The sequence below is a fragment of the Thamnophis elegans genome, chromosome 4 (genome assembly GCF_009769535.1).
Source record: "Thamnophis elegans isolate rThaEle1 chromosome 4, rThaEle1.pri, whole genome shotgun sequence".
NCBI classification, from domain to species: domain Eukaryota; kingdom Metazoa; phylum Chordata; class Lepidosauria; order Squamata; family Colubridae; genus Thamnophis; species Thamnophis elegans.
In genome coordinates this window covers 57,078,003-57,150,091 of record NC_045544.1, presented here as the reverse complement: position 1 = coordinate 57,150,091, position 72,089 = coordinate 57,078,003, and the positions used below count along the sequence as shown (strand labels likewise).

General features: G+C 42.6%; 1 long non-coding RNA gene across 2 annotated transcripts; it reads left to right on the top strand.

The window, feature by feature from the left end:
* Window positions 1-51,525: 51,525 nt before the first annotated feature.
* On the top strand, window positions 51,526-67,821 carry LOC116508289. 2 transcript variants are annotated; one of them, XR_004255307.1, is made up of 6 exons: window positions 51,526-52,045; window positions 52,714-52,832; window positions 54,444-54,546; window positions 59,464-59,534; window positions 60,349-60,490; window positions 67,274-67,821. It is a non-coding gene; the product is annotated as an uncharacterized LOC116508289 (long non-coding RNA). The 2 variants fall into 2 exon arrangements; XR_004255306.1 differs by having other exon boundaries at window positions 51,527-52,832.
* Window positions 67,822-72,089: the final 4,268 nt, after the last annotated feature.

The following is a 72,089-nucleotide window of genomic DNA, read 5'->3' as shown; positions in this document are numbered from 1 at the left end:
GGGTTTTTAATTTCCAGCCACATCTGATTGTGGTGTTTGGTTACCCAGACTTGCTAGCCAAGTTCCATCTGTCTTTGGTCCTGCTATCTCAGTTTCATCTGGTTCCAGACCCGCTAGCTCAGCTTTATTTGGTTTCGAGTACCATCAGCATCATTACCTACCACTATTATCCTGGGAACTCTATTTGGAGCAGCACTGGTGGACGACGACCTCCTAACCCCTTTATTTATCCCGGACTCTTTGGACTTATCCAGACCAACAGATGAGGGGAATACGAACTACCCCCCCGTATACCTTCTCCGGACTATAACTGGACGCTAATTACAACATCTATTTTAACTACTTTAATTATGGAGAGCCATTCGGCTCTATCTGGACTCGCTTTTTAACAACGTAATAAGTGCGCAATTCTATTTTTCTCTTCCTTTTTCTATCTTTTTCTATCTTTTTTTTCTTACTGTGTTTGGGATATGTTAGGAGTATGTATGAGATTGAATGAATGATCCCACTTTTTATCATTATTATTGTTGTATTTTTGTGTTTTAATTACCATGTGGGGATTGTTTGAGTGAGTGAATGAGTATGTATGATTCGGAGGACCTGGTGGGATTTGCGGGGGCCACCGGGGTGGTTGGGGGAACTACATCCATGGGAGAGGGTCGGAGCATTGCGGTCATAACAGGGAGAGGCAGATACGGCGGGGACTTTAGGGCTGGCCATTACCGGGGAAGGAGGGTTCGCTATATCACAGAGATCCCTCCTTCCGGCCCTATGAGTCCCACTCCAAGGTCAGATGGCGCGAGTAGTCAGGACCCTGGTCTCAGGCTGCTGTCGCTAAATGCCAGGTCTGTTATTCACAAGGCTCCCCTCGTCCGGGACTTGATAACAGACGAGGGCGCAGACCTGGCATGTATTACTGAGACATGGCTGGGCACGGAGGGAGGAGTCCCCCTCGTAGAGATGTGCCCAGACGGATTTCAGGTGCTTCATCAGCCAAGAGCCCAGGGAATGGGTGGCGGTGTGGCTATTGTAATCCGGGAGTCTTTAGTACCTCGTAGGATCCCTGCTCCGGAGCTTGTCGGGTGTGAGTCCCTACTGGTGACGCTGGACCTCAAGGGTCAAGTGGGTTTGCTGCTTACGTACCTGCCTCCCAACTGCGTTGCAGCAGCCCTCCCCTCGCTCCTCGAGTCAGTAGCCGAGCTGGCAGTTGAGTTCCCTAGGCTTATGGTTCTGGGGGACTTCAATTTGCCTTCGCTCGGTGAACACTCTGATGGAGCGCAGGAGTTCATGGCTTCCATGACAGCCATGGGCTTGACCCAGGTAATTCGAGGCCCAACCCACTCAGCGGGTCACACGCTCGACCTCGTATTCCTCTCGGAGCAGTGGAGTTATGATCTTGGTCTGAGGGGAAATGAGATCATTCCCCTGTCGTGGTCAGACCACTGCCTACTGAGGCTAGACTTCCGGAGGCCAAACCCCCACCGTAGGGAGGAGGAACCGACCAGGTGGTTCCGCCCCAGGCGACTTATGGACCCAGTAAGGTTCCAGACGGAGCTTGGGGTTATTCCAGATGCTCTCGCCCACAGTTCGGCGGAGACTCTTGCTGCTGCCTGGCACTCGGCAGCATCAGAGTCTCTGGACCAGATTGCGCCACTACGGCCCCTCCGGGTCAGCGGCCCACGGAGGCCTCCTTGGTTCACCGAGGAGCTCCGTGAGATAAAGCGCCGGAGGAGACGCCTAGAGCACCTGTGGAGGTCCGATAGGTCCGAGTCGAGCCGGGCACTGTTGACAGCTTGCACCAAGGAGTATATTCGGGCTCTAAGAACAGCCAAAAGATCACACATTGCCTCCTTGGTAGCGTCCGCCGAGTCCCGCCCAGCCGCCCTGTTTAGGATAACCCGCTCCCTCCTAAATAGGAGGGAGACGGAGAACCCCTTACAGGGTAAGGCTGAGGAGTATGTACAGTTCTTGGCGGACAAAGTTGCTCGGTTTCGATCGGACCTGGACTCCACTCCTGCAGATCCAGCCGAGACACAAGGGAATGATCTGGCAGACCATCTCTGGGTTGAGTTTCAGGATGTTGCCTCCGGGGATGTGGACAAGGCTATGCGAGCTGTGAGCGCCTCCACCTGTATACTGGACCCGTGTCCCTCCTGGCTGGTTGCCAACAGCAGTGAGGTGACACGAGGCTGGATCCAGGCAGTTGTTACCACCTCTCTTCGGGAGGGGCATCTCCACACCGCGCTGAAGGCGGCGGTGGTGAGACCCCTCCTGAAGAAACCGTCCTTGGATCCAGCAATTCTTAACAACTATCGTCCAGTCTCCAACCTCCCCTTTGTGGGGAAGGTTGTTGAGAAGGTGGTGGCCTTCCAGCTTCAGCGTACCTTGGAGGAAGCTAACTATCTTGACCCCTTCCAGTCTGGCTTCAGGCCCGGTTACAGCACAGAAACCGCTTTGGTCGCATTGACCGATGATCTCTGGAGAGCCAGAGATGGAGGCCATGCGTCCATCCTGGTTCTCCTTGACCTCTCAGTGGCTTTCGATACCATCGACCATGGTATCCTTCTGCGACGACTGCGGGAGGTGGGGGTGGGCGGCACTGTTTTGCAGTGGTTCTCCTCCTACCTCTCGGACAGGTCGCAGTCGGTGTTGGTGGGGGGGCAGAGATCGTCCCCGAGGCCCCTTACTTGTGGGGTGCCGCAGGGTTCGGTCTTATCCCCCCTACTATTTAACATATACATGAAACTGCTGGGCGAGATCATTCGGAGGCACGGGATAAAATACCATCAGTATGCGGACGATACACAGTTGTATCTGTCTGCCCCGTGCCAACTCAATGAAGCGGTGGAAGTGATGAACCGGGGCCTTGAGGCTGTTAAAGACTGGATGAGAGCTAACAAACTGGTGCTCAACCCGGAAAAGACCGAGTGGCTGTTGTGTTTTCCTCCCAATAATTTGGCTAATGTTCCATCAATCAGGCTGGGGGGACAAAATTTATACCCCTCAGACAGGGTCCGCAACTTGGGAGTCCTCCTGGACCCACAGCTGAGTTTTGACCATCATTTGTCAGCTGTGACCAGGGGGGCATTTGCTCAGGTTCGCCTGATGCGCCAGTTGCGGCCCTACCTGAACCGGGAGGCCCTCACAACAGTCACTCGAGCCCTTGTGATCTCCAGGCTGGAATACTGCAACGTGCTCTACATGGGGCTGCCCTTGAAGAGCATCCGGCGACTTCAGCTAGTCCAGAATGCGGCCGCACGAGTGATCGTGGGCGCACCACGGTTCGCCCACATAACACCGATCCTCCGTGAGCTGCGCTGGCTACCTGTTGATCTCCAGGGTGCACTTCAAGGTCCTACTTACCACTCACAAAGCGCTCCATGGTAGTGGATCTGGCTATTTGAGAGACCGCCTTCTGCCAATTACCTCCCTGCGTCCCATCAGATCGCACAGGGTAGGCCTCCTCCGAATTCCATCCGCCAGTCAGTGCCGACTGGCGACTACGCGGAGGAGAGCCTTCTCAGTTGCAGCTCCGATGCTATGGAACAATCTCCCCGTGGAGATCCGCACCCTCTATTTTTAATATTATGTATTGTCTTATGTTTTTTGTCTTTGTACCCCCTTCCCCGTGTTTTGTAAGCCGCCCTGAGTCCCCTCAGGGAAAAGGGTGGCCTATAAATTATAATAAACATTCCAAACATTCCAAACATTGAGTTGGATAGATTTTTTTTTTTTTTGAGATTCCCCTTCTGACAATCAAGAAATTAACTTATGATCGTAAAATATGACATTGTGGGTGGCATATACCTTTGGGGTAATAAAAATAATAAATACCCTCTCTTTTTGAGGATATTTCAAGTTTATTATAATCCAGCATCTTCTGAAAACATTCCTAAGAAGTGAACCTAACTAGGAATTTGGCAGACTTTCAGAAAGATAGCTGCTGTCAGCTGTACTAGGTAGATCAGACAGAAAACATGACCAGATTCTACTTTATTGAAATGTTACATTAAAAAAACCTTGCAAATCTGAAAGTACTTCTCTCCCCGTGTGTCCTTAACAACCCAAGAAACCAGGGAGGGTCTTTTCTAAGCTTCTTGCCCTGCCCACATTCCTGCTGTGGGCTAAGCTGCCTTTTATCTGACGGTTCCCTTGGTTGTATCTTGTTGCTCAGACTTCAAGGTCATTCACACATACCATTTACTGCTGGTGTTTTTTTTTTGAAAACGAGTCGCCCAAACAAAGGAAGTTGTTTGCTTTTTCTAGACTGCTTTCATTTTTTAAGTTTTGGGGAACAGTTTGTGTGTAAATATTGAACAAAACAGAAGTATCTTTGGCAAGAAACCTTACCAAAATTCAAAGCCCAAGTACACAACCTACACTACTTAGTTATGTTTAATGACAAACGGTTGAAAACACAGTAGAATGGAGAGATGCCTAATGAGACACACTAGAACAAACATATGAACAACCAAGATTTTCTGAAAAATCACCCAGTGCCCCAGTTCCTAATTTTTCATTGGCAACCAAAATACCTGATATTTCTGCTTCTAAAGAGAGAATTAAAGTGTTAAGAGAGTTAAAAACAAACTCCAGCACTCAATAGTGGAAAACGTGCAATATATTACTTTAGCACCTCTCCTCAAAGTTTCGTGGTGGGGAGTCCTACTAAAACTATTTGCAATGAGCTGTCAGTTACAATCCTCTATTTTTTCCTTTCTCCACTCTAATACCTTCCTTGCATCAGTTCCTGGAGGAGTAATACATCACAATTAGGAGACACATTGTCTTTGTCTCTGAATAATTTCAAATGCTAATGAAGCTTTGGGGGAGTTCAGATTCCAATTTGGATTGCTTGGGAGAAGCTCTGCTTTGATTGACCATATCCCAAATCTTTAAAAGCAGCTTAATTCTCCTCTGGATTTGGAATCCTACAAACATGTCTACATTGCATCCAAAAGTCAGTTAAGCATCCATGTTTATAATTTGTAAAATATTATATTTAAATACATGGATTTTATGAATGTGAAATTATATTTAAAATTATATATATTTACAAGCCTACCAAGACCAAGTGGTTCTGGGTATTTGGGCTACCCAGATCAAGGGATATTCCATCTTTGACCTTGGATGCTGCAGGAATTTCCCCTTGTTGGTATACAATCTGAGGGGCTTTCTGGACTCATAGCTCCTGCTTTGAAGAGCAGCTGTGGTTCAGAAGGCCTTTGCATAATTCCATCTGGTTAACCAGTTGCACCATTTCCTAGATGAGTCTGTGTGTGTGTGTGGGGGGGGGGGGTTGCACAGTCACTTATGCCCTAGTTCAGTGATCCCCAACCCCCGGTCCGCGGACCGGTGCCGGGCCGTGGAGTACCTGGCACCGGGCCGCGCAGCGGCCGGGGGCCATGATCGCTGCAGCGGCCGGGGGCCATGATCCCTGCTGCCTCTTCACCCACACGCGCAGCCTGAGATCAACCCCGGGACTCGAACCTGAGAGCCGCCTCTCCGGTCCAAACCCCACACCCACCCCGGCCGCCCGCCCGGCCGCCTTGGTAGCCCGTGGAGACGGAGCGCGTTCGGTTCGCCGCTACCTGGGGGCGCCGTCCCCATGACATCACCGCGGAGTCCTTGCCTCCTTCCCTGGCGAGGCTTTCTCCCCGCCAGCCAATCAGAGGCCAGTCCCCGGGCAAGCGGGGACAAGTTGCTGGCCGGCCGAAGCAGAAGCGGGAGATTGGAGGGAGGGGAGAGAGAGAGAGAGAGAGAGAGAGCGAGCGCTGGGCGGGTGGCAGCGCGTTCCACAGCGGACTAGGCGCGCTGCGGGCTGCCAACCCCCCCCCCCCACACACACACGTACACACACTGCCTCTCTGGCAATTGGCTGCCCAGGAAGGGAGCGGGGAGCTTTCAGATAGGAACGTGATGGGGTTTGTTTTCTTCCCCCACTCCTGAGCCCCCCCTTTTTTTGCTTGCCTTCTGGGGTCTCCGCCGTGGAGCAGCCGAGGTCAGATGGGGAGGTGGAGAGAGAGAGAGAGAGAGAGAGAGATGGGCGGGTGGCAGCTGTCTGTGAAACATCTTCCCCTCCCCACCTCCTGGGCAGCCAATTGCCAGAGAGGCACGGTGGGGGTGGTGGGGGTGGAAGGAAATAAAAAGAGAAGTTGCCCTTTCATTTTGCAATCTCTCTCTACGACCTTGTTTCATTCTCTTCCCTTTTGTTTCGTCCTCATTTCTCAATCTCAGCAACTTTAACACTTTTGGACTTCAACTCCCCAAATTGCCCAGCCAGCTAGAATAGATAGATAGATGGTGGATAGGTGATTGATAGATAGAGAGGGATGGATGGATGGATGGATAAATAGATAAATAGATAGATAGATGATAGATAGATAGAGGATATATACACATACATGCATACACACATACATACACAGAGAGAGACAGAGACAGAGACAGACATGGATGGATAGATATCACAGAAGTGAGTACACCCCCTCACATTTTATCAATATTTAAGTATATCTTGCAGCAGTTTAGACATTAATGGCTGGGGGCCATGATCGCTGCAGAACAACGCCCCCCCACCCCTGCGCGCACTCAGCGGGCCACGGTAAAATTATCAAAGGCTGACTGGTCCGCGGCGATAAAAAGGTTGGGGACCACTGCCCTAGTTGCCTTGTGGTTTGATTATTATAATGGATTCCACCTGTGACTTTCCTTGAGCTTCAACTGGTCCAGAATATGGCAGCACAAGCTGCATTGATTGTTAGTTTGATTTTATTGCTATTCAAAATAGTGACCGTTAACTCCCCCCACCAATTAATGTGAAATAGTACATTAAAAAGACTGAAAATCATATGTAATTTCATTCATTAGCTGTGAAGTTTCCCCAAATTGTATCCTGAGAACAAGGGCCAGTGTGGGAGCAGATAATTCTAAAAGTCTACCTTATTCTTCTGTGCCATCATCTCCCTTCTCATGGTCTTCTTCTCTCTGAAGATATCCTGCTGCCCTTCTGGTCCAACATCAATTTCCAGTCCAACACATTACTTATCAACAAGCTGAGGACAGGAAAGATCCAAGTATTCTCAAACCACTGAATAGCAATAATGTCATATTCCTTATTAGGAAAGAGAGCTGATTATTTCTCTGAAATTTTTATATTCCACTTTAGGAAACTACTAAGAGAAGAAACTCCATTTAAAGAAGGAGTAAAGGAGTACAATAATTTTGATACAATAGACTGGTAGTTCTTAGAAACTATGTAATTGCTTTGGGTAATTAACCTATTCATGTTCACCACTTGACTATAAATAAGACCTTGTGAATGCTTGCCATATGTGAAACAGCCGTCAAAGATCAAGCATCACAGAAAAGCACTGCTTAATAAGTTAACTTTATTTCAAAAGCATTTGAAATAGTTTCTGTCATGATTGTCTGTTCAGTTCGGGGTGCTGTTTTATACACAGCGCTATTATCTTTAAAGGATGGATGTAGTAGTAGTAGTAAGAATAAGCTCGACTAATCTCATCAGAGGTTTTTGGGAAAATTTGTAATCAGAGGATAAAATATTCTGGTGGGCCTCATGCACTCCCCAGTATCTCAGCTACAGTCTTCAAATCCCCAGAAAGAGCAATGTTTTCGAGCCTTTTTTATTTAGCCTTGGCATAAGAGGGTTTAATGGGCAAAATGGACTATTTTTTTCAGCAGCAAAATATGCACAGAAAATTTACTTGCACATTGTGGCATATTTGTCCTGGGTAGAACTTGACATAACAATTTTCATAGTGTTAAACTTTACAAAAGAATTAAAAATTACATAACCCAATTCGTGTTGTACACTTTAAAAAAGGTAAAGTTTCCCCTTGCACATATGTGCTAGTCATTCCCGACTCTAGGGGGTTGTGCTCATCTCTGTTTCAAATCCGAAGAGCCAGCGCTGTCCAAAGACATCTCTGTGGTCATGTGGCTGGCATGACTAAACGCTGAAGGTGCACAGAACGCTATTACCTTCCCACCAAAGGTGGTTGCTATTTTTCTACTTGCATTTTTACATGCTTTCGAATTGCTACGTTGGCAGAAGCTGGGACAAGAAATGGGAGCTCACTCCATTACCCGCCACTAGGAATTCGAACCGCCAAACTGCCGACCTTTCTGATCGACAAGCTCTGTATCTTAGCCACTGAGCCCCTCTATTGCACACTTTAGGCCTCAATAAATTGTGCAGCATAAAATAAAGACAGGGGCTCAGGTGGCTCTCCAAAAATATGACAACATTGCAAACGTTGGTTGTGGAAATGCAGAAATAGCACCCATCATCTTAACAAAAGCAGCTCCACCTTAAAAGTACCACCTTGCCAAAATATCCAAGCAGGTACGTATTTTGATAACAAGAGAGCAAATGCAGTGCTTTCTTCAATACATGAGGATCAGACAGAGAAGAAACAAGAGATACTTTATGTGCTTTGTTGATGTCTCTAATGAGAACAGTAGGGTTGCTGCAACACAAGAATAGCCCTAAGGCTTGGTGATGTAACAAATAGCACCTACTCTTTGGACTGTGGTTGCATGACCAAATATTCCTCCCTGACTGCCTACTATGGATGACCAATCTTTCTGCAAGTTTTTGTGAAGGCATTTTTCTACTTTCAGTGTTATCAAAGGAGAAGGGACTAAATCTTTTGAGGGGTGGGGTTAGGCTTTTTGCATTTATTAGGATTCAATAAAACCCTGCCCAATAAAATAGGGATTCTACTGTTTTATTGCTTACTTGTAAAACCAAAAAGTATAAAAAAATTGCACTGCTTTAATTTGGCAATGTGCTGCTGAATATCAGTGGTGCAATCTTGAGTGACTCTGTAAGGTGTAAAAAAGAATCTGTGGGAGGCATGAACAACTTACAGATCACCGGCTGTCCCACTTTGATATAAATGCTCAAGATGACATGGACTTTCCTGATCTATATTGTGCAGGTGTTGTTTTGTATGTTAAAATATTGAATCATATGACTCCTTGTTATATGCATGCAAATCCCTGCAATTTGAATGTCAATATCCCAAACCATCTCTGAGAGAATTGCAAAAGACTTTCCCTATTCCACACTGGTTTTACTCCAAAGAAGAAATCCATTTTATTTCCCATAAATAAACCATGATAGCATTTTCCTTATTTCTTTTCTTACAGGTTCAGAGTACTTTCTTACTAAATCTAATGCTAAGCTTACTTGTACCAAAAGAACCCAACAACTCCCTCTTATCCGAAAAAACATCTTATTTCTTAATGAATGTCAGAACATTGGAGGGATGAGTAAAGCCACTGCTTTTTCTTTATTGCCCACTAAAGAAACATTTGTGATTAACCTGAAAAGAGAACTAGATTGATTTCTTCAGCTGGAGGCAGTGGCCTCAATAATGTTCTCTCTTCATATCTGGCCTGTTTCAACTAAACTGTTCGAATTGCCATGTAAAGATTCGTTAATACGGCCCTAACTACTTATGAAAATGAGTAAAATTACTAGTCTTTGCTTAGGTGGATTTTAGAGAAACTCTTATCAGCAAATGTGTTTTTCACAGGTACTGCAGGGCAGGTTATAAAATTATCCTTCAAAAGGTCATTTATGTAGGAAATGGAGAAAATTATTAATTTCCTAGGATCAAGTGTGGGAATATTTTTCATCACAGTGACACCTAGCTTTAGAGATATTTGTGAATAGCAGGAAATAGGTTAGAATAATTCACCAAATAAAACTTAGCAAAGAAAGAAAAGAAAGAAAGAAAGAAAGATGTATGTCAAAATCCACATTTTTATTAATTTGCATATGAGGCTTGAGCTGCTAGACCAGGGGTGTCAAACTGGTGGCCCATGGGCTGGATGTGTCGTGCACAGGCCACGCCCACGGTAGCTCAACGAATGAGAAAAACACCACGAAACATCACATGATGGCAACGTGATGCCATGAGTTTCACACCCATGTGCTAGTAAATCAACATTGCCTGTATTGCCTGAATATCTTAGAGAAGTAATTCATAGCCCTTGCTTCTGATGGCTGAGCTATGGGTATGCTTCATCAATGGCTTGGCTATAAGATACTTGATGGCAATGGTTAAAATACACCCCACAAATGTATGGTAAGGATTTTATAAAGTGTGACAACCTAGATAACTCAGAATAAAATATGAGACAAATATATGAAAATCAAATACATACATTGTATTTGTAAATGTATATATACTTATAGAATTCTTGTAGATTTTACAATAGTATTAAAGAAATCACCAATAAAACTAGTATCAAAACAAGCATCAATCAGTACTGTGTAATAATGATGGATACAGATAGTACCCTTGAGTTTACAAAGCACCATCTAGTGGCTAATGTGTTCAATTGCACTTGAGTGCAAGTAATTAGTGATGGGCATATTTGGAGACATAATCATGGCTGGAAGCTGGAAGTACAAGTGGGAAAAAGAAATGAGCAAATATAAATTGTTCTCTTGTACATTTCTGTCTTAGCACAATTAACACATTGGTTTTGTTTCCTCACTGTGGTGGCCTCTTCTTTTCTGAACTTCCTGCTTTGTAGATTTATGTCTTTAATATGTTTTTTAAATAGTTAACAAGCTATCTTAACCCTTCCCATAAATAGTTCCTCTTAGCAACTGAAAAATAAGACAGCCAGCCTTCTTATAGTAAAGATTCTTTCAAATATGAGTCATCCCATTTACACCGGTGAGTTGCTAGACATTATGTGTAACTCATTTATCTGATTGAAAATGAGATTGTTTAAAAGAATTCTCAGCAGAGGTACAGTTTACTTAAGGAGACTGATGAGTTGAAACAGAGCAGGTCACAGGGCTCCTTCCTCTATTATTACCATAATATCATTGCTCAAGACAATAGGGCTCCACTGCACATTACTCTGCTAGCACAGAAACGAGTTTCCGTAAGAAAGCCAAAAGAATTGACAATAGCATACAGAAGTCACAGGCAGTGGTGGAATTTTTTTTTTACTACTGGTTCTGTGGGCCTGGCTTGGTGGACATGGCATAGCTTTGTAGGTGTGGCAGGGAAAGGATACTGCAATATCCCCATTCCCTCCGCACTCCTGAGGAAGGCTACTGCAAAATCCCTATTTCCTCCCCACCCCACTAATCTGCTTTCCAGTTCCATTCTCCTGTCAGGGCAACAAAAGATCAGCTGGGAAGCTGGGAGGCAGCGGGGGTGGGGCCAACCTATTTGCCGGTTCCCCGAACTACTCAAAATTTCTGCTACCAGTTCTCCAGAAGCTGTCAGAACTGGCTGAATACCACCTCTGGTCACGGGTAGTTTCCTACCCGTGGGAGGGGGGATAGAAAATCCCCCCTCCCACGCCTGCCAAAGATTGAAGCTTTCCCTGCACCTCGGAAAAGCCTGGATTTGACCAGCCCAATGTGATATAGACAGCACTGAAATGAACTCGCACTTGTCATGGCAGATGCCCCTCCATAAGGGGGGGGGGGAACCATCATTGAATTGTGGCAAACTATCCAACACCTAATGATAGAGTGTCAAAACAGACCCTGTAATGGGGATTTTGATGATTTTCTGGCTGAGACAAATGAAGTATAAAACTTATATTTGTAACTTGGATATACTTTTGGAGTCTTCCTGTTAAGGTTTCAGAGTTTATATTCTGTTTTATATATTTATATTCTTTTAAATTAAAATATGATGTGAATGTGCCATATGATAAATAAATAAATATCCTTAGTTTCCTTTCCCATAGCAGAAGATTGGACTAGATTTTCCATGGTCCTTCCAGCTCCACAGTTTTGGGATTTGCTGGCCCAGCTGCAAGAAGGAGGGAGAATTATGATAGGAAATCTAACCATATCAATAGTTCCTTTCTTTTTTGTATAAAGGTTTTTTATTTTTAGACCAACAAAGACAAACAAATCATGAAACATAAAACCATCTTCAATTACATATACACATAGCATGTCATTTGGTTACAAGCATTTGTGCATCACCGCTTTCAATTACATATAAAATCACAGATTGCCCATCAAGTATACATAGGTATGTTATTATCATTATAGATCATATGTTCAGCTTACAATTGTTATTCCTTCATTTTAAACAAATATTCTAGAGATTAGATTCATGTATATACCAACATTCAATTGCATCATTATTTAGTAATAATATGTCTTTTTAGTATCACATTCTATTGTTCTTGCAATATGAAAAAAAATTCTCCATTTTGTACTTGTGCATCACCACTTTCAGTTGTATATAAAGTCATAGATTATCCATCAAATATACATAGATATGTTGTTACCATTGTACATCATAAGTTCAACTACAATTGTTATTCCTTCCATTCATATATATACTAATATTCCATTGCATCATTTAAATCTATTTAATAATAATATGTCTTTATGGTATCACCTATCTCATTCTATTATTACAATATGAAAGATTTCTCCAAAAAAATTCATTTCCATATTTTTTTTATCTAACCACTGATAGAACAAATCCCATACCTTATAAAATTGTCCATCTTCTTGTTCTCTAATTTCAAATGTCAATTTACTCATTTCAGCACATTCCATTATTTTTTGAATAACTTCCTCCTGTGTTGGTATTTTCTCATTTTTCCAATTTTTTGCAAATACAATTCTAGCTGCCATTAAAACATTTACAATCAAATATTTCAGATCTTTATTATACGTTTCTGGTATATTCCCAATAAAAAAAATCTCTGGTAAACTTAATTATATCAATGTTTCCAAAGAGTCCAATGAAGAAAATAAAAAAAAAGTGCAAAGAGCCAGTCCAATTTAAAAAGTGAATTACAATGAAAGTCCAGTCAAGCTTCCGGCAGTAAAAAGGGAAAAAAGGGAAATCTTCAATTGACCATGCCTTAAGTCTGCCACTTGCTCTCTCTTCAGTCTTTATTTTAAATTAAATCTCCAGATTTAGGGTGTTCTCTCTCCAATAAAGAATTTTTTAAAAAAACTCTCACCAAAATAACATGCTTTTCTCCTGCCCTTGTGTTAAGGAGCTATCAGCAGTTCCAGCAGCCTTATGGCTGACTCATAATTGCCGGCAAGAGGGGCTTTTCCCCAGATCACTAGAGACTTTGTGGGTGTCTCTAGGATTGACAGAATATGCCCCTACCTGTCACCGTCTCTTCAGGACAGTTTAGGTCTGGATTGGACCGTCCTGCGAATTCAGCAGTGATCCCAGACTCCCGGGAAAGTCTGTCGTTTCACTGCGATGTAATGTTCCTCCTATCAGTAGTTCCTTTCATATGTTCTTGCAATACTTATGTTTTGGGGGCAATGTGGGAAATCATTATGTAGCAATGACTTTCTTACCTTTGAAAGGCAACTAGGAAGAAGTCCAGGGATGGGATCTAGTTCAGTCATGCATTTGATACTTCATGATATAAAATGGTAATGCTTGAAACCTAAATCTTCCAGTCCCAGATTCCATTCATACTTGGAAAGATTCCCTATGTGAGATTAAATCCCACCATCGTTTGGGGCTGTTGATGAAATGATACCATTTTAATTCAGGCATCCAATTGCTGTCCCAAATCAGTTTTGAATACCTTGTACAAATATTTGAAAGAGAGATGTATCCAATTCTGCTTTGGGAAAGCAATGCCTGCAGTGCCTCTGCCAGTGAAAATGGAACTAGGGAGGGCTGCAGGAGGCCGTCACAGCCAAAATGGAGCTTGGAAGGCCATTTTTGCTGGCAGACTGCTTGGGCCACCACAGGTGCCCCCGAGTGATATTAAGCTGGCCATGCCCACCCTGGCCACACTCCCCCCCAGATCAAACACAGCCCTGATGTGGCCCTCAATGAAATTGAGTTTGACACCCCTGTTCTAGGGCTTTTGATATTTTAATACAACAAACACTTAGGTAGAATGGAAAATCCGAAAACAAGCAACAATTAGGGCTAAATAGCTGTGCAATTGTTTGGATTAAAATGTCCTGGTTAGTACTAGAATGAGACACCTACCCAGATCCCCCCACCTCCCCAGACTACACTGGGAAATTGAAAGAACCCCACAATAGAGAACGGTGACAATCCACTTGCATATTGCTGCCAAGAAAACTTCATGGACATATATCTGTATCCTACTTTTCCAAAATTAACTACGGATTTACTCCAAGATGTGAGAAAACAAAATCCACAGTTATGAAATACGAAGTAAACAATAATGTATTCAGAACAGGACAAGTGGATTAAAAGTCAATTAAAGTCAGTTAAAATCACAATTAACATTCAATTGCCATCTATTTAAAATGGAACATTATAAACCAAGGGCTTGTGTAAATCTTACAGGCATCATCAGAAAGCAGGACATGCCTGGATCTGTGTCTCTCAAAATAGGAGCATTAATACAGAAAGGATTCAGTAAAAACCCAAGATAAAGAAAGTAGTTGTGATTTCAAGATCAGAATTGGTGTAGAATAAAGCCAATAAAGCGACACTGGATCAAACTATTCCAGAGTTTTCTAGATTTGCTAGGGTTAAAAAATCCCAGAATTCTTGATACTTTCTTTAGCTTGAATATTTACATTGTATTATTTAAGTGGAGAAACATGATTAACTTCCAATTTCCCCACTTCTGTTACCTGCTTAGAGGCTTGCTGAGTATTTTTTTTCTCCATTTATCTTACCTAAAACATTTATTTGCCACCATTAATATCATTCATTATGTGTTTGGTTTAGTGATTTCCCCCCCAAACTCCATTCATAGCTCCATTAAGCTTTAAGACAAGGTTTTCTGTTCTTCCAGGAAAACAAAACTTCACATTTTAAAAAGTTTTATTTTATTTTTTTACTTTTAGAGAAAACAACAGAATGAATATGAAAGCTGAAATCCAGGGCACTGTGCACACCATGTAGCTATTCCCCACATGGATCTGCTTATGTTGCTACATGCCAGATAGCAAATCTCTTGATGCTCAGGAAGAATTTCAATTGCATTTTGTAATATAGTGTGCTACAGTTTCTCAAAATTCCCTGGAGGCTCAAGGAAGCCCTTGAGCATGCCTAAAGTAGCTATCCCGAGTGTGGCCAAAGTTTGCACAAAATTAAAATTTCTAAAAAAAGCAAATAACTAGTACATATTATAATGGATTCCCCCTCTCCTGTTTATTTTCTTTTAAATGTTGCTCAATTTTCTTGTTTACAGTAAAAGGCAGCTAGGACCAAATAAGCTGTTGCAATATAGACTCCTTCCTTCCTTTTTCCTTCCTTCCTTCCTTCTTTCCCTCCCTCCCTCCCTCTCTCTGTGTGTATGGCATATAGAGGACTATAATATTAATTCTCTTTAATGCTTTTTAGTTGCTGAACAATTTTCTCACAATTTTAACTTCTTTAAGAATAAAACTTTAAAATTGTATATTACCTTGTCTTCTTACCTTGGTTCCCCTGACAATGAATATAGCAAAATTGCTTGTCAGCTGTACTAACTGTATAAATCCCGTAACATCTCGCTGTCTATAAAAGTTACTTCTACCTCAGTGGTGGGATTCAAATCTATTCACTACCGGTTCTGTGGGCATGGCTTGGTGGGTGTGGCAGGGGAAGGTTACTGCAAAATCCTCCGAGTTTTCTTTTGTTGGGGAAGTTTCTTGGAACCCTGACACTGGGACTCGAGAGGCAGAGAATAGACAGGGGCTGGGACAGTCAGAGGTGGTATTTACCAGTTCTCTGAACTACTCATAATTTCCACTACCGGTTCTCCAGAACTGGTCAGAACCTGCTGAATACCACCTCTGTTCTACCTATAGAAATTTAAAATAGAGCCATAACAAGACCAATGAACTGTGTTCCACATTCTGGAATTTTGCAAAGCTGGCTGATCAATGGCACGCTGCATGTAAATTATTTTTTATTATTGCAGGAGAAATACCTCTGGACTAATTCCCTCTACATAGGCAGAGGCTAGAATGGCAAAAGCACTGTTGCATGTCAGCAGAATCTTGTACAGTATGAAGAGAGAGTGCAACAAACATAATTCTAAATGTCAACCAAATCAGTTTTGCTACTGACCATATACTGCCAGGAATCTGCAGCTGATTTTACTACATAGAAATGGAGCTTTATGATGTACCACAGTGTCCTCCAACCTTTTGGGCACCAGAGACCAGTTCTGTGGAGAGAGGTTTCTCCGTGCATCAGAGGGGGCATGATTTCATGTGCTGCCTCCATCCCGTGGATGTGGCTTTCCTTATTTGCGAGGCCTGGTTTCTGGCATGCCATGAAGCAGTGCCGGTCCACGGACCGGGGGATGAGGACCCCTGATGTACCTTATGTATGTATCACATATTGCTTCTTCTCAAATGCAGTTTATTTTTGACACACACTGATTCAGGGGTATCTGCCAGGAGAGGTCAAAAAACTCAAGATGGCAGCTTCAACCATGCAACTGAAGTTTCACCTGTTTTTTTTTTAGTCTATTAATTACATTGAATTTTGACTCCCTTCTTGTAGACATCCCTGTACTGATAGCATAATTGACTACCTGAAAATATTCAAAGCAAAGCAAATGACATCAGAAAAATGGCACAGGTCTTTCCCCCCAAAAAATCTTTCATCTGCTGCAAAAGTCACACAGGGTGAGTAGTAGCCTAGTCACCATTGTATCTCTTCCTACTCTTTGTGTTTCTACCAGCTCCTTTCCTATTTCATTGTTGATTTGAGGGTGTGGTTTTTTTAAGCATATCTTTGGTGCTCAGAGAACTTGTTCAGTGGAATGCTAAGCCCATAAAGCGTTGCTAAGGTACTGGTGTTTTTATTTTTTGTAAGCTGCCTAGAGTCTCTGAAAGTGAGTGGAAAGACATATAAATTTCCCAAATAAAAAAGAAATTAAAGTGAAAGGCTTCTTACTGAAACCCGTGACCTTTCTTTTCTTTGAGCTTCCTTATTTGGCTATTTTGTCAATATACATATATACAGTAGTGGGTTCCGGATGCCGTTGCAACTGGTACGCACGCGCATGCGTCTTACCTTCCAGCGGCGCCTACGTGATGCTCCAGCTGCTCAGCAGAGCATTGTCCATGCACTGTATGTGCCATGTGCTGTATGCACCGTGAGCTGTATGCACCATGCATTGTACATGCCATGCGCTGTATGCATCATGCGCATGCACATTAAAGACTTTAAAGACAGGTAAGGAGCGCAGGCAGGCAGGTGGGCCCTCTGGAGCACCGTACCGGAACGGTTCCCAGTGCTCCGGGCAGGCTCCAGTACGCCTGTACTGGGGCGTACTGCTGCAACCCACCACTGATCAAAATTCTGCCACATAGGTTTTTCCAAACCCTTAGTGGCTCACAGCTCAATTCTTTCCTACTGTTCCGAAATAAACTGGAAAGATCAAGCAAGAGCTTGTCAACATGTACATGATAGGACATGGACATTGTTTCAGAGAGTGCTTCCAATTGTATATGCAGGACATAATTTAGATCGACTTTGTTTATATTTCAGAATTCCTGCCACAAAGAAAAGGGGGTCGGATTATTTTCCAAAGCACCTGAGGGCAGGACAAGAAACAATGGTTGAAAACTAATCAAAAAGAGAAGCAACCTGGAATTGAGGAGAAACTCCCTAACAGTGAAGACAATTAAGCAGTGGAACAGCTTGCCTTTAGAAATCATGGTTGCTCCATCACTGGAGGTTTTTAAGAAGAGACTAGACAGTCACTTATCTGAAATGGTATAGGTTCTCCTCAGGGCTGGGATTCAGCCGGTTTGGACCAGTTGGGGTGACCCAGTAGCTTCGACACCAGCTGGGAGCAAACCAGTTCGCTCTGATGATCAGGTAGGCCCACCCCTGCACTTTACTTACCTGTACACTCTGCTGATTTGCGCTGCAGACCGGATTGCCGTGCCCCAGCTGTGTTACCCCCCAGAAGTAACGTAATGTGTCAGGTGCGGGTGTGTATGGAGCATGTGCACGAAACACGCAATCACTGAACCGGTTGTTAAACCAGCAGGATCCCACCACTGGTTCCCCTGCTTGAGCATTTGACTAGAAGGCCTCCAAGATCTCTTCCAGCTTCTATTCTGTCTTGTCCTATCCTATCCTAGGATGCTCCCTTTCTTCAATCCCCCAAGTCTCTGAATGTTTGCCATGAATTCTAAGCTTCCTCTGTTTCTCAATGAAGTGATCATGTGCTTGTTTACAAGTATTCTGTGATCACTAAGCTGAAGGATACATTTCATGTATCACATATAAGCTGCTTGAAATAACTTTTCTGTATTGGTCATTCTATAAAATGTCTATTTTATGTAGAGCAATTTACCCTAGCAATATCATTCCTATTTGTCAGGTTATCTCCCTCTCCCTCTCTCTCCTTTTCCTTGAGAAATAGGAGGGCACTGGGCTGGGAATGGTCAGGATAGTGTTTCATCCTACATAAAAACATCATCACATGGGCAGTTTCTTCTTTGATGGATACAAACATCTTCAGATATTTTATGGGTTTCCACCAGACCCCAAATGAAAACCCTGAATTGTCTTGAATTAGCCAGAATTGATATCTTATGGACAAACACAGCATAGAAAGAACTTGGTTTTCTGAATGAACTATTAAAATTTATATGCATCTGGAATGACTGCTTCAAAAAGAAAAAAGAGAGAAAGAAACAGAAGGGCTTCTAGAAGAGCAAACCCTAATAACTGCTAATCAATTTTCCTTAATGTTAACAAATACTGCCTGGCATGAGCAATCTTGCCTCTAACACTAATTTCATTGTTTGCTAATAAATCCCTTTGGGTGCCAATATATTCATCTCAATAATACTAAGCCAAGTCACTGTAGGAATAAACTGTCCTTAGCAGAACATTTCTAGTGTAAACCGCATAGCAATTAGGAACAAATCCCTTTCTTTTAACACAGCAAACACAGGAAACGCAATAAATGGATGGTTAATTGAGGATGAAGCCCATATTACACCGTCCCCTTGTTTTGAAGACATTTCGTCTCTCTCTCTCTCTCTGTGTGTGTGTGTGTGTGTGTGTGTGTGTGTGTGTGTGTGTGTGTGTTTTGGTGCAGTATAGCCAATTTTATGCTCTTATTTTTGATACACTACAATTGTCAAAAGAGATAAAATTCATGAAATCTCTTAGTTTGAACACATTGCACTTATTGTAGTGATGTCTCGGTGGCTACTATATTGTGAAAATTGTGAGGAGGGGCGGGGGCTCAGATAGCTGCTCCATGCTCAATTGTCCTAGTCAACAAAGATCTACCTCCAAGTTTAGTTTGAATTTTTTTTAAAAAAGAAGCAAGACAATTGCTATTGTCTTCTTCTGGAAAACCCCCCCCCCCCGGGTACCTGGTTTAGCTTAAAAGTTTGGATTTGGAGTGGTTTCTCCTGAAGTATTCACCAGGGGTTTTTTTTATTGCTTAGCTTTCCAAAACCAGCCAGGGTCAGCAAGGTCAGACTAAATATTGTTATTTCCTTCCTTTGCCTCATCTAGGCCCTCTGAATGCCTCTCAGCACACATACAAGACTTAGTGTATTTCTATTTTAAGAAAAAGTGGAGGTCCCTGTATGCTAATCTAGATCTCCTATTAATGAATTAGGATAATGCTCAAGACCTAAGAGACAGATATGCTTGTTTGAACAGGAGATCCAGGGATGGGCTGCTGGGAGTTGGCAGGGGTTCAGGAGAATCTCTAGGTAGGATTCTGTGCAGTTTAAAGAACCCCCAAATCCCACTCCTGGTTGGCCCTGTCCACCTCTGCCCTCCCCTCCCCATGTTGCTTGTTTGGATGCAGGCAAGTGCAGGCGTGCGCTGAGGCTTGGGGAGGGCGAAAAACGGGCCTACTGGAAGTTTGGGAAGGCCGTTTTTGCTCTCCTGGAGGCTTGAGGAAAGCCTCTGGAGCCTGGGAGGGCAAAAATGCCTATGCAGGAGACCAACTAGGCCATGGCCATGCCCATTCAGCAATCGGACAGAGAACCCCTTGCTAAAATTTGTGAAGCCCACCCCTGAGGAGATCCTATATTTATAATGCATCACTGGAATTCTTGTGTTTCTTTATTATTTTCCATATATATCAGGTACAACTTTCAGTGGATGGTATCTGCCTTTGTGCCGCCCTCCAATGGTGATGGAGCCAGGAATTGATTTTGGAAGGAGGCGGGGGAATATGGCCAGCATCCATTTTAAACTGGAAGAACAATTTAATTTTTTAAGAACTTGGTTTACAAATAGAGTTCCAATTCATATATTTATGAAAAATGACCATAACATTTTTATTTTCAAGTTTATTTATTTTTTAAAAAGTGTATATTCGCTGAAAAGAGAAGGAGGATAATTGTATTTTTTCAACAGGTGAAGTGATTTTTGTCAACTGCTTGTTCTTTTGTTAATTAAAACCAACCTTTTCCAAGATTCAATTAGAGGCTTTGAGATGTTTGAATAAATTCATTTTATTAATACCAATAGATATCAATAGTAGACATTTATAATGAAGGAAGGAAGGGAGGGAGGGAGGGAGCCCCTAAGAAAACTGAATAAATTGGGAATATGGAGCATATTCTGTTGTTGCCAAAAACAGGGACGGGGAAGAAAATTCAGTGTAGGCACTGAAGAGACTCTTTGTCAGGACTAAAAATCCTTCTCCACATTTTTCTGGCTGCTAAAATTCAGTTAGGAATTACCTAGAAACTTTAATGTGACTCTTGATACATGGGTTATAATTTTTAATGTGAAACAACAATAAAGAAGATAGAATTCATGTTAGAATTAAAACTTTCTGCATCCTTTTTGCAATATGTCAAGAACATTACATGCAGCTCTATATCTAGAAAATATCCCTCTGTGTAACTTAGAATGATTGTAACTATCTAGACAAAAGTAGCAATTACCTATTAGTGCAGCAAGCAAGGGGTAAGGTGTAACTACCAATTGTCCCCCAAGGACCAAAGACTTTATATCAGCAATAAAGGACAACAGTAAGCCATGAAGTGACATTTGCTGAGACTATTCTTTCGGTTTTATTTGAGTTTCTGAAACTAAATTTTCAGTTATCGATATTTGATACTTGATTGTTAAAGAACTGAGTATAACTAGCTGAGAGAAAAAAAAGCTAAGCTAACTTATTTTATTGCAAAAGCAGTAAACAAGTTTTCTACAGATCCTTTGTGCACTCTTTAAGCAATTATTTTCTTTAAAAAAATCTTTAAAAAAAAAAAAAACCCAAACCAACATTTTATATATTATAGTAGTACCCACGTGTCCCAATCTATGCAATCATTCTTGTTTTAGACATTTTTGGCAGATAAACAAATATACTAAACCTTTTTCCAACTCATTATACAAAGGCGATACATGAATGGTACAAATTGATGGGAAAATAGAAAATGCTTATAATATAGGTGCTAGATCTGGGCAGCAAAGATCTAATTAATTAATCCAATTACGTCTAGAGGGCAACAAAAAGATATTGCTCTGTTGGATTTTTGCAACTCATGATCTTGTAGTTTATACTGTATCATACTTGTTGGTGAACATCAGCTTTTGGGATTTCTGTTTATATGTCAAAAGGTGCAGAAGAGGAAAATTGACTATGAAGTTATGTTCTGGAGAGACGGAGATAACTGAAGTTACTTACATTAAGTCAGATTGCTTAGTTTGTATTCTTACTGTAATTGGCAGATACTATTCAATACACAATGACAGCATCTTTCTATGAGAGAGAAAATCATGTATATGCTACTAACAACACATTCTGGAATATTTTATTTATAACTTTTGAGAAGGAGACACATTTCCATATTATCATGGTTTCCAGGGCCAAGCCTTCAAAAGCAGCTTTATTAATGCTGATCTTAAGATGCTATCAGCCAAACATTTCTTACAAGCTCTCCAACAAAAGAATATGCACAAAAATGCACAAAGAATGACATTCAGTCCACTTCCTGCCTGCTTCACCTATATCTTCAGTTCACCTTGGGTGCATTTTATCCATGTGTGCTTGTTCTTTATAAAGTGAGAAATAGGGCCTGGCCAAGGATCTGAACCACTGTGAAGAGAAGAGATTGACCTGACACCAGGAGCTGACCACAAGGCTCCAGTAAGATTCTGAACGATTCAGGATGCAGAAGAGATATTAAGATGTTGATTACATCACGGTTCAATCAACAAATGTGGGAGAAGATCACATAGTGTTGGAGTGATGGGAAGAAGTGCGCAGAGAGCATATGCACATATACAAGAAAGAAAGTGGAACCAATAGGGAATAATCAAATAATTCTAAGAGTCGCAAGCAGAACCAACATAAATCTGAAAAGATTGATCTTCCCCAATATTATCATTCTCAGTCACTGGGTTTATTGACCACACTTATAAGTCCAAAACACAACTGAAGGTTACAAGATTGAAGAAAATATATTGAAGCTAAAATGTTGTTTCAAGCCTGAAAACTTTCTCCACTGAATTACCGTAAGTGGCATGCTGTTTAATTCTACAATACGCCTGGACAAATTGTTGAGCATTCTAATAATGTACACACGTTACTTTTAAATCAAGATAGCTCCTCAGTTGTAGAATTATTGTTATTATTCTGGATTGATAAAGTACTAAATGGTGATGCTTCCTTTAGAAGAAAAGCAAGAAGGGAGAGATACTGATGTGATTGTCACTTGTTATTGCAAAGTTGGGAGCTGTTTGATGGAATAAAAATAGTTCAAGGGAAAAAATAACTGCAGTGAAGATTTGGTCTCTGGATAGTATTTTCAGGAAAATTGGGGGCAGGTGGACTTTTCATGGTATTTAAATAAATTCCTATACGATCTGCTTATTTTACTAGGATGAAGTCTCCACATAGAGATGCTACTGTTGAGTTTGAGTGACAATTGTTTATTATTATGGTTAATCATACAGTCAGCCAGATATTTAGACTGAATTTGGCAATTTTATTGTAGGTTTATTATAGGTGATTGGTCACACAACTAACCTGACATTTAGACTGGATTTGATCTTTTTATCCATTTATCAAGTCCTGGAGGGCTGTTAGGAACAACACAACCATACCGGGACTTAATGACCATGATCATGTCAGCAATTTCTAGACTACTTCTTGCAGGCCCAGATGGATGAAACCCAGGGGGTCTCACCTGCTACCATCACCCCCTTTTTGGCATAGAGAGGGAGACACACTGAAGCAAAAGGGCAGAATTGTGGTTCTTTCATCTTTGAGAGGAAAGGTTTTGCAGCTTTGTCTCGATAACCAGACAGTGCGGCACAACACACTGCATAGAAGTTAAAAGACTTTTGGTGGCCTAAAATGGCAGCGGACATAAATGACTACAAAGCATCTTGCCACACCTGTGGAAGGGCTAAATCCACCATCAGAAGCCAGTGGGGCTGCCACACCCATTGCCCACTCCCCAACCCCCAGTCCTCGGCATATAGTCTCTCTAGATTTTATTACGGATTTATCTCCAGTCGATGGCTACATGTCCATACCAGTTGTAGTGGATCTGTTTGCCAAGATGACTCATGTCACCCTTTGTATGAGGTGGCCCAATGCCAGGGAAACAGCTTAGCAATTTTTGTATCGTGTATTTTGTCACAGAGACATAGTGCCAAGGCTTCCAACAGGGTAAGTCAATTGCTTCTATATTTTGGAGGGCACTGTTCCAACTTTACATATTCAGGTTAATCCTAATAAAAGCCCATTGAGTGTCACATGGAAGCAATCCTGAGGCCTTCATCACATGTCCATTCTAGACAGTGACCAAGGTTACAGTTGGACCACTAACAAATCTTCAAAAAAAAAAAAAAAAAAGCTAAGTTCCTTCTGGAAAACTGACTCCATAAGAAGAATAGGACTATATTAGTCTTTACTGAGATACGTTATAGTGTAGGTTTGTCCTACCTTCCCACTTATGCCCAAAGGAATCTGAAGGGAACCAGTTTGAGTCTTTTTCGAATACTTTACAAGCTTCCTGTAGTTGCTGTCTTAACAGATTCTGGATTGCTTTTCCAAGGTCATCTTCATGGTTCCCTGTATCATCTGGGCAGATCTAACCTTCTCTGCATATACACTTGGCAACTTGGGGTTCCAGAATCACTAGCAGTCAGCTAAGCTCACTCATTATCATCAGTTCCCAACACCTCCCTTCATTTCCTCCATTCCAATTGCCAGGCAAGTACACTGGCTGAGTATATCACACGGGCGGGCTGCCTTGGGTTCGCTGGGGTTCAGGCAATCCTCTAGCAAAGATGCTGTGCAGTTCGGCAAACCCCCAAATCCCACTCCTGGCTGGCCCCTCCCCTCCCAGGAATCTCCACGCAGTTTGGTTTGGATGCCAGGTAAGTGCATGGCCCGCTCAGAGGCTCGGGAAGGGTGAAAAACGGGTCACTTGGAGGCTCTGGAAGGCCAAAAATGGGCTCATTTCCAGCTTCCAGGGAGCCTTCAGAGCCCGGGGGAGGCCGTTTTTGCCCTCCGGAGGCCTCCAAAAAGCCTCTGGAATCCAGGGAGGATGAAAACAACCACTCCGCCATGTGCAGGAGACTGACTAGGCCACACCCATCCAGCAGCTGGGCAGAGAACCTGTTGCTAAAATTTTTGAAGCCCACCCCTGGTATATCACAATGGAACCAATCTACCCTAGATACTGCCAATCTGTTGATAGCAAGAGACAAAGATGAAATCAAAAGTTGGAAGAGATCAGGCAAGGCATGTGTAATATCTGTAGCCTGACTCAAGCATAGAGTAAAAATAAAAACCTGTGACTGTAGGGCTCAGGTGAATAACAACCAGTTCCTGAACTAGGGAACCAGATCCCTCCACACAAATTTGGTAGAGGTCCAAGCAGATTCAGAAAGTAAATACTTTCAACTCTTCTCCTTAGCACTGATTTGGTTGGTTTGTGGTAGTCAGTGAATCATTTGAACTCCTTCTCCTATTAGCATTATCTGTGCAAGTATTGAGACTTTACTATATCTATTCAGCAACATGGAACAGGGGAGATTACTAGCTCAGCAAGCTTGGTTTACTGCATTTCAAAATAAGTGAAGCAATATCCAATGCCATCTAAAAAGTGTAGTCCATGATCATTTAACTGCAAAAGAACTTGGAGGGTCTCACACTCTTTCTTCTTCTCCTTCTCTGTTTTGACATCTTTTCTGTGTGATGAGGGGGGCACTCCCAATATTTGACACTAACCGCTGCCCTCGTGCAGGCTTTTTATGACTATGACCAAAGTACTCAATTTCTAAATGTATCCTCAGGTCTGAAAATTTGAGGCCTTCTGATATTTTTTTTCCATTGGTACGTAAAACATGAACTGTATGAATAATGGCATTCTATTACTTAGCACGAACCTTTCATTCTTCAACTGATTGGCACAATTTTCATTTCTTGGGCAGCTCTCTTGGGCTGCTGCTAAACATACTGTAAGTTATCCTGCAGAGTTGGTCTCATTTCACTAGTGGCTAAAGCAATTCTTGTAAATAGCTTGCAAAATGATTCAAGACCCTCTGGGATGAGAGGTGTGATAAAAATGTGTAAAATTATTATTACCATAAAAAAATGGTGTGGTAGGAAGCAGGGAAGGAGTTAGGTGACTGTCTTATGCTAATGAAACGCCTATTTTATCCTTATTGCACTGGAAACCGTGGAGGAAGAGTTTACCATGTGAAAATACAACACTAGTGTTTTTACAGAAATAAGAATCAAAGGTCAAGGAAATATGCAATGATCAGAGGATTAAGTGTTGATGTTCAGCTGAAATACTTCAAGGGATAGGGTGGCGATGATGTTTCTAAACCCATTTTTTACCAGGGGAACTTGTTTCTTCAAGTTTTCTAAAGCACTAGAGCAAAACAATGTTATTGTTTGATGTACCTTATTGTAAAAAGAGAAAAACTTGATCAGGAGGGCACAGTATATTTTTAGTGAATAGCTACATTTAGCTTTTCAGTGACATGTCAAAGACCACATTCCAGGTCTCTGGAAGTTATACCCAAAGATGTTGGAGATATATATGACTTATGGCCAAATGTCAAACCTATGGCACGCATGCCACAGGTGGTACATGGAGCCATCTTTACAGGTATGCGAGCTGTTAACCTAGGTGAGCTCCAGTGCGCATGTGCATGATGGCCAGCTGATTTTCGGCCCTCAAAGGGCCTCCAGAGGGCTGGGGGAGGCCATTTTCGCCTTCAACAAGCTCCAGGAAAGCCTCCTGGTGAAAAACAGGTCTACTAGGCCTACCTATGGGCTGTTTCTGGCCTCCATAGGCTTCAGTGAGTGAATGCATTCGTGTGGTGGGGGGGGGTCATGCGTGCATGCATGGGAGGCCTGAGGGCATTGAATTATGGGTGTTGCATTCTTGCTTTCAGCACCCAAGCCAAAAAAGATTAACCATCACTGACTTATGGTTTTGTGAAATTAAAGTAGAAAATACAGAACTGCCTATTCACTTATTTTATTAAGAAAATGTATATGACCACCTTACTTAATGACAACAGAATAGAATAACAGAGTTGGAAGGGACCTTGGAGGTCTTCTAGTCCAACCTCCTACCTAGGCAGGAAATCCTATACCGTTTCAGACAAATAGTTATCCAACATCTTCTTAAAAACTTCCAGTGTTGGAGCTTTCACAACTTCTGGAGGCAAGTTGTTCCACTGATTAATTGTTCTAACTGTCAGGAAATTTCTCCTTAGTTTTAAGTTGCTTCTCTCCTTGATTAGTTTCCACCCATTGCTTCTTGTTGCTTCCTCAGGTGCTTTGGAGAATAGTTTGACTCCCTCTTCTTTGTGGCAACCCCTGAGATATTGGAACACTGCTATCATGTCTGCCATAGTCCTCCTTTTCATTAAATAGACATACCCAGTTCCTGCAACCGTTCTTCATATGTTTTAGCCTCCAGTCCCCTAATCATCTTTGTTGCTCTTCTCTGCACTCTTTCTAGATCTGGGCAGCTTACAAAGATAATTATCCACTAAGGCAGTGATCCCCAACCCCCGGTCCGCGGACCGGTGCCGGGCCGTGGAGTACCTGGCACCGGGCCGCGCAGCGGCCGGGGGCCATGATCGCTGCAGCGGCCGGGGGCCATGATCCCTGCTGCCTCTTCACCCACACGCGCAGCCTGAGATCAACCCCGGGACTCGAACCTGAGAGCCGCCTCTCCGGTCCAAACCCCACACCCACCCCGGCCGCCCGCCCGGCCGCCTTGGTAGCCCGTGGAGACGGAGCGCGTTCGGTTCGCCGCTACCTGGGGGCGCCGTCCCCATGACATCACCGCGGAGTCCTTGCCTCCTTCCCTGGCGAGGCTTTCTCCCCGCCAGCCAATCAGAGGCCAGTCCCCGGGCAAGCGGGGACAAGTTGCTGGCCGGCCGAAGCAGAAGCGGGAGATTGGAGGGAGGGGAGAGAGAGAGAGAGAGAGAGAGCGAGCGCTGGGCGGGTGGCAGCGCGTTCCACAGCGGACTAGGCGCGCTGCGGGCTGCCAACCCCCCCCCCCACACACACACGTACACACACTGCCTCTCTGGCAATTGGCTGCCCAGGAAGGGAGCGGGGAGCTTTCAGATAGGAACGTGATGGGGTTTGTTTTCTTCCCCCACTCCTGAGCCCCCCCTTTTTTTGCTTGCCTTCTGGGGTCTCCGCCGTGGAGCAGCCGAGGTCAGATGGGGAGGTGGAGAGAGAGAGAGAGAGAGAGAGATGGGCGGGTGGCAGCTGTCTGTGAAACATCTTCCCCTCCCCACCTCCTGGGCAGCCAATTGCCAGAGAGGCACGGTGGGGGTGGTGGGGGTGGAAGGAAATAAAAAGAGAAGTTGCCCTTTCATTTTGCAATCTCTCTCTACGACCTTGTTTCATTCTCTTCCCTTTTGTTTCGTCCTCATTTCTCAATCTCAGCAACTTTAACACTTTTGGACTTCAACTCCCCAAATTGCCCAGCCAGCTAGAATAGATAGATAGATGGTGGATAGGTGATTGATAGATAGAGAGGGATGGATGGATGGATGGATAAATAGATAAATAGATAGATAGATGATAGATAGATAGAGGATATATACACATACATGCATACACACATACATACACAGAGAGAGACAGAGACAGAGACAGACATGGATGGATAGATATCACAGAAGTGAGTACACCCCCTCACATTTTATCAATATTTAAGTATATCTTGCAGCAGTTTAGACATTAATGGCTGGGGGCCATGATCGCTGCAGAACAACGCCCCCCCACCCCTGCGCGCACTCAGCGGGCCACGGTAAAATTATCAAAGGCTGACTGGTCCGCGGCGATAAAAAGTTTGGGGACCACTGCACTAAGGAATGCAGCAACAAAGAATCATGTCCTCTAACTCTGACTGAAGTGGGTAAGCAACAAGTTAAAGTTTAAAACGTAGGCATGCTCTATTTATATTAAATGCTCTTGATCAGGAGAACCCCCATATGCAATGGAAATGGTACAGTCCAGGGGAAGAACTAAAGCAGGAATCTAAAAATATTCTGCAAAGTAAAGTAGAAAAGATTCTTACCTTTGTTCTCTTGCATTAAGTTTGGCTGTTGAGATGGAGCTAAGACCTGGCATCACAAAGCTCCCATTATTCTTCGCACTATAGAAATGAAAAGATTTGCACTTATGCAAATACTTAGAATAATACTTGGAAAGAGCATTCTGCTAGATAAATGCGTTTTTTCAATGTACTGTTTAATTATGGGTATGCTTGATTTAACACTTAGTACCAAAATGAAAAAAAAAAACCTGCAAAAGTACTAAAATCTACAGGAGGTACAATATTGCTATATTGTATGCAAAAGCTTTTTAAGATTTTGACTCTGGAGAAACTTTATTGAAAACTGTTCTTATTTATCTAAAGGGCTTAGTGTTACCTGTGGAGGTTACAGGTGCATTAATAAAAAAAGAGTGAGCGCTTCCAGTGTATTTCCAAAAGACACTTCAGCAAATAATAAAGAATCATGGCAATCACATATAAGGCCAACCTGGTGTGTATACAATAAACCATTAAATACAGATTAATGATCAGGAAGGCCTTAGTTTCCTCTTAATTGCACCCTCGTGTATTCTTGGTGTTGCAATAAAAGAGTGAATGGTTGGGAGGGAGATACAGGTAGTCTTCAAGTTATGACCATAATTGAGCCCAAAATTTATGTTGCTAAGTGAAACATTTGTTATGTGAGTTTTGCCGCATTTTATGACTTTCCTTGCCATAGTAATTAAGTGAATCACTGAGTTTGTTAAGTTAGTAACGTGGTTGTTAAGTGAATCTGGATTCCCTATTGACTTTGCTTGTCAGCAGGTCACAAAAGGGGATCACATGACCAGAGACATTGCAACCCATCATTATTATGAACCAATTATCAAGCATCCGAATTTTGGTCATGCGACCATGGGGATGCTACAATGGTGGTAAGTATGGAAAATGGCCATAAATCACTTTTTTCACTGCTATTGTAACTTTGGTCACTAAATGAACTGATGTAAGTCGAATACTACCTTTAATAACTTTATTGTACAAAAATGGGTTACTCCCAAACGGCAAGAGATATTGGACTGCACTATTTCTGAAAGGATACCTGATGATGAAATGAAATGTCACAATAAAATTTAGTTAAATGTATTTAAATTTTGAGTACTATGTTTAAGACAAAGTAATAATAGCTATAGCCAAATAAATGATTAATTATGATAATAAAGCATTTATATATACTAGATTGATAATATGAAATTTTATACAAACTGTAAGTGAGGATGATGGAGATGATGTTGAAAAACCTTTTTATAAAAGATAAATAATTCTATATATAATAGAATATAAAGATGTAATATCATTGGATTTCAGGATGATGTAATGAAATGCCATAATATAAATTTACTTCAAATTTAATATGTTTCATATAAAAAGGATGTAATAATAGCTACTGTTAACTATTATAACAATTTGTATACATGTATATTAGATTGATGATACTAATAATGGAAAAAACATGGAATTGAAAATTATTAGAGAATGTTATCAATGCTAAAATAATAGAATGATTTAGAATAGGATATAAAATTTCTTTATTATTGGATATATTGAAGATGATATAATGAATCATTATAAGATAAATGAATACATATTTAGAATACCTTGTTTAAAATGGAGAAACAATAGTGATAATCAAACAAATGAAGTATAATAATAATGTATACAAAGATATTTAATTGACAATATGTGAATTTTGATAAAGCTCAAGTGATGACTATGGAAAGAACGCAGAAAAACCTTGTAACCACACTGTATGCAGTTGAAGAGGTTTTTATGTTATATGTTTTGTGTGTTTCTGTTTGTTTGAAAATAAAAAAAATTATTTAAAAAAATGGGTTTCTCCCTCTGGCTTCTTAGACATTAACATGCCAAGGTGTCACTTTTTACTTGGTACCTAGGATAGAATAGTGACTCAAAAGGTTTTCTTCCCACCTACTGCCCAATAAGGTCTTGCTGAACAGATGGAGATGGTCTTGTTTTATACTGAGGAATCTCATAATGATGGCTTGGAGGAGTTCAATATTCATGCCAGCACTGCCATGTTTGGAGTAACATCACGTTATCTAGGAGAACCATGATCATCTCCTAGATAGTTACTTCCAACATATATGATAAGATGTACAATAGTACAGATTTTATTTTGGTCCATTCAAGATCACAGTGGTCTTAAGGAAGAGGATTTTGACAAATGGTGCCCGTGGAGGAGGAGCTTGTGGGATAGATTACAATGAACTGCCAGTTTCCTAGGAAAGAGGGAGCACATTCCAAAAAGGAGAGTGGCAGGCAAGAGGTAGCACATTTGGGATCTGGATAGTACACAAAAGAAGAGTGTAAGGACAGGCACTCCCTAGAATCTTCATCCTTTGGGATGAGAGTAGTAAGGGTTTAGTACCGGGACAGTTACTACAATAATTTTCAAATATTCCCCTCTGGCACTACAGACAAATGTTGTTTGTGGCATGAAGCTTCTTCTATTTGTCTAAGGTGGTATGACTACAATCCTACCTGGATAAATGTAACCAGTACATGTGAAAATGATACATGAGTACTGGTAGGGAACCAGTTGAATCTGAACAAAAAGTGATGCAGCGCTGACAATGGCCAATGCAATCTTGGGCTGCATTAGGAGAGCATTGCCTCCAGATCAAAGGATGCAATCATTTCATTGTGCTTTGCTTTAATTAGACTACACACTTCTGGCAAAGGATAATGGAGAAGGTACCTCTGTTCAGATGTAAGCTACCCAGACCACATTGTCATCAGAAATCCAAGCCCTGTGGCAAGCATTATAAAGGCAGCCAACTTGCAAAACTAAACATAAGGTGAGATATGATAACCATCTGCAGATATACTGAAAAGGCTGTCACACACAAGAGGGCAGCCCTGTACTCTGCTGAAAATAACAGCAAGACAAGGACCATTGTGCTGAAATTAAAATAAACTCATACTAAATATAAAAACAAATTTCTGGTGAAAAGAAGCATCTTGCAGTGGAATATTCTCCCTAGAACAGTGGTGGACTTCTCCCCACAAGAGATTTTCAATTCCCCTAGATGACTTAGTAGATTCTTACCCATAGCAAAAAGCTGGCTTAGATCAGAGGTGGGTTTCTGCCGGTTTGGCCCGGATAGGGCAAACCAGTAGTGGCGGTGGCGGCAGGAGGCTCTGCCACCTGCCAGGACACTTCTGCACATGCGCAGAAGTGCCGTGAGCATGAGCGAACCAGTAGTAAAAAATATGGAAACCCATCACTGGCTTAGATGACTTGGAAACCTTTCAATTCTTTCCCAACTCCAAGTTCTGAACCTATTTCAAGATGTTAGTATTAATCACGAACTTCATGACCTAGGACTGCTGTATATGACCAGAATGCCTCTTGGCTTATGCATCCATTTGTACACTAAAGTCCCCTTTAGAGCCTTAGATTGTCTTCCCATGCTGAAGTGCAAAGAGTAGGAACCCAGAGGTGAGCATCCTTAGTTAAAGGCAACCCCCCCGTTATTTATACCAATTAATACAAATAATGTCATCTAGTGATTGTATGAGTTTGTGCAACAGAAATCTGATAACTCTAACCGGAATTAATATTTGACATTTGCTATTAGTTTGGGTGTAACACTAATGGTGTACCCTGTATATTTACACATATGTCCCAAGCTATAATGTACTTTGGTTTGGTTTTGTATGTTGTACAAAGACAGCTGTTTATAAACTATGGTTTATGGTTTATGAAAACCCAGATAATTGTGATTTATTCATTAAGCTTCAATTAAAGAAAGCACGGCTTAGAATAATATATGGGACAAGTGGAAAAGGTTCATTCTCAGTTTGAAAAAACAGTTTCATTTCATTATGAGTGCTGCTTTTCTTTCATTCTCAGCTGCTAGGATGACAAAACCAAAGCAATGTGGATAGAAATGAAAGGATTTCAACAACCGTGAAATACTGTCTGGCATAAGAGCCAAGAGAAAACCATCATTCTCAGGGTTTACATGGCTACTGACTCTCAACACTCTGAGGCTGACTCAGTATAAACCCATGCATTAAAAAAGCACCTTTAACAACCAGTCATGTTTTGGGAGTAGAAGGAATTACATTACCAATCTAAAAAGACACATACATTAAAACCTTTGATGTACATTTTCATCCAAAGCTAGGCAGTTTGTCAGAATTACAGCCCGCAACAGGTACAGAAATCATACTAGGGAATCAATAGATGCCCCAGAGATCTGAAAATATCAAATTTTCAGTTTTGCTGTTAACCTAACATGACATTTGAAAAAAAAAATTTAAATAAGGAAATTCACATCCCTATAAATCAATAGGATAAAAAGACAGGCATTGAAAACCCTCTGCAATGCACCTGCTAGTACAACCGTTTGTTTCCCTGAAGTTAACAGTTAAGTAAATGTTGAGGTGGACACTTGCACCAGGACTGACAAGCTGCCAACTTATTAAGAAAACAGCTATATGATGGCTGGAAAGTCATGGAACTGAGTATGACCTCTAGTGACGCTTTCCTCTGATTGTATTCCATCACATCCACTCATGTTTTGGAGCTATATAAAACCCCAGTGATTTCATTCAAAACCCAGCATTTCTACCAGATAAACAACAAATGCAATGTCTTACAATAAGATATTTTCTGTTAATAAGAATAGTGTGTTTTTATAGTGTGTGCCACCTGATGGGCATTAATCAAACACGTGGCAAGGAAGAAAGGAAACTCAGCAGTGGTGGGTTCCGGCTTCTTTTACTGCTGGTTCATTGAGGGACGTGCCTTGCTTCATGCATGCATGCGCTTGATGCGTTGTACACACGCATGCACAGAAGTAAAAAAAATGCTTCTTTGCATGTGCAGAAGCAAAAAACAAGATTGTGGCACCTACGATAGAACCGATTCGGGTGCATGTCCGGCCGAGTTACTACCTACTTGGCCGAACTGGTCCAAACCGGTAGGAACCCACCTCTGGAACTTAGACATATAGCAAGTTGTGTAGAAAAAAACCACAGGGTCAGTCACAAAGGACACAAATGTCTACACACCAACAAAGTATGAGGAATAAACTGGATGAACTACACGAGGGAAGATATGGTATTATTGCCATTACAGAAACTTGGTGGGATGAAACTCATGAATGGAATATACAGCTAGTGGGATTTAAATTATCTGAAAGAAACAGACCTAGTAAAAGAAGAGGTGCAGTTGTGCTATATATGTGTGTGTGTGTGTGCGCGCACACACACACACATATATATACATACATACATGTTTACAGAAATAAGAAGAATAATGATGAAAACAGTGTTGAATGCATTTGGGTCAATATAAAAGGAAAAAAAGAATGACATTGCCATAGGTGTATACTATAGGACACCCAACCAAACAGAGAAAATGAACTTTTTGCTAGTCAGTTAACTAAAGTATTGGAGGAAGACAACACAATAATAATGGGGGAGTTTAATTACTCTGACATCATCCGGGAGAAAAACTCTGCATTTAGAGGAAGATCAAACAGATTCCTGACAAACCTAGCAGACAGCTTCTCTCTCAAAAAAGTAAATAAAGGAACTAGAGAGTCAGCCATTCTGGGCTTAATTCTTACTAACAGAGATGAAATGAAAGATGGCATTGAAGTTACAGAAACCCTGAAGGGGAGTGACCATGCATTAGATTGTTATTCAAAAGTATGCAAGCACAAGCAATAGAACAAAGTCAAAGAGTATAGAGTATCTTAAACTAGACTTTGAGAAAGCTAATTTCAATAAATGTAGCAAGAGCTTGGGAAGGATTCCATGGATAAGAATCCTCAAGGGGAAAACAATCAAAGAAGCTTGGGAAACTTTAAAAAGTGAGATTATTTTTTTAAAAATCCCAATCTAGCACAAATAAAGAGCCGAGGTGGCGCAGTGGTTAAATGCAGCACTGCAGGCTACTTCAGCTGACTGCAGTTCTGCAGTTCGGCTGTTCAAATCTCACCGGCTCAGGGTTGACTCAGCCTTCCATCCTTCCGAGGTGGGTAAAATGAGGACCCGGATTGTTGTTGGGGGCAATATGCTGACTCTGTAAACCGCTTAGAGAGGGCTGAAAGCCCTATGAAGCGGTATATAAGTCTAACTGAAAAAAAAAATCCAGTGAAGAAGAAAAATAAAGACATCTCAAAAGAAACCAGCATGGATGCACAAAGCTCTCTGATAAACTGAAAAACAAAAAGGACATGTATAAAAAGTGGAAACGGGCACATAACTAAGACAGAATATCAGTAACTAGCCCAAACCTGCAAAACGTCAGGAAAGCTAAGGCTCAAAATGAACTAAGGCTTGCAACAAAGTCAAAAATAACAAAGAAAGCTTCTTTCAACATGTAAAAAACAAGAAAAAAGTCAAGGAAATGATTGATACATAAATGGGAGAATATGGCAAGAAGGTGATGAGCAGCAGGGACAAAGGAGAACTGTTTAACTCGCTTTTTGCAACTGTCTTTACACAAAAGGAAAAAAAAACAGCCTGACCTACAATAAGCAAGAAAATTGTGATACCTATTCATGAAGAGTTCAAATCACCAGGACCAGATGGATTATACCCCAAGGCTCTGAAAGAACTGGCAGAACCACTGAACTATATCTTTCAAAGATCCCGGAGCACTGGGAACTAACAGATACTCCCATCTTCAACAAAAGAAAAAAAAATGGATCCAGGAAACTACAGACCTATCAGTCTGGCATCAATACTGGGAAGATTCTGGAAAAGATAATTAAGCAACAAATCTGAAAACACCTAGAAGCAAACAAAGTCATAATCAGAAGCCAGCATGGGTTTGTCAAAAACAGATAATGCCAGACAAATCTTATTGCATGTAACAATGTTAATAAAATTAGTGGACCAAAGAAATGCTGTGCAATTTACTTGGACTTCAATAAGGCATTTGATAAAATAGACCACAACCTACTGCTTAATAAGCAGTATTGGGTTGGACAGCATTACCAGCAAATGAATTCATAACTGGCTGACCCAATTGCATTTACATAAAGGGATGTATGCAATGGGGTACCTCAAGGTTCTGTCTTTAGGCACAGTTCTCTTCAATATCTTCATCAATGATTTAGGCAAGGGGATAGAAGATTTGCAGATGATACCAAGCTGGCAGGAATAGCCAAGACCTCAGAAGATAGGCTCAAGATACCGAAGGATCTCAACATTGGCCCTATCTAACAAAATGAAGTTCAGTAGTGAGAAAAGAAAAGTTCTACGTTTAAGCACGAAAAACCAAATGCTTAGTTTCAGAATAGGTGGTACCTGGCTCAATAGTGGTAACTGCAAGAGGGATCTTAAGAGTCTTACTGGATAATCACTGCAATGTGCTGCAGCTGCCAAAAAAGCCAACACAGTCCTAGGCTGCATTAATAGAGAGATAGAATTAAGATCATTAGATTAGTACCACTTTATAATGCCCTGGTAAGACCATACTTGGAATATTGCATCCAGTTTTGGTTGCCATGATACAAAAAAAGATATTGAGACTCTAGAACAGTGGTTCTCAACCTGTGGGTTGGGACCCCTTTGGGAGGGTCGAACGACTCCTTCACAGGGGTCGCCTAAGACCATCAGAAAACACATATTTTTGAAAAAATACGGAAAACATAAAATAATTTTATGGTTGGGGGTCACCACAATATGAGGAACTGTATTAAAGGGTCATGGCATTAGGAAGGTTGAGACCTTCTTTCTAGAGTGAAGAGCAACAAAGATTAGTAGGGTATCAAAGTTAAAACATATGAAAAATGGTTGCAGGAATTGAGTATGTCTAGTTTAATAAAAAGAACTAGGAGAGATATGAAAGCAGTGTTCCAATATCTAAGGGGCTGTGGAGGTTTTTAAGAAGAGATTGGATAATCTGAAATGGTATAGCATTTCCTTCTTGAGTAGGGGTTGGACTAGAAGATCTCCAAAGTCCCTTCCAACTCTGTATTCTGTTAAGAACCCACCTCTCAATTTCTTCCCAGAGTGAAGTGGTCTTCCAAACTTTCTGAATTTTTCTTGTGTTCCCCCCCCCCCAATTTCCTGTAATCTAGTAACACACAAACACACACAAATGCAGGCACACAGAGAGAGAGACCATACAAATGCACACCATAGACAATGATTTTGGACACTATTTTAAGCCCACAAAATGAAGTTATTTTCTCTGGGCGTGGTTAGGAGAAAAGTGGATGCACTGAGTCACTCAAGGCAAAGGATGTGTATATTTTGCTCATCAAAATCTGAAAAACAGCAGGCTAGAAATAATAGTGAAAACATGAGATCACTGTGCCTTGGTCCCAAGAACTATATCCACCTGTTTTAATTAGAGCAACCTGGTTAAACCAGGTATCTTTGTATGCCAAACATGTAGATGTTCTTTCTCTTCTGTGTCCCTTTAACTTCGTTTCTTCTTTACCAAGACATCTTCTCGTTCAAGTGAATGGGAATAAGACTTCTGTTTTTCCAATTGCCCTTTTTTTCTCTTCCATAGTAATTAAGTCTTAAGGTTCAGTGAGAAAAAGGATTCCCGAAATGTTTGAAATATTTGAAAGGTAAGTCAGTATTCTCAGAGATCTCAGCTCAATGGTAATTTCACAGAATCTCACACTCTAGTGATTCTCAAGACCACCATAGGATCATCTGAAAACTTTCTCAACTAGAGATTAAAACTTCGGTTGCAAACTAGGAAACATCCATTGCAGACGGGATAGGTAAGTGTCTAAAAATGGTTTTAGCTCTGGATCCGAACAGAGATTAATATTGAAGTGACACATGACGCTGGAAATTTCACTCCACATTTTAGAAGATGTTGGAATGTAAATCAGATTTGTTATCATGAATTTGTTCCTTGGATCCAGGATTACAAGCAGAATGTAACATATAAAATCTTTCTGATGCATAATATAAACCAGTGATGGCTAACCTTTTTGTCGTCACGTGCCAAAAATGCACTCCCACACCCATAATGCAATGCACATACGACCCTCCCCCAAGTGCCCCACCTCCCTATGCATAGGCACACAAACCCCCACGCATGCATGTGCGACCCCCCGCACCCCATTTTGGGCCTAGTAGGTCTCCCTGCAGCCTCCTGGAAGCAAAAAGGGGCCATGAGGGTGGCATACCCCCCCCTGCTCCAGCACATGCATTCTCCCACATGCGCCCCAAGCCCTGTACATGCGTGGCAGAGACCTGAAAATCAGCTGGCCAGTAGGAGATGCATGCGCAGTGGAGCTGAGCTGGGCGACGGCTCACGTGCCTACAGAGAGGGCATGCCATAGGTTCATCATCACAGATATAAACTAAATATGGATGTTTTAACAATTATTGCAAATGTGCTGCTGTTTGCACCATATAGGATAATGAAGATGTTCATTCTTAATATTTCTGTAGCAGCAAAGATGGCTCATGACTGAAAATGAGAACCATGCCATCTGCAAGAGAGCTGGCTTTGAAATTTCTTAGAATTGCATGTATAGATACATAAACCAATTTAGCTCCTCAAATAGAAAGACACAGAGGCCATGTGACTTTTCAAGAAATAATAACCATTCATGTTTTTGATGGAACCAGCATTGTACTCCTAGAGGCAGAATGTTTCATTCCCCCCCCCAGTGTAATTAAAAAACAGCAGCACTTCAATTCTTTCTGCAGTCATATAGCTGGACTGACTGTGCAGAACAAACGGAAGTGATAATTGGCTGTAAATTAACATACATGTATAGCAGCTGCAGGAGAGGAAGGCTGTTTTTACTAAGATACTTCGAGTACTGTAGGCTGTCTTCTCCATTATAAAAACTGACAAAATGCTAAGACTGTCCCAGGAGGTCTTAGTGTGGGTGCCACAAATTATAGCTTGTCATTCTTGCGGGTGGCCTTCTCTCTGATGGTGCTTGCTCTCAAGAATTTCATCTTCTCTGACATTCAGTGCAATGTTTCTCAACCTCAGCAACATTAGGAGGTGTGAACTTCAACTTTCAGAATTCCCAAACCAGCATGAAGTCCACACATCTTAAAGTTCCTAAGATTGGGGGAAAAAATGAACCAGCAAATACCTGAGCCAAATACTTTTAAATTCTTTTTTCCACTCTTTTTTATTGCATATAAAGGTTCTCCTCACACATATGTGCTAGTCGTTCCTGACTCTAAGGGTTGGTGCTCATCTGTTTCAAAGCCGAAGAGCCAGCGCTATCCAAAGACGTCTCCGTGATCATGTGGCCAGTATGACTAAATGTCGAAGGTACACGGAACACTATTACCTTCCCACCAAAGTGGTCCCTATTTTTCTACTTGCATTTTTTGTGTGCTTTCGAACTGCTAGGTTGGCAGAAGCTGGGACAAGTAACAGGAGCTGCTATGTGGCACTAGGGATTCGAACTGCTGAACTGTCGACCTTCCTGATCAACAAGCTCAGCATCTTAGCCACTGAGCCACCACGTCCCATATGCTTCAACATATAGAAAGAGGGAAAAAAGATATAAAAAGTAAAAAAAAAATCTAAAAAGGGGAGGAAAAAAAGACAAAAGTGTGTACATATGTAACTATTTTGCCATTTTAATAGAAGTTATGGTTTGTTACTCAGAAAACAAGATTTTTACACTGGATTTGGCATTTTTGTCCAACTATCACGTCATTCCCAAGAACCTGGAATAGGCAAATATTCATTGATGGTGTTTTAAGTTATCATTGCAGGATGTAAGCTGTTTCAAGTCAAGCTGCCTTTTGCAATTGACTGATGGTTATTTGGTCAATGCTGATGGTCTTCAAGTGAAGCTCCAGGTGGTTTAGAATTGCAGCCAAGGCATCTATTACCCGTATTATTATTTGCTACAATCATGATTGGTAAATCCATAGTTCCATGCGTAGTATAAAAGTCCAAATTTTTGGTATATCATTCAAATCACACTCATATTATTAAATCACTCTTCATAAAAGCTTAATAGCAAACATTTGGATAGTAAACAAAGATAGAATTCTTTTAAAACATGTGGGTGTCCCATAAACATCTATTAAATGTTTTACTAGTCACTTTTTTATCATAGGAAATCAAGGTGATCAAGGCAGCTTGTGTTCAGAGTTCTTCAGATGGACAGAACCTCTATTTTTAATTATGTATTGTTTTATATGTCATTGTGTGTATTCCCTACCCCATAAGTTGTAAGCCGCCCCGAGTCCCCTCAGGGAAAAGGGCGGCCTATAAATAAACTTATCTATCTATCTATCTATCTATCTATCTATCTATCTATCTATCTATCTATCTATCTATCTATCTATCTCATGTCAGACGGGCAACACAGTGTCACTTCTTTCAGATATTGAAACTACATCTTCATGAAAGTGATGTCCATGCTCCGAATTACACAGATTAAAGTTTTTTTCCCCATTCCCTCTGTATATATATAAAAAAGTTCTGATCCCTTTGGAACAAAGGCAGAAGCTGGGTGCCAGAAATAGGAAAAGAAAAGAACTAGGGTTATTCTTCTGAGCCTCTGATTAAAGGTTGCAATCTACCAGAAACTGGAAAAACTAGAAAAGCAAGCAAGCTGTTTTTCTTTCATGAATCTGTTTTTCTCTAAGGGACTTGTAAATACGTCTAGCCAGGAAACTACATTAGAAGTTTGATCTTTATTTTTCTGTTTAATGCTAGTTAAAGTTCAGAGTTTCTTGTTTCTATTTCTCTGTATAAGGCAGATATCTTAAGGTTCAGCTTTTGTAAGCCTCGCAAGATAGACTAGACAGGAAACATCGCCATAATTCTGCTTTATTGTAAGGTTACATTAACAGACTCTTGCAAATCTGAAAGTACTTCTTTCCCCTGCATCGTTCCCTTTACTACCCAAGAAACTGGGGGCTGATATTCTCTCCTGATCCGCCTGCTCCATCCATGTTCCTGCTGTGGGCTAAGTTGACTTTTGGTTTGACCATTTCTTTGGTTGCATCTTTCTGCCCTGTCTCCCAAGGTCATCGCCACATACTTTTACAGTTTGTTTATATTGCAGAATATATAAAAGGTAAAAGCTTCCTTGTCTAGTCACATCCAAATCTAGGGCACTGTGCTCATCTCTGTTTTTTGGCCGAGGGAGCCAGGGTTGTCTGAAGACATTTTGGTCTTCAACATGCTATAGTTATGTTGGACATTATGGGCAACATGGCTATATGCCAAAGGGGCATGAAATCCTGTTACTTTCCCACTGAAGTGGTGTTAGATATTCACCCTAGCGACAGTGGTTTCCACCAAGGTCCGCTGTTCTGGCGGGAACAGAGGTTGAATCCTATTGGTCGAAAGGTCTCACTCCTTTCACGGCCAGCTCAAGCCTGAGGGTTCCGAAAGACTTATCTGATTTTGTTGCAGGCTCACAGCAAGCTCCGAGCGAGCCAGTTCCAGAAGCTCCAGTCGCAGCCTGTGAAAAGTTCCAGGAGTTTCCACCAAGCGGGGCTGTGGAACAAACAGGTCCGTCCGACTTGTCCAAGGAAACTCTTCCTACTGAACTGCGCAGGTCAGGCAGAGCTACCCAAAGGCCCGCCTACCTGCATGACTACGTTACCAGTAGGATTGTTCCATCCAAGAGGGGAGGGGTGTTAGATATTCACCCCAGTGACAGTGGTTTCCACCAAGGTCCGCTGTTCCAGCGGGAACAGAGGTTGAATCCTATTGGTCGAAAAGTCTGACAGCCCCCTTTAAATGAGCTGCTGTCCGACTCAGCCTTGGTGGATGTTTCTCATTTGCAATAAAGAGCTGTTGTTACTGTAGCCTGTGTGTGCCTATCCTTTACCCGACTGAACAAGTGGTACCTATTTATTTACTCACATTTGCATGCTAAGTGGGCAGGAGCTAGGGCAAGGAACAGGAGCTCATGCCATTGTGCAGTGCTTGGTTCTCGAACCCAGGCTCTCGGCTTGCAACTGACAAGCTCAGTATCTTTAACTGCTGAACCCTTATCAGAACATGTAGGAAGATCTAAACATTAGAATTCTCTATCCTGTCTGTTGACAGGAGTCAACCTAGTGCCAGCTTCTGATCTGTTTGGAGCATTACACTGCCTCTGTATTCCCTTCCTTTTGTGATAGAAGGGAGTAGGGAGGAGGATTCCCAAGAGGGTGAGGTATATTCCAGAGAAGTAAGAAGCAATTCAGTTCCAATTGGAGTGAGAAAGAGGGTGAAGGACTTCCAGCGCTGACATCATAGTTGAGAGGGTGAAGGAATGGCAGCTCCGTTTACTTTGAGTGTTCAGTATAATGTTCAGTTTGGCAAGAATTTGTCTGTAGATGTAAAACAACAAGAACTCAGCTTGGAAGAATCACATGTCATTCTTGGTTTGGGGCCTCATAGCTGCCCTATACTGTTCATTTTTAATTAAACCTTGATTGTATTTATCTCCTTGGCTACTGATTTATATATCAAAGAGGGTGAAAAATAACTGTATCCTGTAGCTACATGCCTCTATGCTACATGGCCAGGAGGTTGCATTACAGAAAATATTTCCTTCTTAATCTCTAAAAAGTCAGCACAAATGATGATATCTCTCTCTTTCTCTCTCTTTCACACACACACAGAAAGTGACATCTACAAGATATCTGATGTCAGCAGTAAATACCAATCAGCTATTCCAAAGCAGGAAATCAGACTAAGTAGATAGATTTAAAAGGGTTTGGAAAAGCAGTTTAAGATTTCAAGTCTTTTACCCAATGAGCTCAACTTGTTCCCGTTGCAGAAATATACTTTTATAATTCTTTAAAATCTCTAACAATTGCTTGTTAATAGGGTTCTTGAAAAAGGACGTTGGTCTTACCTGAACGTCTATTTTCTGATGGGAGGAGGGAATGGTCACACGTGGGTTTTATCACAGCCTGATTGGTCCAAGACTGAGAGGAAATCTATAAATACCGGTGCCTGTCCATTGCTAGCCCAGATTCTCGAACATGAACGGTACAACTGAAAAACAAGAAACAACAACACAACAACCCCGGGAAACACCCCCCCGGGCCCTCCCCTTGGCCCCAACAGACAGAACTCAGGGCGGGTTGTGACCATTGCCTCCTCCCATCAGAAAATAGACGTTCAGGTAAGACCAACGTCCTTTTTCCAGAGTGGGAGGAGGGAATGGTCACACGTGGGACATACCCAAGCTAAGGTCCCAGGGAGGGAGAACAGAAACTCTAGGGCCCAAGGGGAGCCTCCGCTGCCACCCCCTGTAGTACCCTACGACCGAAAGACACGTCCGCAGATGCAAAAGCATCCAGACGATAATGTCGGATGAACGAGGTTGGAGTGGCCCAGGTAGCCGCCCAGCAGATGTCTTCAAACGGGGCCCTCGTGGCCCACGCTGCCGAGGTCGCCGCGCTCCTGGTAGAGTGCGCTGTGATGCCCGACGGAACCGGCTGCCCTGAGGCCACGTAGGCCTCTGAGATGGCCTGATGCAGCCAACGGCCGATGGTAGCCGAGGACACCCTCGAACCCAGAGCTCCAGGCAGGAAGGAGACGAACAAGGCCTCCGACTTGCGGAAATCCTTGGTCCGCCGGAGGTAGATCCGCAAGGCACGGCGGACATCCAGACGATGCCAAAGACGCTCCCTGTCAGTGGATGGACTCGGGCAGAAGTCGGGCAGGACGATCTCCTGAGCCCTGTGAAAGGGGGTATTTACTTTGGGGACGAATGCCGGGTCAAGGCGAAGGACCACTCTGTCCTGGTGAAAATGACAGAGGTCGTCCTTACAAGACAGGGCACCCAGCTCGGATATACGCCGGGCGGAAGTGATGGCCACCAGGAAGACCACCTTCAGTGATAAGAAGCGCAAGTGCACCAAGCGGAGAGGTTCAAACGGAGCTCCCGTTAAGGCCTTGAGGACAAGCGGAAGATCCCACGTGGGGAATCTATGAACGGGGGGAGGCCTGAGATTTGCCGCCCCCTTGAGGAACAGCTTGACCAGAGGAGACTGGGAAAGAGAAGAAGACCCCGCCCCCCCCAAGACCGAGGACAGAGCCGCCACTTGGCGTCGCAAGGTGTTTTGCGAGAGCCCGTCCTCCAGGCCCTTCTGAAGGAAATCCAAGACGTTGGGAATGGTGGCTCTGTCGGGAGAGATGCCCTTGGGGGAGCACCAGCGGACGAACGCTGCCCAGGTGGAGTTATAAATGCGGGTCGTCGAGGGACGACGGGCCGCCTCGATGGTGCGAATGACCCCGGAAGACAGATGAGCCCCCCTTAGAAGCCGCAGTTCAAGAGCCAAACGGTCAGCTGAAGCCACTGAGGCTCTGGGTGAATCAGGGCCCCCTGCCATAAGACCACCTCCCCTTGCGGGATCCTCCACGGGGAAGTCACCGACAGCTGAACCAGGTCCGCAAACCAGGGTCTCCTGGGCCAAAACGGGGCCACCAGAATGACCAAGGCCCTTTCCGTCACCACCTTCCTGACGGTCCCCGGGATGAGCGGAATGGGGGGAAAGGCATAGAGAAGGCCCGGGGGCCACCGGCTCCTGAGGACATCCGTGCCCTCCGCCGAGCTGGATTGGAAACGGGAGAAGAAACGCGGGAGTTGTGTGTTCTCGGGAGACGCAAACAGGTCCACCCGGGGGGACCCGAACCGACGACAGATCTCCCGGAACAGCGACGGATGGAGTTGCCACTCGCCGTTGTCCAGAGTTGCTCGACTGAGCCAGTCCGCCTGGACGTTGGAGAGTCCCGAGATGTGCTCCGCCACCAGAGACTGCAGGTGTTTCTCCGCCCATGACCCCAATCGCAGAGCCTCCAGCCAGAGGGCTCTCGAGTGGGTCCCGCCCTGACGATTGATGTGCGCCTTGGTGGCCACATTGTCCGTCAGGAGGAGAACATGACTCCCTTCCACCGAGGAGCGAAAGTGACTCAGTGCCAGACGCGCGGCCTTCAGTTCCAGCCAATTGATGTTGTGACGGAGGTCCGAGGCTGTCCATCTGCCCTGAGCCATCCGAGAGCCCACCAGGGCCCCCCACCCGAACAGACTTGCGTCTGTGGTGACGGTCACCCTGCTCGGCTCCCAGAACAAACACCCCCGCCGGATGGCCGGGGAGAGCCACCACGCCAGGGATGCACGGACTCCCGCCGAGATGCGGAGAGTCCGAAGGGAATTGCTCATTCGTCCCCTCTGATAGGGGATAAGCTCCCATTGAAGGGGCCGAAGATGGAGCCTGGCCCACGGGACAATCCCTATGCAAGAGACCATCTTGCCCAATAACTGCGACAGAGAGAGGATGGAAACGGAGCTCTTTGTGTGAACGCTCTCCGCCAGCCGACGAAGGCTTACCTGCCTCTCCTGAGACAGACGCACCTCCCCCAACTTGGAATCTATGACTGTCCCCAGATGCAGAATGCGAGTGGAAGGAGTGAGATGGCTCTTTTCGAAGTTTACCGAGAACCCCATGGCCTGGAGGCTCCGAATGGTAAGCCGAAGATCTGAAACGGCCTGAGACAGGGAGCCCGCCTGAAGCAAGACATCGTCTAAATAACATTGGAGGCGGACCGGGACTGATCTCAGATGGGCCGCCAGAGCAGCCAGGACCTTTGTGAAGGTCCGCGGGGCCGAGGCCAGGCCGAAGGGAAGAGCTCTGTACTGGTAATGGTGGGACCCGTGGGAGAACCTCAAGAACCGGCGATGAGCGGGCAGGATGGGAATGTGAAGATAGGCCTCCGTGAGATCCACGGAGGCCAGGAAATCGCCTTTTCTGATGCCCTGAAGGATGGACTTGAGCGATGACATTTTGAACCGCCTGTAGACCAGAAACCTGTTCAGGCGCTTGAGGTCTAGAATTGCTCTCCAACCCCCCGTGCTCTTCGGGACCATGAAGAGATTTGAGTAGTGGCCCAGGCCCCGTTCCCCTGCGGGAACCGCCTCCACCGCTTGGATTTCGAGGAGGTGGGCGATCGCCTGACTCATCAGGCGGCGGCGCTCTCGACTCCGGGATGGAGGGAACGACCGAAAGAGATTTGGAGGAGTGGAGAGAAATTCTAACCTGAGCCCGTAACGAACCGTGGCTCGGACCCAGGCATCCGACGTGATGTCGTCCCACCGGTCCGCATAAAGAGCGAGGCGGCCGCCGATGGGATGACTCGGGTTCGAGTCACTTCCCCCTGCGGAAGGGACGGCCGCCTCCCCCACGAAAGGGCCGCCGAGCCTGGCCCTGGAATCGGCTCCTGTCCTGGAAGGGCTGCCCCAAGAACTGCCTGTCAGAAGAGAAAGAAGAGAAGCGCTGGTTATAGCCGAAGCTAGGGGCCCTATACCGTTGCCTACGGAAAGGACGTGACTTGTTCTCGGCCTTCTTAGCCGTGGAGGGGAGGACCTTCTTTTTGTCCTTATCCTCCACTAGGATGCGAGTAAGGGCCTCCCCGAAGAGATTGGGCCCCTTGAAGGGGGCAGCCACCAAATCCCATTTCGCTTTGTTGTCCATTTGCCAATGGCGTAACCACAGGAGCCTACGGGAGGTGACCGAGGTGGCCAGGGCACTAGAAGCAAACTTGACCGTATCCAAGGTCGCGTCAGCTGAGAACTGACACGCTGCCAGAATCTTGACCAGATCCTGATGGATCCGGTCCTCCTGTATGGGAATGCGTTCCTGCAGCTTCTTGAGCCACATGACCGTGGCACGATTAAAGTATGAAGCTGAGGCCGCCGCCTTAATGGCCCACGCTGTGGCGTTGAAGTTCTTCCGCAAAGTAAGCTCTGCGCGCTTATCCTCCGGCTTCATCTTATCTGCCGCATCGCCCGACACCACCGGGGAGGAGGACACCAATGCGGCCACAGGGGTGTCAACCGTCGGGAGCTGAATGGCCTGAGCAAAGGTTTGCTCCACGTTATAATGCCGACGGTCGGTACTACCTGGAGAAGAGAAATTGGAAGGTTTAGCCCACTGGTCAGTCAGAACCTCAAGGAACAAGGGAGGGGCAGGGATCTCTTCCTTGTTGGTGGCCGTGGCAGAGAATATGAGCATGTCGGGATCCCTTGGGGGGGGGCACAGAGGGATCCCCAGTTCCGACCTTGGTGGTGTGTCTCGCCTTATCCAAGAGAACTTTAAACAATGCGGGCATAAATAGGACCTTGGAAGAAGGCTCCTCCGAAACAGTGGTATTCTCATCATCTGAGAATCCCATCTCCTGGGGTAACTCCCCCCCACCCAGGAAGGAAGTCTCACTGACCATGGAAGGGGAGGAAGCCCGACACTGAGCCCTGTTCAGCCCCCCATGCCTAGAGTAAAGGGAGCCTTTGTCCCGCTGGGCAATGCCCCGAGTGATGGCTGCAGAAATAAGCCTTTTAATCCCTTCAGGGAGATTATCCAGATCCTCCACATCCCCATAAGTGGAAGCCGGGCCCTGGGGGGCCAACCTTTGGGGGGAACAGGGGCCTCTGGACGTGCCCTCCAGAGGATCATCTATGGGGGATGGAGAACGCCCCCTCCTGGAGAAGGCCCGCAACCTACCAGGGGAGCTGCCTGAAGAAGCTGGGCTAAAACCCCTAAGGGGGGACCTCTCTGAAATGGGCCTAAGAGGGGACCTGGATCTGTCCCTAGATAAAGGCTTGGAGGACTGGGCCTGCCTTTCTGCCCTGGCAAAGGTCTTTTCCAGCGCCCTATGGCGAGCTGCCTCATCCCTAGAGACAGAACTGGAGGGGCGCCTTGAAGAAAGGGATCTCTGAGGGGGAGCCCCCCTCCCCACCTCCTGATCCAAGGCCTCCTCACTCCCACTAGGGCCTGCCCCCTGCCCCTGGGGAATCTCCACTCCCTCGTCCATGCCCCACTCACGTGCCTGACGAAAAGGAGCAGGAATCGGCCTCCAAAGTCCCACCTGAGACCAGGGCCTGAAGCCTGTGGGGAGACCTAGGCTCAAGGCCTCTCACTAGGCCGCACTAGGCCCGTCGATAAAGGCAAGTGGCAGCCTCCAAAATGGCTGCCGGAACTCCGTGCGCGGGAGAAAAGGGCTGGAAATAATCACCAGCAGCCCAGCCAGGCTTTTACTTTAAAATTAGCAGGGAGAGTCACACGGCACACACACACACTCTCCTCACCCCTGCTCTTTTGTCCCCAGGCAACACAAACAAAGGAGCCTGCAGCGAGGCCCCCTACGGAGCAATCAGCTGTAAGGCGGGCCGCTCGCTCCTCGAGGCTCCGAAGCCACTTGTAACTTTTCTGCTGCAAAAACGGCTGCTTCTAAGCAGCTTAAAGGAGCCGCACCCCCGTACCCGGGGACAGGCGAAGGCTCCTGGCCTGCGGGGGGGGGGGGAGACTAGTGCCCCACTGGGCCCTCCCCCAGCCGCCCGAGGCAGAGATCTGTCCCTTGGGGCCACAGCAGATCAATTTAGAATTTAAAAGGATTTAAAGTGCCCAATTAGCCAAATAGGAATCAGATTGCATAGAACTCACCCAAAAGGAGAAAACAAGTAGAATCCTAACAAACTACTCTACAGAACTTGGACCAGACTGAGAGAGAATCTGGGCTAGCAATGGACAGGCACCGGTATTTATAGATTTCCTCTCAGTCTTGGACCAATCAGGCTGTGATAAAACCCACGTGTGACCATTCCCTCCTCCCACTCTTGAAAATAGCTGATGCTCATTTTAACAATATTCTTGAAATGCCTATAAAAATAATGCAACATACAAAGCGTATTAATGGAAACAGACAAGAGCTGTTACATAAGCAAGGAGGGCTGAAACATCCCTTAAGTCAGGAAAGCAAGATAGTAATGGGAAGTACCTCAAGCCAAGCTCCTTCCTGATTCAATGGAAAATAAGAAGGGAGAAACAAGGTTTTTGTTTTCATGTTGTTGTTGTTAGTTGCGAAGTTGCGTCCGACACATCATAACCCCATGGACAACGCTCCTCCAGACCTTCCTGTCCTCTACCATCCTCTGGAGTCCATTTCACGCCTACTGCTTCGGTGACTCCATCCAGCCACCTCATTCTCTGCCATCCCCTTCTTCTTTTGCCCTCAGTCTTTCCCAGCATTAGGCTCTCCTCCAATGAGCCCTTTCTTCTCATTTGGTGGCCAAAGTATTTGAATTTCATCTTCAGGATCTAGCCTTATAAAAAGCAGTCAGAGTTTGTTTCCATAGCTCAACTCAATGAAGTAGAGCTCTAATCTTCCCTATGGTTTCCTAATCTAGTCTGCTTTGAAGAGCTGTCAGTGGCTCTCCAAACATTTCTTATTTTATTAAAGGCAGCTGAGGTCTTAGATTGGGACTAAAGCTGTGATGCAGGAGGGCTGAAAATCCATAAATCCTCAGCAGATTACTTTCCATTCTGTTGTAATTACCTATAGAGGAGAAACAGAGTGGTGGAACTTGTATGCTTTATCTTCTTGTGGATAGCAGCTCTAAATTGAATGTAATTTGTTGCTGGGATTTGTGCACCCGCAGACCTGATCCAATCAATCTTCCACCAATTTTGTAACTGCTTGTTATGTGTAGTTTGGCCTCTTAACTCTAGAGTAGGATGCTAATATTAAAGTGGTCAAAATTTAAGACCGTTTTAGTCAGATATTTTCCTTACCATATCATATCACATAGTAACATTTCTATATACCAGCTTCCGTAACTTGGGGTGGTTTCGCCAATGAATTTCTAAAGTAACGGTTGCTGACTGTCCATGTTTCCTAAATTTTGAAGAATCATTTTTGAAATTTACAAAATCTTTTCATTTTACGGTTAGTTACTCAACGTATCAGGTTATCTGCATCTCAAGTGAGGGTAACGTCCTGTTGTGTATATTTCTTTTAATAGTGAATGCACACAAAAAATGTGGACATTTTGTAACAATCTCTTCTGTAAAAAGAACAGAGTGTAAGATATGGGATTTGACACCACTGCAATGTCCACCATTGTATCAGAAAGAATGTACTGCTAGCTGACAAAAATGACTATTTTCTTACCTGAATGAATTTATCACGCAGTATCATTTCTAACAACTACAAGCACGCAGAGCCAGACAATTCTGACCTGGAGGGGCAGATTAATCCCCTTGTCAACTCAGGCTAACCGAGATTCTCAACATTCCATCAGTCTAATTCACTATATATACCAGTCCTGAATGTAAAGCCCAAATGGTGTTGTTGGAATTTTATACTCTACATCTCTGAGGAATTTCTTAAAGCAATGTCGGTGATTTTGCTTGAGCCTCTCTCTCTCTCCTCTCTTACCAAGATTAATTCTGATATAACTTTTTGCATCTATGAATTGATCATGAATCCTAACATAATACACATATGAGACCATGCTTCCAAGTAGAAAAAAACCACAGCTTGCACAAAGGTGATCCTGAGGGGTTTTTTTTTACGCTGATGCAGCATTTACCCTTTCTAGAATCGGTCCAATCCCTTCCCCACCCTCTTAGCAGGCCTTTAACGATTTCTTGAACGAGCCCCTTGCTTTCCAGCCCATCTCAATGACTTCCATTCTGGTGTACAATAGATTTTATCCAGCAAGAAAGCAGCCTTGGAAGCAGTCTATTCTAGAAACCACACTCCCCATCACATACACTGCAAACTGCACACAGGCCTGGAAACCTTATCAACTAGCAGCCATTATAAACAGCATTGGCAGACACAATTGTAGCAAAGTTGGGAGCTTTTTGTCCTCCCATATAACATTGTGTGTATCCAGGAGAGAAGCATCACAGTCAGCAATAAGGGAGGGGGGCCGTGTGCACACCACACAATTGTCCAGGTCCTATAAAAACACGAGGGATTGCCATTTTCCATGACCATGAAAAGCTTCGTGTATTAGTTATGGCTTATTGTCTTATGTGCTTAATTTGACACGCATCCTGCAAATGGGCTAACTCAGCAACTGAGCGTTAAATGTGTTGTGCGAACAATGCTGAAGGTAATCAGCCACAGTAATCATCCTGTCTGGTGACTTGTTTGGTTCCCCACCCTTTTCCTAAAAGGTATCCCTATTTTTGTATTGCCCCAATTACCTGTCTGGGGTGGTGGATTCAGGAAAGCCAGCCCAATAATCTGCAAGGACCACAGGTAGTAAGATAAGCACCCTTATTTTCTTTACTTTACACTTTGATTAAAACGGGAAAAAGGGAGATCTGACCGGCTTAATTGCACTGATTAACACATCTAGGTTATTGCTTTATCCACCTCAATGTGCCTTGGTTCAGAGGAGGCAAGCATAAATAACAATATATATAAAAAACCAAGACAGCCTCTTTGGGATACTTGTGCTGAGCCAAAAAAAATGCGACAACTACGTGTATGCAAAATTGTGCCAGCTTTAAATAAATGGCAACATTTGATTTATAGATATTACTTAAACCTTCTTTAAGAATCCTCAGCAAGCGCAGTAGTACCTCTACTACATATATATAAATCTTCGATGAAACGAATAAACGCCTCCTGGAATTGATAAATATAATAACCGGTTAAATTTACACATCAGGAAAGGTAAAAAGCCAGAGACTTCATCCTCTGAACATTTTCCCAGAACTCGCCAATTCCTCAGCCTTGCTCTGCTAAGAGCAAAATCGCTGAGCGCCCACACATCCTGCCGTCTAACAACTTTTTGCAAAGCTGCAATTATCTGCGAAGACGGAAAAGGCATTAGATCATAGTCTTCGACCAGGCTGAACGCAACCCAGCCAAAACCTGGAGAAAGGAGAAAGCTTTGGGAAAGGTGGGGACTCGGTCGAGCTTCTGTACACGTTGTTTTTTTTTTAAAAAAAAAACTGCTTACGGCTTCCAGGATTTTAATTGGTTTGCAATCCCCAAAAGCAAGCTCGTTCTCGATTATTCCACGCCACTGAATGGTTCTACCATCCTCCCTTTATACCCGGGCAGGCGAAGAAGGCCATTCCCGCCCACCTCCCCCCCCACCGTCTAACAGGGAGAAATCCAGTCCGGGTTTTCCAAGCAGCCAGGATTCTTTTCGCTAGTTTCATCTATTTCCCTGCTGCAACCCGGAGAGTCACATGCAGTCATAGGACCGGTGGATTATTGCACCATTCGCTTACATGCCCCCGAGTGTAGGCGAGCTGCGGGGTTGGGCTAGCAGCTGTGTGACTTCTCCAACCGAGCCTCTCGGGGAGGGGAGGTGGGCTTCTCCTCTTAGCATGCGAAGAGAGTGGAAAGGGCCCCGGTTGGTCGGCCTGGGAAGGAGGGACTATTTTTCTCTCCCCGTGTCCTCTTCGAAGCAGCTGCAGGGGACGGGAACGCCAAGGTTGAACAAGGTTTTTCGCCTCGCTGCTGTGGGGTGGAGTTATTTTTGCCCCCCTCCTCAAAGTTGACCCCGGACAGGATCATTTCAGACACCACCACCACCCTTTTGCAAAAGGGCCGAGGAGTTTTGTAGATGGGGCCCTTTTTGAGTCCCCCCCCCCCCCAGTTTGTGGAAGGACGGTTGTGTTGGGGCAGGGAACATAGTGTATAATTGCTTCTCCACGCAGAGGCCTGGGGAGGCGGAGGAGGGGCCCGTCTGCTTGCAAGAGCTGCTCGTCTGTTAGCGAGAGGTGGTCCGTAAAATCAAGGTGACGTGACATTATTCCGGGATAAAAGAGCTGAAGCCTTGTACTTGCTCTCCTTCCTCCCGGCCTGTTTTTTTTTTCTTTTTTTTTAAAAAACCCTCCTCCCTTACATTTCCACTTTAATTGCGATGCAGAGAGGGACCTTCCATCCCGGTTGAGCTAGGCTGGCCTATATTTTAAAGGAACGCAAGCCAGCCTTCCGATCATTTTCAGGCGGCTGAGCACAGTTTGGGCCGGGGGTGGGTGGGTTTGCATATCCTGGTGGATCTCAAATCCGATCAGCAGAGAGGGCTAAGGAAGGGTGGAGGAAGCATTTTAACGGGGATCAGATATAGGATTTATAGACGCTTGGAATAAAATACGCGTTGATTCAATTCATTTCTTTAATGGCCCGACTTTGAAAGCCCCCCCCCTCTTCCAAGCCCCCCTAACAGCAATTAAGTACAAGCGGCTGATCGTTAAGCAGCCAAAAGAGAAATGTAGAGGAAGCCAGAGAAAAGCTCTATGTTGTACATCGCCGACGTAGCTTCCCAGGTTCTTGTCGTACAACGCCGCCAGGCAGAATACAGTATCCGCATTTAAAGCCTCCAGCCCCCGAAACAGATTGTAGCGGCAAGCAATCTGCCTGCACGAACGCAATTTTTTTTTCTTTTTAAATGTGTACCACGCAGGAAACTCGTTCGCTTCTCCGCTCCGGTTACAGCTGAGTTTGCTGCAAAAAAACGCGAGTACGAAACGCCCCTCTATTGCAAGTTTTGGCTCGGTCAGAAGACGTTTTCGAGGGACCAGGGTATGGTGAATGGAAATCAATTTACTCTGAAAAAAGAGGGAAAAAAGAGGAGGGCTTGAGTAACTCATTTAAAAAAATCTCATCCTTATGTAATCAAAAACCTTTCTTGATAAGACTGCATTTCCTTACATCAGGGTAAATGCCAGGTGTCCATCGAGCCCGTTGAAATGCTTGTGCGGGTGCTTGTGTGAGGATAAGATGTCAGGCTAGTCTTCCTCACAGGGTTATTGTGATGGTGCAGTTGGATGCTTCTTGAGCATGTTTCTGAAGGAAAAGAAATATGCAAGGCAAGTTTCAAACAAAATCAAGTGGCCAGAAGTAGCATAGACCAGAAGTCTGGGCAAAGTAGATAACTGGTAGAATAGCCTTAATTCAAGATATATAATTCTACTGCTAACATCAAAAGATATCGAGATGAAAGCTTGTCAAAACTGTGATGAAGCAAAGATAAAATGTACAGGGTCAGTAAAAGGACATCTTCATTAAGAGATTATTGCAAGCATCACAATATAAGTAGCATTTGATTTGATTTTTTTTCTTGTTAAGAAAATAACATTACATGGCTTTACTTTTGAAAAGTAAAATATTTATTGAGTTATTTTTTTAAAATTTGGGATTAAACCATTGAAATTACTGACATTGCCAAATGCATAGAAATTGCAGTATTACTAACAGAATTAGAATTGTTTCTTTTAAGTTACACAGAGGGAGGCAAAAATGTTTTAAATTCATTAGCTTTTGCACTGAAATGATTGTTGTTGCAAGCCATATTTATTTATTAGGCCGTATTTACCCAGAACAAGTCCATTTATTCTCAAAAAGTTCATTGTATCTTCAAGTAATAATTGGAGTGTGCAGATCATGATCACTCAAAAGTCACTAACAGAATTATTGCGGAAATAGTTTTTTTTTTTAATAAACTAAGTGCAAAATTGAAAGAAATTAAACAGGATTTTGTTCCTGGCTAAAAAGTATGTTGTCATAATTTTTGGCCACAATTCTTGCTCTTAAGTAATGAAAGATTTGGCTGATTTATAAAATACTTAGTGCCAGTTCAAAACAAGAAAATAGCATATATATTTTTGAGAGCATTGTCCATATAATGCCTTGTGAAAATTAACCAGTTCAATTCTTGGTAAAAAAAAAAAAGTGGATTGGGGGAATCCATATCTACCCACCATAATCTTTCACTTTAGCTGGATTTCATACATGTGCATCAGAGGTGGTATTCAGCAGGTTCTGACCAGTTCTGGAGAACCGGTAGTGGAAATTTTGAGTAGTTTGGAGAACCGGTAAATATCACCTCTGATATCTTGGCCCCACCCCCATCTATTCTCTGCCTCCCAAGTCCCAGGTGATCAGGAAGAAATGGGGATTTTGCAGTATCCTTCCCCTGGAGTGGGGAGGGAATTGAGATTTTACAGTATCCTTCCCTTGCCACGCCCACCAAGCTATGCCACATCCACCAAGCCACACCCACAGAACTGGTAGTAAAAAAAATTGAATCCCACCATTGATGTGCATCCACATTGTTTACAATCATAAAACAGCAGAAATGTTAAAATAATAATCCATGTTTACACTAAAGATGTTTTTATCTGTTGCCAAAAGTGTGCACATGCCAGGTCACAGAATAAGCTACAGTGATTTTGACAAAGAGACTGAAGATTTTCAGCAAGTCTGAAAAATCCCCATTGCCTCAATTCTGATTCAGGTAATTCCAATTACTTGACTGGAGATACCTATGGGAAGAGAGAAAAGTGCTACTTTAATGCTGTGCAATTGCAGGATGACCAAAGTTGGATGGCTCATGGGCTGGAGAATAGGGAAAAGCAATGTCTTGGTACACAGAAGCAAAAATAAATTTAAAAATTGCCAGAGCATATTTGTCTTTTGGTTAGATGCATCACAGAACCCCCAGTGACAGCAAGCAGGAAAAAAACACCCAATAGAAAGAAAAGATTGAGCATTGGCCAGCCCACAGGAGGACTAGATGCAGTGCAAGCTTGAAAATGAAGAGATGAAAAATAGGAATGTTGATAAAAGTAAAAATAGGAATTTTCTTATCCACAAGATAATCAAATCAATCAGCATCATTATTTCTTGTTTACATCTCCCTCTGTTAACTCTCTTGTTTGTAAGATATAAACCAGAAGTCAGTGATTTCCCCATTACTCATTTTAAAAAGTCACCCAGAATGTTTTATTTTTGGGGTGGTGGTGGTGGGGGTAGGTTAACTGGAGTGTAAAATATGTTGGAAATAAGAGGGGATATGTTTTTGTGTTTAAAATTACTATGCTGTCCTTCAAAACTGGGAAGGTTTACAAAACATTAACTTCACCATGTAAACATTTTGTATAATAATAATAATAATATTAATATTAATAATAATAATAATAGGCAATGCCAAAACAGTTAAATTATAATTAGGCAGCATATAAATGTAAATTTAATGTATTAAAAGACCAAGAGAATAAGAATTATGTCAGGGTTTCAAGTAACACCCCTAACAAAAGAAGACTTCGAGGTTTGAGTTTCCTCAAAGTTCCATTTTATTAGAGATGTCACATTGGCACTTCTGGGAAAACCCGAATCTGAAAGTTTCCAGGTTTTCCCCACCCAAAAGTTCAAGTCCCTGTTCAGCACCTCTATGTCCATCATATGGTTCAATCAGACCCCGTCTCAACTGGAGATGCCTCCCAGTCACACTACTCCAGGTGCAGGGCAAGATATCCTTGACTGAGAAAGGAATGTTATTTTGACTATATACCTCCCATACTCCATATAATCCCCCTACCATTTTCCACAGCATTAAATGTGGCAGGCCTGAAGTCCCAATGCAAAAGATGGCTTCCAGGCCTGACAAATTACTTATTACAGTGCAGTTAGGGAAGGCCTCAGAATGGGGTCTCAAGTAGCCAAATGCCACCTAGGAAGGTTGCAGAGTAAGCCTTTTGAAGGTAATGTATGAGTAGACATGCATAATTAAATGATACTGTATGGGCTTGAGCAAGCATCAACTTCTGGAGAAGCCCCTTCAGATATGAGCAGAACCACGGCAAAACCTTTTTGACCATGCCTAACTTAAATGGCTTTACAGAAGCATGCCATATTGAACATACAGAACATATACAGAAGTCCAGAATTCCCAGGTTTCCTTTCACTGCTCAGGATAACCAAGACAGTTAGATGGTGGCAAAAATATGGAGAAGCTTTCTGCCAAGTCATCCAAATTTTTAATAGCTGTGATAACTCTCCCTCTAATTCAGGGGTGTCAAACTGGCAGTCCGTGGGCCGGATGTGTCACACACAGGCCACGCCTATCGCAGCTCCACGAATGAGAAAAACATCACAAAAGTCATGTGATGGCAATGTGACCCATCGAGTTTGACACCTATGCTCTAGTTCTGTGATGCTTAATCTTTTGGGTGCTGAATGCCCAAAGCATGGGCGTGTGTGAACCCCCAGAAGGCAAACCCCCACTTGCCATGCGCCCCTCCCCCATGCATGCACGGCAGAGACCCGAAGACCAGCTGGCTGGCGGGAGGCCCGCAAGCATGCATGGTGGAGCTGGGCTGGAGCAATGGCTGGTGTGCCCACAGAGGGTTCTGTGCTGGGACGTGGAGGCAGGGCCTCACCACTGTCCTCATGAAAAGAAAGGAAAAAGCTGAGGTAGTTGCTGCCAGAGTCACAGTGGATGACTCTGCTTAGTGCTTAACTGTTTAAAAAAGCCTCTAAAAAAAATGCCATCTGCAGGAGGAGGCGAGAGAACCACGTGCCTCATTTAGTCTATCTTTATGATCACTTGAGCAGAGTTAAGGGTTAAAAGCTGAAAAATTCCTTATGTAGATGAGGCATGTGGTTCTCTCACCTCCTCCTGTAGAGGGCACTTTTTAGAGGCTTTTTTAAAACAGTTAAGCAGAGTCATCCATTGGGGACTCTGGCAGCAGCTAATCCAGCCTGACCTCAGCAGCTCTTGCCTTTTTCCTTTTACATTTTTACATTTTCATGATGGCAGGCAAGAGCAGAGTTGAACTCCTCTGTGATTGTGAAACAGCTGGAAAAGGTATATGGGTCGGAGGGAGGGAGAGTGGTTCAAAATTAATGTAATTTGTAAGTATTTTTTTATTGTAAGTAATTTGTGTATGTGTGTGCCTGTGTTTGTTTTTTCAATCAAACAATTTAACAGAATTTGTTTGAGAAGAAAGGGGCAGCCTTGTTTGAGAACAGAGGGGCAGCCCGCCAGCAGAGGTGGGTCTATTACCTGCCTCTACTGGCGGGCTGGCACTTTCTTTCTTTTGCCCGCTGTGCCCCCCTTCCCTTTCTCCTCTCCTCTCCCCACATCCTTGTTGATGTGGCCAGTTTGGTTTGCCGGGGGCCACCATTAGTATTGTGACTTGCTTCAGTTTAGAAAGTAATCCCCACCTACGTGTGCAACCATATTTGTACATAAGTCATGGGAATTTTCAGGGATGCTGTGGCTCAGTGTCTAAGACGATGAGCTTGTTGATCAGAAGGTGGACAGTTCAGCAGTTTGAATCCCTAGTGCTACGCAATGAAGTGAGGTCCCATTAGTTGTTCCAGCTTTTGCCAACCTAGCAGTCCAAAAGCATGGAAAAATGCAAGTAGAAAAATAGGAACCACTTTGGTTGAAAGATAACAGTGCTCCATGTACCTTCAGCGTTGAATCATGCCTAAGGTGACCAGATTTTCAGATTGGTAAAGAGGGACACCTTTGACCAGGGGGGGGGGAGGGGGGGCTTGATTAAAAATTTTATACGGAGCAACAAAAATTTTCATACAATGCAAAAATAGTATTGTAATATTTTTTTTATTTTAACATAACTACAATTTACAAATATAAATTGTAACTGTTGCCAAACATCAAAATTTTGATCATGTGACCATGAGGATGCTGCAACGGTCGCTAAGTGTGAAAAATGGTCGCTAAGTGTGAAAAATGGTCATCAGTCACTTTTTTCAATGCCATTGTAACTTTGGTCACTATACCACCTTTCTTGCCACAGTTCCTAAGTGAATAACTGCAGCTGGTATTTTGTATTTTGGATAGAATCTTTTTTTAAATAGTCTAAGACAATTTAAAAAAGAATCCACACAGAATAAATTGAAGTAAAACATTTCAAACTAAATTCTATGCACAATATATTTCAAAGTGTTGTGCATAGAATTTTTTAAAATGGTTTCACTTCAATTTATTTTGGATAGAATCTTTTTTAAAATAGTCTAAGACAATTTAAAAAAAGAATCCACACAGAATAAAACTTTTAAAAAATCCTATGCACAATAAATAAAATATTATTTTAAAATACATTAAAAAAATAAAAGAAAAAAAAAACCCAGGTCACTTACCAGCAGGCAGGCACTCCAAGTCAATCCAGAATGATGTAGATGTTAATACAAAGAACTGAGCAAATTAAAATGGTGAAATTAGTCCCAGGGAAATATTTTTCAAAGAAACCTTGATAATGATGAGGAGCCACCATTTTTTCCCACACGAGTCGACCTCCAACCTCCCTGCCCCTCCCATCCGGGAAATCCAGGAAGGAACAGTCGCTACTTCTCTAGCAAAAGTATTTCCTAGAGCTCTATGGTACTGGGTCATCTTTTCTTATAAAAGGAGGTAAAAGGGCAGGGGGATCCGTTTTCTTGCTTTAACGTTTTAATATCTTCAATAAAAGTATTGAGACAGAGAGAGAGGTTAGACAGAGTGTCTTTTGTCTTGCCCCGGTTAGGATTTCTTAAGCAAATCCACTGGGCTTTCAACATGAAGCCAGAAAATTGGGACTTTTTAAAAACGCCCCAGGACACGGGACAAATTGTTAGAAATCGTGACTGTCCCGCCAAAATCAGGACGTCTGGTCACCTTAGTCATGCCGGCCACATGACCATGGAGACATCTTCAGACAGCGCTGGCTCTTCAGCTTTGAAATGGAGATGAACACCATCCCCTAGAGTCAGGAACGACTAGCACATTTGTACGAGAGGAACCTTTACCTTTACATGGGACGTTGGACTGATCTAAAGCAGGATATTATTGTGAATTATAAAAGTGAAAGTCCTAGTTCCTGATGCCATTGCAGAGATCAAGAACCATAATTTCTGCTCAACTATTTCATTGGAACTATTTCATTGGGCACAATTGTGGCCTTGTGTGCAGCAGTGGGGAAATTTCTCAACTGCAGCCCTTGATCTCTGCCCCAAAGCCTCTGGGTGGCAGTGCTGACCAGTTCTGGCCTTGGGATAAATCAGTGGCTCTGAACAGGGTCAACCTGCAGTTGTGCAAGGTTATAATAAAGTTACAAATTTGAGCAAATTAGCCCAGCCTTTGGAGAGACTTCTAATTCAGAAGGGGCACATTTCTGAATCAGATTCTTCTTTTTCCTGAAATGCATAGAAAAGAAGAGGATCATAAAGTGAAGCCAAACTAAGTAAAAAAATGTGAATATATTATATATGGTAAAGACATGTATGTGTGTGTATAGTTTTTGGGAGAGTGGCAGTATAAAAATATCATGAAACATACCATCGTGGACAGCATTACATTTTGTCAGCGTTCTCTCAGTGTTGTGATTCTTTCTTACCTGCTGAAGTTCTGTCTCTCATTCTTTAGACAGAGGCGAGATTCAGATACTGGAGGAATTTGGAAAATACTATGAGTATCTGATGTTTGATTGAATCAGGGTATGTAAGCAGCTTACAGCAATTAGACGTGACCTTGTGAAAACTGCCTTTCCGTGCTTGCTGAGTGGAGATATTCCTGGTGGAACGTGCCCATTTTTCCCTCTGCCATTATTTTCAAGGATGGTTTGTCAGAATAAATAAGTGCACGCAGTATCTGAATGTCTTGTCCAGACATTGCGATACATCGGTGTAGCCAGACAGCCTAGCAGACTATAAGATTAGGTGGCTTAATATGCCAAACGCACATGGATAAAAAAAGAGCCTTGTAGCAAGCTTTAACAGAAGCATGTTTTTACTGTTATTGATTTATGTTTCAACTTCCATTAATCCTTCGTAGCCCAAGGAACTGTATACATTCATTCAGCTGACAGTTTTGAAAATGCCAGCCTTCTAAAGGTTAATTATATTTTTACATATTTGTTTGGTGTATCATTTATTTTACAGAAGGGAACTATTGTAATAGTTGCATATATTCTGTATAAAAATAAATAAATCAGTGGGCTCTGCATCTCAGACAAGGGGGAAATACTTGGTGGTGTGCATGTTAGAGGCAAAAAACAACAACAACCTAGCTCCATTGTAATCAATGGCTGAAAGAACATGGTGTTCATGGAGCATCTCACTGTTCCAAAATAAAGCTTTTGATTAGATCTGCTGTTTTGCCTATGGCAGTCTCTGCAGAGCACCATTTCTCTATACATCATTTTAGCATTAGATGGAATAGAGCTGCCATCCTTTATTATATCACATAAAACAGGAATTCTCTTCTAAATAACCTTTTCTCCTGGCTCTCTCTTCTGTTCTTGCCCTACAGAAGAGGCAAAAGGAAAAAAAGGATGCATGCGGGTGTATGGGGGAACAGCCTGAAGGAACCATTTGCAACTGGAAGGGCCAAAAGAAGCATTTGGACAATTGCATCTCATCTCACCATGACAAAACAATGCAATCTTTAAGATGTATGTGAAAATGGTCTTGGTCCCTGAGAATCGTTTAGAAGGGCTCTGATACACAGTTGCAGAGATATGCGTCCATGTAGGCACAGAACAAGATAGTAATGGAAAGAGGCAAATAATTCCTCTTTATGGCAACAACTGAACTATTTTAATTCCAGAAGCCCAAACTCCAAGAGGGTTGCAATGTGAAGGGGTGGTGGACTTCACTGTTGAGCCATAATTTCCAGACTCCCATCATTGGTCTTAAGCAAGAAGCAGAGTCTTGGTCCCGGCAAAACCCCTTTTATTTACACGACTGTGAATTCCTTTCATTCACAGTCAGTAAGACTTAGTAAGCTGTCTTTCAGAGGAATAGTTATCAATACTAACCTTATTTCATTTAGAGAGCTGACAGATAACTAGTTTCTAAATGTAGGACAAGGCAAAACTTGGCACAGAGTCTCTTATAGTCATAAACAGAACTTTCAACTCTTTTTTAATAAAGTTTTTTTTATTTTTTATTTTCAAAACAAACACAACACATAAAATCTTCCTTTTTTACATACTGTAGAAAGTGTCAGTTGGTTGCAAAAGTCTTTCGTGCATCTCTTCCACAGTCATCTAGCACAATTCATATTAATTTAAGTATTTTAACTCAGATATTTATACATGTTACCGTCATCATACCTCCATTTTCATTTGACTATAGTTGTTTAAACGTCCTTCATCATAAAATATATCAAGGTTTAGTACATAACCACATACTGGCATTTCATTTAATATTTCTGAAATTCTCCAATAACACTGAATCCTTACGTCCTATTCTAGCTAAACATCCTTAATATTTAATAACAAACTTTTCTAATCTTTTCCAAATCACTGTTTGCAATTTTCATCAGTTTCCTTATATTGTACCCATACATATATATAGGTTATCATCCACTGTTGAAACGACCAAATGAACGAATTGTTTACTGCAAAAGCCCACTTTTGTTTCCTCTGAGAGGGCTAATCACCTCCAAGGTGTGGCTTTACTCCTAAGTCGACCGTTCTTTCTTAGTTGTTCTTGTCTTCTGGTAGCTCTGCACATGCACACACTGAGAACAGGCTCCAGCTGTTCCTCTGCCTCTCTGCTGTCTAGCTCCCTCTCGGCCTCTGACACAGAACCCTCATCTGAGCTTTCCTAAGCCCCCAGAACTGGCCCATGTTCCATCTCTGAATCATTCACTAAAAAAGTAGTAGTTTATAGCTCCTCTAGAAGCCAAGCTAAGAGGCAAGATGGGTAGTCACTATTCTGCCATTTGTCTTGTGAGAGTGACCAATTTATGCTTGTTAATGCTCTTAGCCAATGAATCATAAGTCCTGGTAGTAATTGAATAACTGTCAGGAAAAAGAAACCCACTCCCCCCCCCCCCGTTTCCTTTGGAAACATGGTTGTGGCCCATAAAAAGCAATTCAGAAACCCAACATTTTAGTTTCACAGCAACATGCCTATCCCAAAAGAATAGGAACAAAGAGACGCATTTGTAACATTGCTTTCAATGTTGCTAGATGTTATTATCCCCCATGGAGGAGAAAGCTGGGCTGTAAATTGAATAAATAATAATAAAAAAGGGGGTGGAGAATCCATCTCAGCACACAGAACATTTAAATTTCAAAGAATGTCTTCAAAAGTGTGTTCACTTGCTTGCAGAAAGCAATAGTGGAGGAAGCAGCAAGGGGGAAGGATCTTTTGGGGATTTCCAGTGAAAGTTCTTCTAAGGATGGCAAGACTAAGAAGAAAACATAAGGTCTATGTAGGTTGTCATGACAAAAGTTGAATTTTGTCTGAATACAGTGATAGCCAAGGGCTCGCTTTAATGAAGTATCACATGTTCTATATAACCAACCCAATAAATAATATGGATAGCGTTAGGGATAATCTGAAGAACTTAGGTATGGGATCACAAGGCAATTCTGTAATATTATATAGGGTATTATACAGTTATATAGTTTTCTTCTGAAAAATACAAATCATAATTGGTGCATCAATTTTTCCTTAAAATATGGCCTATGCAGACTGAATATCTATTGCCATAAATGATAAACTTGTTCTGTAACCCAGTTAAAGAACAATTTTACATAAGTTTGTATGAACTCGACACAACACCTACAGCTTCAGGAATAAACACCCAGTTCAAGTTTGTGCAGTTTAAAAATCAGGTGATTATTTAAATAATGAAAAAGTCACCGATTAATACTGTTAACAGTGCTTTTATTTAATTACCCTTTATTGTTTCTACAGTCATCTCTTGGCTCCTGTTGAAGGAAGAATATGTAGAAATAAATAATAGGAAATAATAATTATGCTCCAATAATGACATATAAAGTCATAATTATTATTTCTTTATTGATAACAATGTGTTACATCTTCTTGCTCCATACACATTTTTATATCATCATCTCAAAGTGGTGAAGATAGCTTTGTGAACATTTAGTTATTTTCATTTATTTGATAGTTTCACATACAGCTTTACTACCAGAAGCTCCAGGTGATATATGCAGTACCTCCGTTCCTCAATTTCTCCCCACCAAAAACCTGTAAGGCAATAGTCCCCAACCTTTGCAGCTTGGTGACTTGCCTTGGGGCAGGAGGGGAACCGGGCTGCATGAATGGTGGACTGGCATGCATGCACATTAGTGGTGGGATTCAATTTTTTTTATTATGGGTTCTGCGGGCATGGCTTGGTGGGTGTGGCAAGGGAAGGATACTGTAAAATCTCCTTTTCCTCCCGATCAGCTGAGATTTGGGAGGCAGAGAATAGATAGGGCAGGCCCAGTCACGGGGTATTTACCAGTTCTCCAAATTAAAATTTCCACTACCAGTTCTCCAGAACTGGTCAGAACCTGCCGAATACCACCTCTGATGCACACGCATTTTAACTGCAAGTTGAACTGCATGCATATGTGCCACCCCACTGCTCACATGACTTGAGCTTCATGCAGGCTCGTGTGCATTGGCCTGCAGACCAGTTGTGTATAGGCTAAGACCCAGTAGTGGGCTGTGGCCCAGGGGCTGAGAAACCCTGTTGTAAGGTATGTTAAGGCTGAGAGACATGATCAGGTAGGGCAGCCATCATGTAACTCCAGTATTCCTTTTGTTGAAATAAGTTTTGAGCAAGTTTTACCTTCTCATGTATGTATTTTTAAATCTCACAATATTTATATATTGTCCTAATTAAACTGTGCTCCTTAAATAATATAAATTCAGCTGGCCATGACAAAAAAACCATCAGCATCTGATTACTGGATTACATCTGATTGTTGTAGGATTGTAACATTATGAATTGGCCCCTTGAAAACTTTTTGTAGGAAGCAGAAATAATGAACTTATGATTTATAGATTTGATAATTAGACAGGATAGATTAGAGAAAAAAATGAGGTTATGTTGTAACCATAAAGCAGTGATGGCTACTTCTAAAGGCGTACCAAAATTGTGAGGCTTTCCTGAAGCCAGGGGAGGGCGAAAACAGCCTACCCCGCCCCCATGGAGGCCCTCCGGAAGGTGGAAATAGATTGTTTCCGAACTTCTGGTTGGCCTGTTGGGCCCATTTTTCGCTCTCCCCAGGCTTCAAGTGAGCCTCTGGAGCCTGGGGAGGGCGAAAAACAGGACCAATGGGCCAACCAAAAATTCAGAAATGAGCTGAGGCCATGCTGGCAAATAGTGCTCAGCATGCGACCTGTTGTACACGTGCCATAGATTCGCCATCACGGCCATAGAGCAAGAGGTACATTTAAAATTGTATTTAAAACTGCTGTAAAGACAATAGGAAAATATTCATTGCATTTTGTTTCTATATTAGTTTCTGTTAATTTTGTAATTTTATTTCCTAAAAGTTTTGAGGATACACACACACACACACACACACACACACACACACACACAGTTTAAAAAATGGCCCTAAGACATTCTTGTTCTTGGTATGCCATGACTGCATTAGTTCAGGAGGGTCAAATTCCCGTCGTCACGTGACGTATCGGGACATTTTTCTCATTTGCTAAACTGAGTGTGGCCATTGCCAGTGTGATGCATCTGGCCTGCAGGCCGGGAGTTTGACAGTCCTACATCAGTCTGTTATTGTACCTTTCAGATGATTTGTAAAGCCACTTTTTCCAGCCCCCCAAAGGTAAAAATACTAACAATTAATAAAAAAAATATTCTGGGTTTCCCTCAGAATTGGAAGGAACAGGCCATTTCAGCTCTCTGGCTTTCCGTAAAGACCTTCTGCGAACTCCAGACTTTATGTAACTGTTGCTGCCGCAACTCTATGGCCATCACCAGATTAGAGTTGTATAGCTTCTTACAGCATCATTCAGCCTTTGCAATGGCGATCCATCACAAGGGAAGACAGGATTTCTATTGCCACAGTAATGACTGGGTGACACTATAAATCCCTGGTGTGGAAACAGCCATTAGAAAATATGGTGCCCTATCGACTTTCCCTCTCCTGAATTCAGTGTCCTTTAATTACTCTTTTTGCAAGCTCTCAATTATACATCTGAGTTCTGTAAAATGCATGGCCAATATAAACTCAGACATATATACAGTATTCTATGCTTTCATGTATGTTTGCATGAGTGTTTGGTTTGGGGATGAGTTATAGGATAAAACGAACAGCCTTGGAGAGAGGAAATGGTCAACTGTGTTATCAAAGGCTACATCTCTGCTAATCTGAAAAGCAAGACACAAAAGAGAAATTTCCCTTTATTTCTATACCAACTGAGCTCCATTGTATTTCCATCCTAGGCTCTGTCAGCAACGATAGCCTTTCCCCCCCACCCACTTTCCAGCATTGATTGTTGACTTCCCCGACACCATATCACAACCCATTAGTGCTGAAAACTGACAAGCCCAGCTGTAGCAGCGAAATGGCAACTTTAAAAGAAAATGTATGAGGGACAGACTTAGGAAAGCTTTAGGATAAAAAGTTCCTGTTTTTTTAAAAGCTTAACTCTTAATGTTAAAAGTAAGTCAATGCTCGGTTTTTTAAATAGGAAGTGTGTTTTCTCATACATCCCCACACACCCCCACACACCCTTCCTATTTACTATACACACACACACACACACACACACACACACACACAACTATATCCATCCATCCTTCCATCTGTCTGTCTATATACATGCACAGATATATATCTATATCTATCCTTTTATCTATCTATCTATCTATCTATCTATCTATCTATCTATCTATCTATCTATCTATCCCGTTTCCCCTAAAATAAGCCCTCCCTCCCAAAATAAGCCCTTCCCGAAAATATTGCAACACAGCAGCAGCCATTAGGTGATCATGCTCATCACCTCTTGCACCTCAAAAATAATAAGACCACACTGAAAATAAGGCCAAGCATTTATTTCGGGGGAGGGGGGTAGTCAAAAGTATAATCCCTATGCCTTACACTCCTTTTGTCTATAATGTACTCTGTGACCAATGGGTTGTATTAAAATGATGCATTAAGAGGCTCTTGTAAGATGGCTTCAGGATATACTTTGCAACACTGCCACATCTACCCCCTTCTTCATACATTTCAGATAAATTATTAGCTTTGAGATGTTTCAGAAGGGCTGTCTTTTCTTTGCTGCTTTGCTTCTTTTTCTTTCTAACGTCCATGGAGTTAAATAATGACATATTTACCTATTACCCACCTGTTTACCTATTATGGACAATCCCATAATAATGGACATTTCTTAGCAATTGTTCAGATAACCACCCAGGGGGCAGCCACTGAAGTTCCAGGAGGCTCTGTGCATTCTGTGATACAGGTCTTGAACAAGGGCAGGCAGCTTGTCAAAAGCTTGAGTCAAAATCCCTCACCCAATGTATTCTAATGGCTGCATGCAATCTTTGCTGTAGAAAAGGCCGAGGGATGCTACAAGCAAACAAATAGAGCCTCTTAGGAAGCTCCCAATTGCTATTAGTTACAAATGGTTATGGGACAGGAACAGCAAGAATAAAAATCACACAAAGGACAGAAACATCTGAAATAGAGATGTCTTATCTTCATTGCTAAAGCAGATGGGTTTAAGACTGCCAGAATTATCCTCACCATAGGCGTTCATGCCTTCCGCTCTCACGTATACAAATTCTGACCAGCTTTATCCGAAGATAAACAGTGGGCCCCTTCTTAATTCTTCTTTTATACTGCTTCGTATGTCCAAACTTATCTCAAGCTCTGATACTAAAATAAATTGGTTGAGATAAAAGGCTTCATCTATGTATAGTCTAGGGATGTGGTGGCTCAGTGGCTAAGATGCTGAGCTTGTCGATCAGAAGGTCGGTAGTTCAGAGGTTTGAATCTCTAGCGCCGTGTAATGGAGTGACCTCTGGTTACTTGTCCCAGCTTCTGTCAACCTAGCAGTTCGAAAGCATGTAAAAATGGAAGTAGAAAAATAGGGACCAACTTTGGTGGGTAGATAACAGTGTTCCGTGCGCCTTTGGCATTTAGTTATGCCGGCCACAGGACCACGGAGACGTCTTCGGACAGCGCTGGCTCTATGGCTTTAAAATGGAGATGAACACAGTTCCTTAGAGTCGGGAATGACTAGCACATATGTGCGAGGGGAACCTTTACCTTATGTATAGTCTGGATTGGGATGCAAAATGAACCACCACATTAGATATTCAAAGAATGTTACATTTTGAGAAGTTTTCATTTTACTGAAAGGGAAGGGGGTGGGTGGGAAAGAAAGATACACTTTTATGGAGAGAGAGGAGATGAAAAATCCTATATCGCTTAATTCCGCTTTTTTTTCTTTTGCAGCTTGATATTACAACAGTTGATTTAAAAACCTTCAACTGGTCCAGAATACAGCAGCCCACATGCTTGTGGGTGAAAGCCATTGGTGATGTGGGGATCTGCTTGAATTTATAGACTTCTGAGTAACAATGCAAAAGCCACAGTACAAATGTACCAGCCACAGAGAGCCTATAAAAGTTATCCATGGCTTAGTGCCCATCACCTTGAAGTAGTCCTATTTGTACAGTGCACCCATCCTGAGTAGTGATATTGAGGATTCTTTCCTCTCAAGCAATGTAGGAGAGAGAATGTTATATTTTAGTGGGGAAATCTAGAGCACATATCATTTTGCCTTTTAGAAATGTATTAAAACAGCTGTTCAGAAGGTCCTTTAATTAAGGTGTAATTATCCAGAAGCCTAACATTTTAATAAGATGGAGCTTTCATAGTTTAATATATTCATTATGTTCTGTTGCACTATTTTGATGTTATAGTTTTTAATAACTTGTGTCTACGGGTCCTTTTGAATGACGTAGTATTAAAGTGCCGCAAATAAATAAATACTGAATCCATCCAGCTGGCAAAGCAGTCAGTGGTTTAGACTCTATGGAGCATTTGTATACTTCTTGCTCGTGCAAATAGCAATATCTGATTTTTGCCAATTCTATTTAATACCATTGGTAGAATTCTGGTACTATCATGTTTTGAGATAGTTTAAGAAAGTGTTCTGGTTTTTCAGGAGTGGAGGAGATTACACTGGGAGGGAAGAAATGAGAAGATCTGGTCTGTGAGCAGATCAGCATTTATGGTTCTTCTTACCATCCAAATTGAGAGCGAACTCACTGGTACCCAAATTTAAGGTTTCTGGGTCTCCCTACTTTCAAAATTGACTTACTGTTTTCCATCTCCCATAGATCAGTAATTATATTCTCTTTTCTTCACTACCAGTTTGGTAGTGGTAGCGCACATCTGGCCATGTGCAGAAGGTCAGTGATGATGTCTGGGTTGGTGAGCAGAGCCTTGCTCCACCACCAATACTGGTTCGCCTGAACCGGTGTGAACCAACAGAATACCACCTCTGCCATAGATGTCATAAATATTCCAGAAAGAACAGAAGGACTCTATGGTAAGTGGTAGAACAGATTTTAAACTACTTGACTCTCGAATTAATTTAAGAAATGGGTTGAAGATAATGTAAGCAATGATCTCTGGAAGCTTTTGAGAAGAATCTGGTAGCATGTTGCATTTTCCAAACGAAGAGAAGCAGACGTAGCCACATTCTTTCCAGCTGAGAATTCTGAATTCCAAATAGGCAAAGAAAAATGGAGGCGGGTATAAATAGTTCTCCATTCACCCTCTCTTTGACCTCCTTACCAGTTCTTCCAACACAACTGTCCTCAAAGCCTGGAGAAGGAAAGATTAGGAATATTTGTCACTACATGAGAAAGCAAAACAATGGCGTTCCCATAATGTCATAGCTGTCCAGAAGCAGGAAGGTCAATATGAATCAGATTATCCAACCCTTTCAGGAACTCAATCTAAGCCTCATCTTTCTTTTAAGTTTCCCAGCCTACCAGTATACTTGAAATGAGGAGCATATATCAGAGGTGGTCTGTTATGGGTTTGCCCGGGTTCGGGAGAACTCATAGCTAACCTCCAAATCCCACCCCTGGCTGGCTCTACCCTCCCACCCCTTCTCTCCCAGGAGTCTCCAAGTGGTCCGTTTTGGATGTGAGGTAAGTGCAGGACCTGCGTGGAGGCTAGGGAGGAAGAAAAATGGGCCTCCCAGAGGCCCATTTATGTTTTCGCCTTCCCAGAGGCTCAAGGAAAGCCTCCAGAGCCTGTGCAAGAGGCCGACTAGGCCATGCCCACCATGGCTATGCCCACCCAGCAACTGGGCAGAGAACCTGCTGCTGACATTTTTGAAGACCACCTCTGGCATATAAATATATTGCCACTTGCTACTCCTGGACCATTTCTCCGTTATTGTCTTTCTCTTGCTGTTTTTGCTTTCTGGGCCCGAATAGAAGACTCTGCGTCTCCATAAGTCCCCTGCTACAAAGCATTCACATTGATTTGGCAGCTCAGAGAAGGGAAGAAACAGCCGGCTGTCTTCCCCTGTTGTTTCATTTCCATACACTGCAAAACAAAGGGCGTCTTTGGAGGCTGCCTGGAGCCCTTGTTGCCAAGGGGCCAGGGACACGTGCATGTGGTGGCAAGTTGGCAACTGGAATTGTTGATGCCTGGGTCTGGGAAAAAGCAACTAGGAGCTCCTGGCTGCTTTCCCAGTTTATCATTCAAGCTGATTCTGGAGGGGAGGGGATGTCCCTTCAGCCCTGGGAGGAAGGGTAGCAAGACACCTTTTTATGTTTTCAGAAACTGTAGCCCTGGCATTGGAAATAGATTCAGATTAAGCCTAGTGGGCTTTGGCTCCATGTATATACAGTGTGCGACACAAACAGTTGCACTTCCATCCGCCTACTTGGCTCTGTTGCTGCAGCAAAATTCTTAAGGAAAAAAAGGAGTTGTGTTTTTTTTTTCCTATTGTATTCTTATCCTGCCTTTGCTCCCAAGAGCTCATTTACCAGCAACATGATGCTAAAATCACCTTTTTAATAAGCAGAATCTTAATCCAACACAAGCAACTTGCTAGATTTTTGAATTCAGAGTGCATTTGTCAGCAATTCAAGCTGTTGTTATTTTCTTAAACATTAATATGAAGTTACAGCCACAACTTACATCATCATTTTTAGGAATGGATTTCAGACAGGTAAAATCCATCACAAACACCTGTAAAAATCACATTAAGCACCAATTTTCATTTTTAAAAATCCAATTCATCTGTCCATAATCATTTATGTTTTATATTTATTTATCTATATTCCCAATATCAAAGGTTTAACCCCATACAAATTAACTTGCACTCCAATATATGTGCCATACTCATTAGTCAATTGAAGTTTTTGATGAAGTTCAGGGTTTATAAACAAAAGTCTATTTCCCCACTTTTTGTTTCTGCTGAGATAAAATCTTCATCCAAAGTTTTGTAAGCTAAATATTTTATATCTTTTTGCTTATATGTCTTTTTGTAAGCAAATCGTATCCTGTTTTATTTTTTTTCAAATAATGGTTTACTCCATTTATATTCCACAGTATGCATTTGTAATGAACTTGAACATTGGGCACTATCTAATAAAATGAAATTCAATGGTGAAAAGAGTAAGGTTCTACATTTAGGCAAGAAAAATGAAATGCACAGGTACAGTATAGGTTGTACCTTGCTCAATAGTAGTAACTGTGAGAGGGATCTTGGAGTCCTAGTAGACAACCATTTAAATATGAGAGAGCAGTGTGCAGCAGCTGCCAAAAAAGCCAACAGAGTTCTAGGCTACATAAACAGAGATAGAATCAAGATCACGTGAAGTGTTAATACTACTTTGAAATTAAAACATATGAAGAATGGTTGCAGGAATTGGGTATGTCTAGTTTAATAGAAAGAAGGACTAAGGGAGACATGATAGCAGTGTTCCAATATCTCAGGGGTTGCCACAAAGAACAGGGGGTCAAACTATTCTCCAAGGCACTTCAGGGTAGAACAAGAAGCAATGGATGGAAACTAATCAAGGAGAGAAGCAATTTAGAACTGAAGAGAAATTTCCTGACAGTTAGAACAATTAATCAGTGGAACAGCTTGCCTCCAGAAGTTGTGAATGCTCCAACACTGGAAGTCTTTAAGAAGATGTTGGATAGCCATTTGTCTGAAACGGTATAGGGTTTCCTGCCTAGGCAGGGGGTTGAACTAGAAGACCTCCAAGATCCCTTCCAACTCTGCTATTGTATTGTATTGTAATCCTAATTTGTAATTAATCCCAAAATTTAGAAAAGTCAATATTACCTAAGGAGTATCATCCCTTTCACTTTCCTATTGCACCCATAAAGGCTTTTACAATACAATACAATAGCAGAGTTGGAAGGGACAGATAGAGTTGGAATTGTGTAGACTCATCTGCATTTCCATTTGTATTGCCTACAAATTCTCTTGTTTTTTTGCATATAATTCAGTCAAAACCTCTTTTGTTTGAAAGTAACAATAATTCCTTCTGATTTGTCCTGCTGAAATGAAACCCTTTTCTGTTTTAAGTCTGTCAGTCAGAAATAAGTTTTCGGTTCTCTTGCACAGTATTCTAATAAGAATTGATTTAAGCACATTTTCATCTGTATAATCAATCTTCAGTCTTGTTTTAAAATGGTGCTGATGAACCTGGTCTATAATTTTGCATTTATTCTATAAAGTTTGTCAGTTTCTACCTTTGTATCCTCTTCATCCCAATTAAAAAAAGATAGCTTTAATTATCTTTTCTGTAATATCTTTGCCAAAATGGAACCTCTCTGAATCTCAAGCAAAATTCCTTTTCTCCTAACTCCAATAATGCCAGATTATCCAAATCTCTTTTCATCTCTCTACTTAAAACTTCTCCCCTCCTTATGAAAGTTTCTACTTTGTTATTAATTTGTTTTACATCTCCAGTCACTTGTTTTACAGTAATTTCTATTTTCTTATTTTTTTCTTTTATCTCCTAATTCAACTTTACAAATATTTCTTTAATTCTCTCTCAAAAATTTGTCAATTTAATATTAAGTGACTCAGAGAACTTTTTACCTAATTTCTCAAATGTTTTCTGAAGCAATTCTGGTGCAATTCCTCTTTTTGCAAGTTGCTCTGACAATCCCTTTCTCCCTCTTCTGGTTTTGCCCTTTTTCTGATAGTTGCCATTCAGTGGTGGGATTCAATTTTTTTTTTACTACCGGTTCTGGGTGGGTGTGGCTTGGTGGGCATGGC